We start from the raw sequence: 70270 nt of genomic DNA on the forward strand, positions 1-70270 counted from the left end.
AGTAATATGATTTTCATAAAACAATGCCATCTTCACTGACTAGTACTCAGTACTGTTAACTATGTTCCTCTGTAGTTTCAGTCATACTTTTAATCCTCTACAAAACATGGGACTCAAGTTCTTAGAGTTGAAAACTGACCTAGAATAGGGACAAGTGGTACAACTGTTGTTTTTATGGAAATGAACGACAATCAGAACACAGATGAAATATCTAAAGTCATCAGTCACTTTCTCTTTTTTTTTTCCTGCTATTTTCTAAGTACCATAATCATAGGCTTTTAGTAAGTGTTCAAATACAACTTTTAGTTAATAAATCTAATGACAAAGTGAGGGATCATGAGGAAAAATTTTTCCTGAATATTCTTTTCATTGACTCAACTGCCAAAGCTCCTGATTCCCTATGTCAGAAACCGTCCATACTCAGAACACCCGAATCCCAGGGTTTGGCACCCGTTGTCGGGGAGAGGCCTCCAGGGCTGGAAGGAGGCTGCAGTCTGCTGACCTGTCCATACGCTCAGGGACCGAGCCCAGGCTGCTGTTGTGCCCGTTTGCTTTCCAGAACAGAAACCTCTATTTGCAAACTATTTTTGTCAATTTAGATATGACTCTCATTTCACTGGAACACAGATAGAGAAGTTCTCCTGACAAACAAAATATGGCAACCAACATGTAAGACATTCTGCTGCCTCCTGGAGGTTTTCTCAAGAAGAGGATTTAGTATCTCTTCTCAACTTAGGTATGTATCAAAACGATCATCAAAATAAGATTCAGTGTGAATATCAGCTATTAATTTGTAGATAAAATAGTAGTGCTATACAGAGACTTAAGCAGCTACTTGTCATTTTAAAGTTGAGTTGAGCCGGATGGCATGTGCCTGTTTTCCCAGAAGCTCAGGAGGCTAAGGCAGGAGGATCGGAATTTCAAGACTAGCCTCAGCAACTTAGCAAGACCCTGTCTCAAAATATAAAATAAAAAGGGCTCGGGATGTGGCTCAGTGCTTAAGTCCTCTGTGTTCAATCCGGGGTAGCAAAAACAAAAAAAAGAAAAAAGAAAGAAAACCACAAAGAAACAGTTGAGAACACTTCAAAATTTTAAGTGACCTGATTTTATTAATAAGGATTAAAAAATGTTGATACTATTAAGTTGAAAAGCATAGGAGTTTTATTTTAATCCTTTCTCTGCTGCAATGGTTTATTTTTTAACTAATGAATATTCTTGGGGCTGGGAATGTGGCTCAGGCGGTAGCGCGCTCCTCTGGCATGCATGCGGCCCGGGTTCGATCCTCAGCACCACATACCAACAAAGATGTTGTGTCCGCCGAGAACTAAGAAATAAATATTAAAAATTCTCTCTCTCTCTCTCTCTCTCTCTTTAAAAGAAAAAAAAAAGAATATTCTTATATTGTATATATTAAAGCCCTACTTGGTAATTCCTAAACTCTTGGTTTCAAACACTCCACAAGAATTTAACAAATCATGTTTCCTGTATCTTCTAATTCTGCACTCTACTTCTTGCTAGCAATCATGTCATCAGACCCCAGACTATTTTTAAAAAGCTCACAAAAAGCTATTAGACTGCTTTTTACCACCAAAATACAGAAAATTAGCCTTATGAATGTAACTTGCACAAAAGAATATTTATTAATGCTATAAATCACAGATCCAGTGACAGAAATAGTTTGAATACAAAAAGAAAAAAAAATGAGGTCACCAGCATTGCTCTGAAAAGCTCTCCAGTTCTTCAGCATGGCTCACCTGGGGCTGTATTCTCAAGTGCGAATGTTTAAAATGTAGCTAAAGATTAGTGTTCATTTGCAAGGACAGTAATCCCACTTTCTCCACGGGAATGTTGAGACCCTCGGTGGAAGCCTAACACCACAGACAGTTACAAATCTACACCTCCCGTTCACCGGAAGCACTCCTAGCTTCTCCTGGACACACCCAACTGTCAGCACCACTATTCCAGGGCCTTGGGGCCACTAAGTAAAGCAAGCGTCACCTGAACACAGGTACTGCGGCACCATAAGAGCCAACCTGATAAGGGTGATGGCCACAAAGTGGCCACTAGGTGACCACCCACCAGACTGAACATACTGCCCAAAGGGATGAGTCAAGTCCTGGCAGGAGGACGACAAGCAGCAGGTTTCATCATGCCACTCACAAAAGACATCATTTAAAACAACAAGCTGCTTCTCTCTCACTTTTCCCTCTGTGTTTTTGGATTGTGGTTCACTGTGGGCAACTGAAGCCTCCGAGAGCAACCCCAGCTGAGGAGGGAAGCTGTGGAGGAGCTCCGTCACTTCCTGTGATAGAGGGATCAAAGTGTTCCAGAGGTCTAGAACACGACCTAGTGAGCTTCAGAGCAAAACAACACCTGAAGAGGGCACAGCAAGTCTCTACAGCAAATCCACGCCACTTTTGTTTGTTTAAAGCTTGAAGAAAAACACAAATTACACAAACTCATAAATGCCTTATTCAAGTCCTGTAATTATTCTATTTCATTATAATATCATTCATTTTCAATGTGCCAAAAATATGGCTTTACAAAATGTAAACCAGCAATTTTTAGAGAGTAAATTATGTTAATAATTTTATTACTTTTGCTTCTTTTTAAAGGGTAGTAAAATAACACCTCTCCAAAATCACTTAAGTCTTAACTGATGCCACCAGACGGTTGTAAGTAAAATTTTCCACTATCAGATTATGCCTAGATAAATTAAATATATACAATTTTCTATGGATAGGTACCAAGAGGTGCCAAAATTTGTTCACATTTAATTGTGTAGAAGCTGGGTGAAGTAAGTTTTCAATTAAAAAAAAAATCAAGTTGGGTGGGGTGGTGCACACCTATAATCAAAGCTACTGGGGAGGCTGGGGCAGAAAGACGGCAATTAGAGGCCAGCTGGGGCAACCTAGCAAGACCCTGTCTCAAAAGAAAATAGAAAAGGGGCTTGGGATATGGCTCAGTGTTCCTGGGTTCAATCCCCAGTACCACAAAAAAAAGTTTGAAAGTTTAAATCATTCACTTTAAATTTCAGACAGTGTCAATTTGACTTTTAAAGAAAAAAAATAGTTTAAAATTTAATAACCACAGGTTTAATAACTTTTTTCCTTGAACACTTAATTAAAACATTTTCACAAGTAATAATCAGATGTGGAATATTTAAGTGTGAAAGATTTCAAAGTTTTGGTTTGTTAATATTACTTTTTAAATGTTCTCAATATATACAAACATATAAATCATAGATACAATTAGTTATATATCTACAATAATATATGAACACCACTCTCCTTCCCTGGCCATACTGCAATACATAAAGTACTAAATCTCTGTGCTATTCCAGGCAAACAAAGAAAAAGGAAAAAGGGGAAAAAAAGTCAAATGCCTTTAAAAATAAAATCTTTAAAGAATAATTTCAAAAATAAAGTTCAAATATCGCATAAAATAATTTAACTGCAAATATTACTACATACTGTAAAACAGTTTTTAAAAAATTTTTGCACTCTACAGGAGTTCCATTTCCTAATTCTATAAAAGAATTTATTGAAAGTCTACATTTAGATAGTAAACGTTTACATTCAGTTTGATGGGAATTCAATTTTCAGAAGTTAACTGAGCCTTTGTCTCAAAAGTTCGTCTATTTGAGTTTTATACATATTTTTCACATCTTCAAGATCTAATCGAAGTTCTTCTGCTTCTTCTGCTTTCTCTCCATACATCTGCAGAATAGTGTTGTACCTTTGATCCAAATCCTGAAAAATATGTTTGTAATTTCTTAAAATAACTATACAGAACATCTTCAGTTATCACAAATAAATCAACAGTTAAACATATGATGGATTTAATAAAAGTATATAATACCTCTTTTAAAAACAAAACACTCACCACAATCTATGTAGGTTGGAATAAATAGCAAAAAAAGATAAAAAAAAAAAAAAAAAAAAAAAACCAAAAACCTAGTTGAATGTGTATCTTGACTCTCTGTCTCGGCCAAGTCTGGAATTCTCCTCATCCGTTACTGAGTCGCTTTCGCATTAATTTCGGCACGCCTGATGCCACTCCAGCCTGTGACGCACTGAGGGGTGAGCACTGGCCCACAGGACAGGCCCAGAGAACACGCGCTCTCACCATGGTGCAGCAGTGTCCACAGCATGAGGAAGTGCCCACCGTGGAGGAGCAGACGCCCCCAGAGCACGGCTACTGCAAGTGAGCCCCGGCCAGGCCACCCCGTCCATCCTGCACGGGGACTGGCACGAGCAAAAGCCACTGTGGATGAGGATGCGAGCAGGACAGAGTCCTCTCTAAAGCTCTTTACTCAAATACTAAAACCCTTTGATTTTCAAAGACATGGCCCAACTCATACACCCATTTTACATAAAGTGACAGCCGAGGGCCCAACCCCACCCCGGAGTGAGGACACTTACCCTGAGCTGAGCCCGAAGCCTGGGAATCTCCTTCACTTTCTCTTCTAGTTCGTCGTTCTGACTCGTCAGTTTAACAAGCTCTTCAGCCATTACCGATCGGGTCTTTTCTAGACTGCCGATTTCTAGCTGAGGAATATCACCAGAAAAAGTTCCAACCCATCTTACCTTGTTTCATACGCTTACTAATGTAGAAACACTCAATGAACTAGAGGTGTCGCTGTTACAACCCTGCGCTACCCCTTCAGTAAAACCAACAGCAGCAGAGAAAGAACACCACCTCCCCGAGAGTCGGATTTAGGAATGACTGTGAGCGAGAGAGATGTGAAGAGCTAAAGAAAATCCAAACACTTGTTTGAAAAACGTATGTCTTTCTAATCTCAGAGGCGACACACCCTTCAGTATTCTAGTTACTGCAAGAACAACAGGAATGGAAACACTGCAGGGACTCCCGCCCAAGCGCACAGGGAGGGAGGCTGTGGTCACTGCCAGATAGATTAGCCAGGGCTCCCGGCACCCATCCTGGCTACACCAGCACCGAGTAGAAGACTGCTCTGATTCACTGCTTGCCAGTTCCAGTTCTCCTAATGGAGTCCCATTACCCTGGAACTGTAGGCATATGATGGAAGTAGAAGTCCTCCACACTCTCTGTATGTTAGGTCCACATTGAAAGCACGTAAAATGGCCCACATTTCCTAGTGCGTGGAATTTTTAGAAAGCAAGAAGGGCAATGAAAAGCTGCTTGCTGTCCACATATGCTGCCTCCTTCCCCTTGCCCACAGGATCTCGCTCCGCATTCCCCCAGGGGTGTTGGGGACATGGGTGGAAAGTCTGGGAGGAGTGACTGGGCTCAGCTCAGCACCTCCCCTTTTGCATGGAAAGGGCTATGCCAAGGAGCAGACCCCTGGGCTCCTCAGGGTCCCCTTGGCAGGCCACAGCCCATGAGGAGGCCTGCTGCAGCCAGCTTGTCCTGTGGCAGGACACAAGTCGGCCTGGTGCCGGCAGCCAGGTGGCCGGCTCATCTGTCCCTAGCTGTCATCATTAAGGTATGTGACATCCCTTGTCTGCTTCGTGTGGAACCCTTTCATTTGCCTGTCAATTTACTTGAATTCAGGTGCCATTTGTTGGGCCCCCGTTTCCCTCCCTGGGACAGCACACTCATTTCTCCACACCTGCAAGTGAGCGATCTCCCCTTCCCGCAACTTCAGCTGAGACTGCAGGCTCTCCACGACGCTGGAGCCTGCCCCCAGCCTCACGGCATCGTACAGCGTGCCTCCACTTGCGGAGGCCGACATTGGTCCAAAAGGGTGGTCGGGAGGCTCATCCTGTTTTAAGTAAGGAAAGCACATGTGTCGCGTTACCAGGTTCAAACAGAGAGATTCTATCGATTACTGCTTTAGAAGGTCTAGGACTTCAAGGAGGAACACTCAGATTATCCACATTAGAAAAAGAAGGCCAGGACTTTCACAAAGGCAGGACTCATCACCCACCCTTCCACACGCATATGAGAGGCCACGGAGCACGAGGCCACGGACACGGCACACTGCCGCTGCGTGTCGGAGAGAGGCATGTATAGGAAGCACACGTTACCTGGGACAGGAAAGAGGTCTGCAGCCCGGCCATATCCATGCCACTGATGGAGCTGGAGCGCGACAGGGTGGGAGTGCTAGAAACGGAAAGGGGCTTTCGCTCCTAGGGGAGGAAGGACACGCGTCAGGGGGAGCACTTCTCTGTTACCTAACAAGAGCGGCCCAGGCAGACCCTGCCCCTCCCGTGTTCAGGGTGATCTCAGACCAGACAGACCTGGTCGAGTCACCACGGGAGCCACTGCTGTTTCTTAAATGGAATGAGGATTTTTTTTGTTGAAACAACTGGAAGAACTGATTCAGGTTAAGTAACATACCACCAATTAAACCTACTTATTTAAAATAAAATTACCACTGGGTCTTACAAACCAGGAAGACTCTGAGTTATATATTTTATTTTTTACTGTATCTCTTTAAAAATTCCAAATACATTCAAAAGGTGATCTCCACTAACACATACTATTCCTAATATATTATGCGAACTTCAAGTGCACCATAACCCTTCAAACACAGGAGACTCACTTTACAGAAATGACCTCACTTCTACTGCTAAGCTGCCTGTGGGTCAATTAGGTACATTAGTTTCAGTGAGACACTACAAAACTCATTCTAAAAAGAGGAAGAGACTCTGTAATTCAAGGCCTGGAAATTCAAATGTCTTTGGATATACTCAAACCAGTTTTGATCCACTCTGCTAGGACACTGGTAATACTACTAAAATTCATTACTACATTGGTTTTGCACATTAAAAAAGGCACTACAGATAAGCCGAATTACAAAACAATACTCATGACAACAGCTCCTAAATGGTGATATCAAAACAAAACACAAAAGTCAACAGAATCCAATACCTTCTCTCTCACTGCTTCTGGAGTGAAAATGGCTTTCTTCCTTTCTTGTTCAACTCTCATTTTTTCCATTTCTAGCTGACTGTTCAACAGCGTCTAGAGGAGAGAGACGGTCAGACCCTCTCTGTGATTCTCCCTGCTGGGCCCCTAAGACATCCACGGCAGACTAGGGCCAAGCAGAAACTCCTGCTCGCCCAGCTGCTGCAGAGCAGGGAAGCCCACAGCCCCCCTCCGCCCAGAACCACGTGCCCTGGGGGCACCCAGAGTAGCACCTTTTCTCTCCTGGTCTCTTCCAGCATTCTTGCATATTCCTCCTTTAGATTTTCCAATTCCACCTGGTACCTGGTAAAGCAGAGAGAATTAAGCAAGACTCAAAGGCAAGGGACTGACCACAGAACTCCTACTCAGGGGCACCCTAGGGTAGACGGTACTGGTGGGAAGAGGCCCTGTGCCTTCTATTCCCTGCTTGTTAGGATTTCCTTTAGAGGGAGGCTGAGCACCCTGTTCTAGAGTGCACTCAAATCTCTAAGAGCAGGGCTTCTACGAAAATGCTGGTCACGCCTGCCATCCCAACCACTTGGGAGACTGAGGCAGGAGTCTCCTGTGTTTGAGGCCAGCCTGGGCAGCTCAGTGAGACCTTGTCTCAAAAAAACTGAGAAGGAAGCCAGGCACCAAGGTGCACAGCTGTGATCACTCCAACTCAGGAGGCTGAGAAAGGAGGATGGGAAGTTCAAGGCCAGCCTGCGTGGCCTAGCAAGACCCTATCTATCTCAAAGTAAAAATACAAAGGGCTGGAGATGTGGCTCACCGACAGAGAGCCCCTGGGCTGAAGCCCCAGGACAATGAATGAATGAATAAGAAAACAGAACTGGGGACCTAGCTTGGTAGTAAAGTGACTCTGGGCTCAATCCCCAGTACTGAATGAAGGAAAATATATTTATGAAAGCTCAGATATTTTCTTTGTAAACCATTTTTACTTAACTATATTTTTAAAGGCAGGATTTCCGAGAAGAGCTCACTGGGGAAAACACACTAATCACAACTTCAGGTGACCTCACAGCGGTGGCTTCCAGTGCACAGGAAGCCTGCAGTGCTGCTGAGACCTTGCAATGTCAAAATGACTCCAGCAAAGTGGTCTCCACACACACTAGTCTGTTTTTACCAATGACTTAAAAAAAAAAAACCGGATTCAACTGTATGAATGCTTTCCCTGGAAAAATGTAAATACAAACAACCCATATCACCTAATTTAAAAAGCCTGATGCGGTCCAAGAGTCCCAGCACCACCTTGACATGTTTTTACCAGTTATCCCAACTTCAAACGCTGAGAATCCTGTTCTCAGTTCTGAGTGTTATGATGCTTTTGACGCTTTTAACTATGGCTTCAAAATATCAGGAAACTACCAACACCACCACGGTTACACCACCACGGTTACACCACCAAACATGCTCACCGATTACTTTCATCCTCCAGTTTTCGTAGCTTGCTCCTCTCCGATTCCAGCTGAGCCTGGAATCGACTGTTCTCCTGCCTCAGGAGAGAATTCTGTGAATCCACGGAAGACATCTGGGTCTTGATGGCCAGGAGCTCCTCAGTCGCTGCCCGCTCTCTTTCCACTGCTGCTGCCAACAAGGTCTGCGACTCAGCTGATTATAGGAGAGGAAGAAGGACCATGTACCAGCGACCAAGGCACCAAGCTGACCCAAATTGGAGCTAGCGAGGCCTGTGGCCAGCTCAACCGACAGTTATCTCCTGCCTAAGCCAGCACTGCCCGCTGACACAAATGAGCAATCTGAACTGAAACCTGCTTTATCACTCATTTCCCAAAGTAAAATGCTTTGAAAATGAACCTTTGCATTCAGAGAGCAGTAGACTGGGGCTGGGGATACAGCTTGATGGGAGAGCACTTGACTAGCAGTGCAAAGCCCTGGCTTCCCTCCCAGAGCTGCAACAGCAACCAAGAGAAGCAATAACAAATGGTCCTTCAGCAACTGGACGTCCATAGGCAGGGTTTTAACAAAAGGTCTCTATCAAAACATCACATATGGAAGTTAACTCAAAATGCATCTCAAATGTCAATGTACGACACAGAACCATGAAGCTCAGGAGAGCACTGAAGATCTTGAGGCTCTAGGCCAAGCAGAGAGTATGACACGGACAGCAGAAGCAAGTCACAGATTGAAAACTCAGGGAAACAGACTCCTCCACTACACCACACTTGGCTTCTTGTGGAGAAGGGAGAGACACTGCAGACCAGGAGGAAGGACTGCCAGACACTCACACAGGCCAGGTCCACAGGGTGGGAGACTCACAACGCAAAATGGGACACACCAACAATCCAGCTAGAGCAGGGACAGAGATGCGTGAGCGTAAAGGACATGTGAAGGACACATGAGTGCAAGAGCGCCCAACAGGCGTGCAGGGGAACACAGAGAGCCTACTGAGATGGGGCCACCTGCCTTCCCAAAGAGGGACAGGACAAGGCCCAGGAGCAAAGGCCAGCCAGGGCAGGCAGGCAGTGGGGAGGGCTTGCAGACAGAAGCTGTCGGCATTTCCTTCAGAACCCGCTGCCCAGCTACCACGGGACTGCCAGCCACCGTGATTCCCCAGCCCGCCCCGCTCCTGACAGGAGGCAGGGCCACTGCACAGACAAGACCAAGGCAGTTACCAAGCCGCTCAGAAAGGCTCTTCTCCAGCTTCTCCCACGACGACGTCTGGGACCCTAAGGTGGCCTGCAAATTCTCTATTTGTCGAAGCAATGGCCTCGTTGTCGACGAAACACTCTGACTCAGCTCCTGGTTCCGATTCTCTGCTTCCTGGAGCCTCTGAATCAAGAGAACAAGTCGTCACGACTAGCAACAATAAAAATACCCAAAACACTAGAAAACCCGAACTTCATCAGAGATGTCTAAGAAAAAACTGTTTTTCCAAAAGAAAACTATTTGTTTTATGAAACTATTTTTTTCTACTCAATCCTTCAGTTGGAAAAAGCTGCACAGAGAATCCAAGTGGGTGCTTGGTAGCAAAGCACTGCAAAGACAGCCGTGGTGAGTCTAAAGGTGAAGGGCCCCCAGACTCCTCGGAGCTGCCTCTTGGCTCAGGTATGTCTAAGTGTTTAAGAAAACAGAGCACTGGTGGGAACTTTACTTCCTCTCCCTTTTCCTAGGTACGTTCACTGATGAAAAGGAAGAGCAACAGAAGCCAGGCAATGGCTATCTGCCCAGTCACGGAAAACCAATCCCCGTGAGGAGGACAGCCATTACGGTTCAAAGGGCAATATGACAGGCTGGGCATGTAGCTCAGAGTGAGACCAGTGCCTGCCACAGGCAAGACCTGGGGTCAATCCTCAGCACTGCAAAAACATAAAAACAAAGATAAAATAAAATCAAAAATACTGAATATTAACAGATCTATCATGATAAATTTATTTCCTTCAAAACAAAGTTGGATGTTCTCCTGGATCTGTTTTTCAGGTGCCCACTCTGTTCACCTGAGCCACAGCCACGCAGCAGCTGACGAGGACAGTATTGTGTTCAGCTCCACACGACATGAGGGAGTCCATATGTATTTCCAGGAACCACCCTTTCTGACTGTCGGGGAAAGCTGCGACAGTACCTGCTGAAGTTCACTGATCTCGTGGCGTAAACAGTCCTCCTTCCTGGCAGCGGCCTGCTCTGCCCGCTGCAGCGCCAGCCGGAGGTCCCCCACCTGGAGAAGAAAGCAAGTCATCTCCCTGCCCATGCGTCATCTACAACGTCCTGCTAACTATGCATGTCACGCCGCGGTGACTGGCTGCTCACGCACATTGCTATGTGCTTCAGAGTGTCCGAAGAGCTTTCACCCACAACCGCCACACACCCCTTACCAAGCAGTCCCAAAACGACAGACATCCAGCACCTATGAGGAAAGCGAGGGGGCCAGGCTCAGCCCTCCACAGCACGGAGGACAGACGCCACGTCTGCTGAATCCGCCACACAGGCCGAATGCCACAGGAGTGGACACGCTACAAAAGCAGGCGCTCAGTGGAGCGAAAGGGCAACAGGTGAGTTGGAAGCAGGTGCTGCCAGAATATATTTTGTTATATAGCTCTCACTTTGTAAATGTTTTATGTATCCAAAATGTAAAATTGAGCCAAAAGCGTCTGGGGTCAATGAGGAGAGATTAGCTGTTTCAATCAATGGGGAAAACTGACATCGTTGCAGAAGACGTACTGGAGAGCCATCGGGGGAACTCCTCGGCAGCCTGCTGGAAGCCTGCAGGAGCTGGGGCAAGGACTGCTTCTTAAACACGACACCAAAACATGCAGAACAGCAGAGGACACACAAGCTGGACGCCGTCAAATCACAACCTTGTGTAACAAAGGAGGCGATCGCGAAAATCGAGAAAACATTCACAAACCCTGTATGTATCAAGGGATAGTTTGCAGAATATGCAAAGTACTCTAGTAACTCAACAATAAAGAGAATACAGTCCAATTTAAGAGAAGGGCAGCATCCCCAGCACCACAAAAACAAATAAGTAAAAGAAAGAAAAAGGGGCAAAGGATTAGAATATGTCAATACACTTCTCCAAAGAAGACCCAGAAGTGGCCGATCAGCACAGGAGAAGCAGCTCCACATCACCCAGCACACTGAGATGCCAATTCCATGCCCACTATGAGGGTCACAGGAATAAAACAGAGAGACAGTAGCAAATGTGGGCCAGAGAGTAGAGGGCACGAAGCTCTGATCTACTGCTGGAGGAAACTGGGGAAAAGTTAACTGTGGTCTTACCATAGGACCTGAGGTATGCATCCTGGAGAATTTAAAACATAGGCATACAGTGGATAAAGAAAATGTGGTTCATACACACAACATATCACTCAGCCTAAAGAAGATGAAATTATGGCATTGGCTGGTAAGTGGATGGAGCTGGAGAATAGTACGCTCAGCAAAATAAGCCAGTCCCAAAGAACCAAAGGCTGGATGTTTCCTCTGATATGTGGATGCTAATTCACAATAGGGGCGGGGGCGGCTAGAGAAGTACAGAGGTACTTTGGACTAGACAGAGGGGAGTGGGGGGGCATAAGGGTAAGAAGGATAGTAGAATGAATTGGACAATATCACACTATGGGCATATATGACTACACGACCCATGTGATCCTACATCATGTACAAACACAAGAATTAGAAATTGGACTATATTTATGTTTGATGTATCAAAATGCATTCTACTGTCATGTGTAACTAATTAGAACAAATAATAAAAAAGAAAACACATTCATACAAAAACTTGTATATGGATATTTATAGCAACATTCATAGTAGCTAAAATGCACACATAACTCAAAATGTCCACCAACTGATGAGCTCCGAAGACAAAGCCTCCCAAACTTGGTTTTCCCTCCTTCATCTAAGGCCCTGGATTGCCAAAGCTATCAAGAATGAGCTAAAGAGTGACATAAATGCTCTTGAAATTGTGTATAACAATTATGTGCATATATACATTCTGTGGAAACAAGGCACTTACCATCATACTTTACTCTTTTTTGGCAAAGCTGGGGTTTGAAGCCAGGGCCTCATGCATGGTAGGAAAGTGCTCTCCCAGTGAGCTACATCCCCAACACCATAATATTCTTAAATAAGTCTGAAGCTCACAAAAAATTAAATAATATGCACAATGTGAACATCTCTTTAATAGCAATGTTAAACACAATACATAATCACATTTTGCACAATGCAGCACTCTTCAAAATGCCCACCAAGATCCCGTAGCACCACAGAAGGTCTGATTCAGACCAGCAAGAGCTGTTTGACTTGCAAAGTATCAACAAAGGCACAGATGGCCATGTCCGTCCGTCCACCACCCACTGCTCACCTGGATGGCCAGCGCTTCCTGCTGCTGGCGGGCTTCCTCCTGGGCCTTCTCGAGCGCTGCGGACAGCTCTTCCTTTGCTTTCACATCACGATTCAGAGCCGCTTCCTGGGCCGCACTCTCCTTTGCAGCATTGGCTTTGTGAAGATCAGTAAGTTCTCTTAAAAAATTAGACCGACAACTTTTATTTAAAATAATGTGCAGTTAACTAGGAGCCTGCTGGTGAGATTCTGTTAGCGCAGCAGTCTGCAGAATGAAGGAGAGCTCCCCACAGCAGACCCGGCCACTGGGAGGGGGCTGCAGCCTGCTGACCAGGGACAGCTCCCACACAGGCGTAAAATGCTGCTGGGGCTCCGACAGCAGGAAAGGCCTGTCCTCAGATCCCCCCGACCCGCTGCGCTGGGCTTGGTCCTTACTTGTATGCACTGTCCAGAGCAGCCTGAATACTTCGATTCTTCTCCTCAAGTTCACCAGATTCCATCTGAAGTCGGCTAAGATCCTTCTCTTGGCGTTCCACCACAGAGTTTAGTTTTTTAATATTTTCTCTATGTTGTTTCTCAACCTCTTCTTTGCCATCAAGGACCTATGTTATAAAAACACACAGAAGTCTTTTTTAGTTAACAACAACCTGGTAAATAATTGTATCCCATGAATCTCAGGTATTAAAATAATGGAGAAAACTCTTAACAATACATCTAGTAAATTCTTTGAAAAGTTTTTCTCCCATGACACATCTGATCGAATCACTCCCAACACTCCAAAAACCAGGGCCAGCTGTCCCTACAAGAAGTGGTGACAACAGGTACGTAGAGAACGGCTGTCATTCACCTGCTTTAAATGCTGCAACTCCTCTTCCAGATCTCTCACTTTTTTGTTCAGCTTTGCAATGGTATTTTCATTGTCTTTGTCTTTAGATCTTAATTTCTTAATGATGTTAGAATTATGTAGTTGCTGCTTTGAAAGTTTTTCTCCTGGCAACAGTAAAAAATTAGAAATCAATCTGGTGATGATTTTCTGAGAATCTAAACAGCTTGTTTATCTCACTAGTGATGTAATATGGGAATTTTTAAATAAAAATTTTAAAAACAAAGTGTTAAAACTGATTTGGACAGGAATAATCAAAGACTAAACTTATTAGCTGAAAATTGCAGGACAGGACTCTGACAGTTTTAAAGAACTCCTCCAAAATATTATGCATTTCAGGGAGAAACATGTGCTCTTCAATAAGAACCTTGGTATCACCCCCAGAACAAGCGGAATATGAAGCTCCTGTGGAGGCCAGTGCCTGTCATGGTTGCCTGGGATGTGAGGAGGGAGAGGTGCAGAGCTGACCAGGACACTCACCCCTCTAGGTGGGAGCTCCTGACATGGCTGCCTGGGATGTGAAGGGGAGAGGTGCAGAGCTGACCAGGACACTCACCCCTCTAGGTGGGAGCTCCTGACATGGTGCCTGGGATGTGAAGGGGAGAGGTGCAGTGCTGACCAGGACACTCACCCCTCTAGGTGGGAGCTTCTGACATGGTGCCTGGGATGTGAAGGGGAGAGGTGCAGTGCTGACCAGGACACTCACCCCTCTAGGTGGGAGCTCCTGACATGGTGCCTGGGATGTGAAGGGGAGAGGTGCAGTGCTGACCAGGACACTCACCCCTCTAGGTGGGAGCTTCTGACATGGTGCCTGGGATGTGAAGGGGAGAGGTGCAGAGCTGACCAGGACACTCACCCCTCTAGGTGGGAGCTTCTGACATGGTGCCTGGGATGTGAGGAGGGAGAGGTGCAGAGCTGACCAGGACACTCACCCCTCTAGGTGGGAGCTCCTGACATGGTGCCTGGGATGTGAAGGGGAGAGGTGCAGAGCTGACCAGGACACTCACCCCTCTAGGTGGGAGCTCCTGACATGGTGCCTGGGATGTGAGGAGGGAGAGGTGCAGTGCTGACCAGGACACTCACCCCTCTAGGTGGGAGCTTCTGACATGGTGCCTGGGATGTGAAGGGGAGAGGTGCAGAGCTGACCAGGACACTCACCCCTCTAGGTGGGAGCTCCTGACATGGTGCCTGGGATGTGAGGAGGGAGAGGTGCAGAGCTGACCAGGACACTCACCCCTCTAGGTGGGAGCTCCTGACATGGTGCCTGGGATGTGAGGAGGGAGAGGTGCAGTGCTGACCAGGACACTCACCCCTCTAGGTGGGAGCTCCTGACATGGTGCCTGGGATTTCTCACTGATAATCTCATCTAAAACTTCTCTTAAAATAAGTAGCAAATTCTGAACATGGACCTGCTATTAGAAAACTGGACTCTAGTCTTCAAGTCATAAAGAAGGGCAGAATCCCCTATTCTGAAGCCCGAGACCTAAGAGCCAGATGCAGCAATCTCCCCTGGGTCCTGGGGCAGGACAGTGCCCGAGTGCGAGCCTACGATAGCTATGAAAATCCACGGACTCTCCAGTGGACCCCGCCTCAGAATCAAGGCTTAAGGTCAGCACAGGGTACTTGAGAAGGAAAATGGGTGAATCCTTGGGAGACTGAAAACCACAACGTAAGCCGTCTACAATGGCTGTCAAGGGAGTGCTCGGTGTGCAGAAGGACAGGGCAGGACGGTACCACCTGATTCCTTTAGGTGATGAAGGGGTCCCTGTAGTCTACCTGTGGCTTTGAGCTTTCAGGTGTGGGTCTTAAAAGCACTTCTGGGGGACAGGGCACTGTGGGTGCTCCTGTGGGAGATCACTCAGTGCAGCCCACCCCCAAACTAAGATACTAAATTTTCAAATTGAGGCATTTGTTAACAATGTTTAAATAATTTCCTTAAGTTATAAAACATGCATTTAGCCTTCCCTGCAGTCTCTGGAGGACTTCACAAGCGTGAAGAAGTCCTGCTGGTGGGTCTTGTGACTCTCTTCCCTCAGGGCCTGGAGTTCTGCCCCACATCTATCTGCAGGGACACCTCCCTCCCAATGCAGCAAGCTCCTGAAGGACAGGAAGACAGGCCGAACCAGAGCTGCACCAGAACCTGATACCGAGCTGCTCGACAAATGTCAGCTCAACACACAAAAACACTGAGCAAAGCTCCATGTTTCAAATGAACTGACTGCTTCCAACTGTTCTCAAACTAGGTTTTTGTTTTCTAGAAATGCAGTTAGGTTCAATAACATTAGCCCAGAAATGTCCAACTTACAACACATGGAACATCAGCGTTTTAGAAATAAAATGTCCAATATTAGGACAACAGTGAAGCCAGTTAGGTGTACCGTGCAACAGAGCAGATCAGAGCCACTCACAGCAAACGGCAAGGCGGGAACTGACAGAAGGAAGCTGGGAAGGCCCATGCGATCTGAACTCTCTGCACTGCGCTGAACAAGACCACAAGCAATCAGGCTTCCTTCTATGCCCTCTTGTTTCTTTCTCATACACTTTCCTATACGTCAAGCATTTCTGCGAATATTATTTCCTGCCTCTTGAAAAGCTTTAATTAATAAAGAAAAACACAAATTGACTTAACCACTTCATCCAAAACCTCCTCTCTGCACAAGAAATCCATCAATGTCCTGTAGAAGTGATCTGTCTCATGATGGACCTCTACTTTCTATGACCTGGTCAAACGTGATAATTTAAAATTTAAAACATGACGAAATGAGAACATCATCATCACTATTGAATGTGAACCCCAACACCCTGTACCCAGCCAGAGGCAGTATTTTTCCTGTTCTTGCAACAGCCATCTTTCAACAATGGCCCACAAACTTGTCACAGCTTTTACAAGGCAACCCGAGTTTTGCCTATTTTTGAAATTTTCTTTTACCTCCCTAGAAACAAAAACATGCATACTTTATCTGTCCCCATGCATCCTACTCTCCTGCTTCCATAACAGGCATTTCCTGTCACTGACATCCAAACCTTCCTTGCTCTTATTTACTTTTATATCTTTTGTGTTTTGAGACAGGGTCTCACTGTGTTGCCCAGGCTGGCCTCCAACTCCTAGGCACAAGTAAGCCTCCCACCTTAGCCTCCCAAGTGGCTGGGCCAGCTCAGCAATTTTTATTCGAAAACATCTGCCTGTCACATGACAAGGATTTTCCTTGTTCTTAATATTTTTCATAATCAAAAGATTACATACCTTCTTCCATTAATCCTTGAATCTGCTCATCTTTCTCTTTCAAAAGGTCTGCAGTTTCACTACTATTCAGTCTAGTAGCAAGTTCTTCTTTTATATTTTTGACTTCCTGATTTAAAAAAAAATATGTAAGTACTATAAAGTTACTTTTATTTAGGCTTATTTTTCCATTTTCCCCTTACCCGAAGAAGCCATCCATAATCACAGTTCTATAATAAATTTCTGAGTTTTCTTCAGTTGACCTATTACCTTGATAGCTAAGACTAATAAAACAGCTTAGAACATGCCATATAGAATCTACATTCAGATATATAAGTAGATTTTAATATAGAAATATAAATGCAAATAAGTAAACCACCTTTTTTAGGGGGCAATGTTGTGGATCAAATCCAGGCCCCCATGCATGTTAGTGATCTACCATGGATCCCCAGCTTTAAGTTTACGTACAGTATCCTCACTATCTACAGATATCCACTCTACAGGGTAAACGTCACTTTAGAACAACAATCAGGAGGGTTGGTTAGGTAGTGTGAAGCTGACGTCGGAACCTGGACCAAGCCAGCTAATCAAAGCAACAAAGTACACAAAGGCATGATATGACGTCTCTCCTTTCTGAGTAGTACATATAGGAAAATGGTGAATTCATACTAACATTGGTCAATGAGGGGGAAAGCAACCTAATTGGGAAAGGCCAAGTGCAGAGACAATGTTATGAGCAATAGTTGGACTCAAGCACTAATTACTACCTCAGTTGTAAACAATGTCTGAAATAGGCAACTTTCCAAATTAGAAGCATTACAACCTGGTTCCCAACCAGAGTAACTGCCCCCAACAAGACATCTGGCACTAACAGTAACAGGCAGGGAGACGGGGAGGAAGAAGAGGGTAGCACACTGGAATGTCATGGGTTGGCCAGGGGTGCTGTCCAAACAGCCTTCAGTGCTCAGAACAGATCCCACAACATGCAGTATCAATAACATGGACGGTGAGAGACTCTGCATTAGAATATGTCAACACCATCCCCAAAAAGGAATCACTAGTAGAAAGTTATACCTTAAAATTACTTTGATATATGTGTGTGTGTGTGTGTGTGTGTGTGTGTGTATAAACACACACACATATAGTATGTCTGAAGTAACTGGAAAATAATAAATGAGAGTAAAGATAATTTTTTAAAATTAGTAATATCATTTAGATTTAAGTGTTAATTTACTCTGATGGAATTATAATTCACAAAAATCATTCTGATCATCTTTGCTATATACCTTGCAGATATTAACATAAAAATTATAGAAACCAACATCTTTTTACATCTTATACTGTATTTAAAAACGATAAATTTAAATGTATAAAAACTTACAACCCAGTTGTTAATAACTAGACATATCCTTTAATCTTCTTTTTTCTAACACCAGCACACGATGGGTGCGTGCGAAGTGTGTCTGCCTACCTTCTTGGCAGCGTCTCTCTCCTTACAGGCCAGCTGAGCCTTCCTTTCTGCTTCTGCGATCCTCTGAGTGAACTCACCCTTCAGGGAAGACACACTGCTGCTCTCCTCCCTCACCCTGAACATCTCGCTGCATTTAAACACAAGAATGAAGACACTGTCTGCATAGCCCAGACACGACAAGATCAGCCGACTTCTCAAAATGAAGACGTTTCTTTAGCATGTACCTTATTCAGATGGATCAGGTGTAGATAACTCTGGGGAGGGGGAAGTACTGTGGTTTGAGCCCAGGGGTGCTTCACCACTGAGCTAAATCCCCAGACCTTTTTAAAAAGTTTTCTCTCTTTTGAGACAGATCTCACCAAGTTGCTAAGGCTGGAGCCCCCCTTCCCTCAGCCTCCCGTGTTGCTGGATAACAGGCGTGCACCACCACACCTGGCTTAAGTTGAGTAACTTTTAGAAAAAAAAATTACTTGCTTAGTTTATTTAAAGCAGCTCAAATATAAGGTCTCAATTATGAATCTTCTGTCTCATTTCTCCAATCTCCTTAAAGCAAATCAACACTCAGTATTTTGACTATGTTATTACAATTTTGTTTAAAACATGTTTTACTAGAAGACTAGTTATAAGGGAAAAGAGGTAAGATGGGGTTTTTCTGTTTGTTGTTTGTTTCTTTGTTTTTGACATGCAGCAATTGAACCCAGAGCCTCACAGATGCCAGGAAAATGGCTCAAGGGCTCAGCCACCAAGTTACATGCCCAGTGCAAGAATTTTATTTTTGAGTGGGTTTTTGTTTTTTTAATCTCTCTCTTCTATGCCAAAGGGAACATGGTAAAGAAAATCTGAAACCTTTGAGTAAGGTTTTGGCTGAAGTACTATTTAATTTTCAATAATTGTAAACAAGTTAAATCACAAGACATTTTAATTTCAAAGCCATCCCTGAGTCACACGATGCACACGGGGCTCCACAGAACACGCAAGCCACTCACGTTCACAGAGTACTTACTCCTTCAGGTTGTCATACGCTTCTTCTAGGAGTGCTTTTTCTTTACTAAGAGATAATAACTGAGCCTCCCGTTTTTCCAATTTTTCATTCAGAAACTGAACTGTCTGAAAAGAGAATACATAAAAGTCAAAACACTGAATTTTTAAAAGCGCACTGAACATATGCAGGCAATGAACTCAGTCAGCATGATAAACAAGACAACACTATCTCATAACAACCAGAACAACACTGGGAACTCAGAGCAGCAGGGGCACAAGAACTTGTGCAGCTAGCAGGAGAGTGCTCATCAGAACAGCCCCAGGTTGGCGCCAGTGCAGAGCCAGACACTGCGGTGCAGAACCGCAGACCAGCCGTGCATGCCCACGGCCTCAAGCAAGTCCACAGCCTCATGCAGGTCCATCTCACAGGAGAAGGTTCCTGGTGACATGTGATCATATTCACAGCAGGCTGTTTGTAACAGCAAAAGTTGGAACAGCCTATAGGTCCACCAAAAGAGGAAGGAAGGCAGATGCATTGGAAGAGATCAGGGAGCCTCTGATTTCCTCACTACTCTATAATCCGAATGTAGATTTTTTTAGCATGACACACTGCACTTAACAAACAGAAGTAACTTTGGAAGCCCATAGGCATGTACTTCTAAGGCTTCCAGAATTCCTAGGATAAAGCAAAACTAAAAGTGGTTCTGAGGCATCTCACCCCTCAGGTTGTGCAGGAGCACAGGTGAACAGGTACCTGAGGGGAAAAAGAGGACCTGCTGGACCAAAAGTAGTCTGACCTGAGTCAGGACTGTGTCAACTGCGGGGTGACTTTCCTTCTCAAGTACACTGAAAATACCCTAAAATATCTTCCTGAGAGTGAGAGTGTTGTTTTCTCGGAATTCAATGTACTGTTATGAATTTTATAGTGTACTGCTATTATTAATATGAGTAATATACCCGTGGTATTCTATTTGTGAATAATGTTAAACTTGGTAACAGCATTTGGCACTTTTAAAACTATTAAATAACTCAACATGTGGCAGTTACAAGACATTTCAAGACATCCTGTATCTCAGGAGTCTATTAAAGATTCCAGATCCAACTGAATTTCTATACCTAAAAATTATAAGGAAAAACAAAATTATTTCCTCATTCATGTAAGATACCTACCTACTGGCGATATCAAAAATAAGTATAAAGAGGGGTTGGAAATGTGGCTCGGTGTAGAGTGGCTGCCTAGCGTGCATAATCTCTGGGTTCTGGTAGTATCATAAAACTAAATAAATAAAATAAATAAACACGGGGCTGGGGATATGACTCAGAGATAGAGCACTTGCCTAACATGCGTGAGACACTGGGTTCGATCCTCAGCACCACATAAAAATAAAATAAAAAGATATTGTGTCCACCTATAACTAAAAAATAAATATTAAAAATAAATAAATATATAGCAATAACATAAAGAGAAAGCAAATTAAGGCTTTATAGGGACTATACTCCTATGCATCAATGAAAATATTAATATTAAAATTATCTAAAACTAAATAATAAAGATTAATTTTAAAATTTGCTCCAAATAATGTGAACATGCAAAAAACATTCTAAGAACAATATAGTCAGGTTCATTTTAGCATGTCTATGTGCAAAGGCATTGAGGATATGTGCCGTAAGAGAAGCTCTTTCCAACTGGCATACTGAGGAGGATTGCATACAAGGGAATTTTAAAGGCACAAGGGTTAAATGACAAAGATAAAAGATGGAAATTCGTATGCTTAGTGATATTGAAATATCAACTTATTCTACCATGTTGTTATGGAGAAATTTCAAATAATTTAATATCTATCAGTAATTTTTCAATTTTAAGGTCCTTAATGTTACATTGAAATGGCAAAATATCTTTTTAAATCAGCACAAGTCATTGGTATCAAAGAAGACTTTTTTGGGGATTAAACACTTGGGTGCTCTAGCACTCACCTACACCCCCAGTCCTTTTTACTTTGAGATAGGGTCTTGCTAAATTGCCCAGGTGGCCTCTATTTGTGACCCTCCTGCTCCTAAATCACTGGGATTACAGGTGTGTGCCACAGTGCCTGCTGAGATGAAAACGTTTTAAAACAAATGATTTTCTCTCTGAAATGCACATTCCAAAGTCCTCTCCTACTTTCTACAGTACCTTGCAAACATCTTCCTTCTCAGCAAGGGCCTCAGGCTGTGCCTCCGCGGCTCCCCCCTGCCCGGCCACCTTGTGCAGGACAGCGTGTCCTTCGCCCACTGGCGCAGGAGGAACCGCCATGTCTGGCTGCTCACAGTTAACGGGAGTGGCGCTCCGTCCACTTTCTTCCATCTCTGCTTCCTCGGCAGGTGCGACCAGTGTTCCATCGGCCTCCCCTTCAGCTTTTCCCTCCACAGACTCTGCTGTCTTCGTCTTCGGAGTTGAGCCAACCACAATCGGCCCTAAGGCATACCCCTTGCCTGGCAACTCGTCGTCTGAATTGATCTCGCTCACGCTCCGGCTATCTAAGGACTGCACACTGAATGAGTCTATTCTTTCAAAAGCATCGGAGGAGCAACAGCTCTCACTGAGCTTGTGCAGCTCATCTAGGCGGCCATACTCAGGACAAGTGGACGTGGAGAGCAGCTGGAACGAGGTCTGCATCAGGGGAAGGCTAGACCTGGGGTCTGCGGCTTCCTGCCTGGAGCTGGCGGAGCTCTCGCTCATCACGCTCTCGTGGTCTAAGACCTCAATGTCGCTGGTGGTGGACGTGCCCGAGGAGAAGGTGCTGACGGGAGGAGAGGGGGTGTTGCTCTGCCTGTCTTCCTGCTTTGGCTCCTTGGGCTCCAGTGCCACGCCCTTCTCCTCTGCAGTGAGAGCCTGCGGAGAGCCATGGGGCACACCTTCTGTAGCTGGTTTCACGGTTATTGCACTCTCTGATGCTTCCACACCTGCAGCTGGCGCCTTCAGGTCAGACTCGCCACCAACAGATTCCTCGAGGCTGCCCTCAGTTTGAGGGGACGGAGTGCCTGCCGCCTGAGCTCCCCCTGACACACACAGAGGAGGGTCCTTCACTTGGGAGTCACTAGTTTCAGGTCTTGTCTGTGCATCCCGCAAGGGTTCATGCAGGCCACTTTCCACCTCCTCTGGCCGCTGTGATTTAGCTGGGGGCTTCGATACCACTGGGCTCTTCTGAATGCCCTGCACATCGGTTGGAGAGAGAAAGGCACTGAAGAAATTTTCTGATTCATCTACAACAGTCCTGCGAACTGGCTTTGTGATTGCTTTAGGAGAGGCTGTGGGTGGACTCTGAGGTTCAATGTTTGATTTCAACCCCCAAGTTGAAGTATCCCATCCTCCACTGACAGCAGGACTTATTCCTTTGATAAAATACAAATATAAAAAATACGTATTACTTTAATATTTCAATCATCATTGTAAACCAATACAAATGTAAATCTAGAGAAGAGAGAAGCTATGGAATGTGACTGTAATGTGCACCTGCTAAACTCCTGGTTCACTGCATCATTAACCAGCTCTGACTGCTGCATAGGAACCAGGAGCACCGGTAGACTGCACCTGGGCCGCATCAGCAGAGACAGGTATGTTACACACTCCACAGAAAATTAACAATGCAGTGGCATGTGTTTGTTGTGGTGGTGGTTTATTGGTGCTGGGGATGGAACCCAGGGCCTTGTGCATGCTAGGCAAGTGCTCTGCCACTGAGCTCCAACCCCAGCCACCAAGGTATGTTCAACAACCCATGTTGAGTCCAAAATACATCTGATTCAACTCACAAAATCCTTACTTATGGGTCATGCTCAGTCATAACAAAATGACCTATTCCATCAGTTTCATATTCATTTTATCCTGTGATTGCAATAGTAAAACACAGTTATAAACTACAAAGAGGGCAACATTCAAAAACTGAACCTAAAACATTGGAGACAAATGTTCTTTTCCAAAGATCAAACCAAACTGATAAGAACATGAAGTTCAAACAAACATTATTCATTTTCATCCACTAAATGACAAGCCGGTTCTCCAAGTTCCACTCTCCAAACTCATTCTAAAAGAAAGTTTTGTTCTCTTAGAATGTGTTCCCAAGTCCCAAATTATGACATCAATTAGTAAGGTCATTATGAATTCAAGAAATGTACCATTTTTAGAACTACTACGTTTTGAGACTTTTTTTTTTTTTTCTTGGTACTAAGCATTAAAACCAGACATGCTTAACCACTGACCCACATCCCCAGACCTTTTTATTTTTTGTTTTGGGATAGGGTCTTGCTAAATCTCTTACAGCCTCATTAAAAGTGCCGAGGCTGGCTTTGAACATGTGATCCTCCTGCCTCTACCTTCAGAGCTGCTGGGAATACAGGTATGCACCACTATGCCAGCTAACCCTAGGACTTTTAAAAATACTCCACAGAAAATAACATTCTGGGGTTGGGATTATGGCTCAGCGGTAGACTGCTCGCCTAGCACGGGCGGGATCCGGGTTCAATCCTCAGCACCACATTAAAAATAAAGGCATTGTATTGTGTCTATCTACACCTAAAAAAATTTAAAATTTTTAAAAAAGAAAAGAACATTCTGGGCAAAAGGGTAATTATCAGTCAAAGAAACAGCAACTTCTAAAAACCTGATAATAAATTTTAAATGAAATATTTGCTAAATTATTTCCAGCATCTCTTTTAAATATTTTGTCTTTCTAAATTAAAAAGTGGCTGAGGAGAGTTATCACAAATCCTGCACAATTAGAAGTTAATGGAGAGAGCACAAATAACTAAAAGTTCCTAAAATCATCAAGCCCTACAGTAAAGTTTCTCCTTTTTTTTTAAAGAGAGAGAGAGAGAAAATTTTTTTAATATTTTTTTTAAGTTTTTTTCAGCAGACACAACATCTTTGTTCGTATGTGGTGCTGAGGATCGAACTCAGGCCGCACGCACGCCAGGCGAGCGCGCTACCGCTTGAGCCACATCCCCAGCCCCAGCCCTAAAGTTTCTCCTTTATTATGACTTTAAAGTTGGATGGGATAAAGATGCCAGAAACTTTAGTTTGGAGACATAGTTTTAAATTCATTCCTTTAATATATGAAAATGATGAAAAACATAAAACCAAAATTAAAGATGGAAATGAACAAGCAAGATTATTAGGTCAGCTGATTAGTTTATCATCATCCCAATGAATGACAGGAATAAAATTTGTCTCTTGAAGAATGCTTTATATAATCAGTTATCTGACATCCACTTAAACTACTCTGTTCTTCAGATAATGGTCCTTTTGATTATCTAAAACATGGTAAGTGATCAGCAAACATTTATGACATTTACTAAAACCTGAGCATATTCTGAATAAGCTATTTTTAAAAATAAATTAAATAGCAGGATTCATGCCCCAGATTTCAAAAACATATTCTTAAATTCTATCTCAAGTTCAGAGATTCAAAAGGTGGGATCTATGTGAAAAAAGTGAGTAGAGCTACTCCAAGAAGGTCAGACACCATCTTAAAAAGTGGTAAGATGACAATGAAGCACCTCATGATTAGAGCCAGAACTTTTCTTTTTTTTTTTAAATAATACATTTTTTAGTTGTAGTTGGACACTATATCTTTATTTTGTTTTTATGTGGTGCTGAGGATTGAACTCAGAGCCTTGCACATGCTAGGTGAGTGCTCTACCGCTGAGCCACATCCCTAGCCCCCAGCCAGAACTTTTCAACAATGTAAAATTAAAATAGAAACCAAACATAGTCAAGAATAACTTGCTCTTTCACCAAACTTGCTCTTTGGTTCACACTCCTCAAACCTGCCAGTCTTTACTCCACACATCAGAACGCTGACCTCCTTCCTGCTCTTAGACTTACAACACAAAAGCAGCTGAAGATGAGCGATTCATTTCAGCAAATCTGACAGACTTACAAAACAGTAGAATGAATCGGACTTCACTTTCCTATGTTCATATATGAATGTATGACCAGGGAAACACCACATCTTTACCACCACAAGAATGGGAAGTTATATTCCCATTCTTGTGGTGGTAAAATACATTTTACTGTCATGTATATCTGAAGAATAATTTAAAATTTTAAAGGTAAATGAAAAATAAAATTTCCAGGGGAAATAGAATCTGACAGATTTGGCACTGCAGTTATAAAATCGATACAACCCAAATCCTTGGGCCAGGTTCCACTGGTCGTAATCCAATGTCTTCTGCCCCGGGATGTCTGAGTGAAGCACAGCAAACTGCTGTTTTGTGTACATAAACTACACACTCCTTTGTTCTTAGACCTCCCACGGTATGACTCCGGGCCAGTGGCCTTGGGGTGGTGGATTCAGAAAAGAGGACATCGGAAGAGGGCCCTGTCCTCATTGCTCCAACCCTGACAGATCCTGGGCAGTTGTGAAGATGACAAGCTCATTAAAAAGCCTAAGTGCTGGACAGGAAGCACTCAAGAGCCAAGAGTGGTGGCCTACTGGAGCCTGTGACCTACTGGGGCACCAAAGCACAGAAGCCAGCAGTGCACCTACAGGGACACGGAGGGGTCCGGATGCCAGCGCCAGTCCATTCACACACCCTAGATCTGATATGCAAACGGCCTGAACCAGGCCCTGCAGGATGTGGCGTGGGGACAGCAGACAGCACTGTCCTGGTCACCAGAGTGCTCAGGACCTGGGCCAGAGGGGAGAGAGAGAGGGTAGGAACAGGGAGAGCACGCAGAGGGAAAGGCACATTCTGGGAGGACCCTGTCCACACCGCCGGCAGCACCCGCTCCGTCCACACCGCCGGCGCGCAGCCTACCCGGCTCTCCGTAGGGCGCCGCCTCGGCCCAGGCGTGCGGCTCCTCCTGGATGTCCAGCACCCTGTCGATGGACTTTTGGGCCTGGGACAGGGCCTGCTTGGCGAAGCTGGACAGCTGCGCGGCGTTGAACCAGCTCATTGCCCCTCTGGCCGGCGGGGCGTTGGTGCGGAGCCGGGCGGAGGCCGCGGACGCCTCAGGCCGCCAGGTCGAGTGGGCAGCCTCGCCCTCTGCGCTGGGGGTTGGTCAGTGGGCGGCCATGGCCCAGCGGCCCCGCCGGGACACGACCCTCCCTCCCGCCGGCCGAGACGCGGCCCGTGCGCATGCGCCGGCCCCCTCCACGTCCACAGCGCCGGGTCCGGGTTCTCCTGGGCGTTAGTGCAGCCCGGCGTGACGTCACTCCGGGACCGCGCGGCCGGGTAACCAGCCGCGCCGGAAGCGCCTCTCCGACACATCCGGCCGGGACTGCTCCTCCCGGAAGTCGGTCCGCTAGTGAGGAACCCCAGGCAAAGGGGAGCGCCGGGCCGCCTGTCACCCGGACCCCAGGGCGAGCCTTGGCCTGTATACCGCGCAAGAATCGTGGGCGGCCGTCGGCGCAGACGCCCAGCCCTCGCGAGTAGGCGGGGCCGAGGCCCGTCGAGGTTGTGTGTGAACCGCCCCGTTGATGGGCGGTGGCGAGCTCAGAAGCACTGTCCTTGGGAGGCCGGGGCAGGAGGCGCCCAAGTGCCAGGCCAGCCTCGGCCAAGCTGGGCTGTGTCCGCGTGAAAGTGCAGGAGGGCGGGACGGGGTTGAAGCTCGGACCACCCCAAAAGGACGGAGGCACCTGGGGAGAGCCGAGACTGTCGCCCGTCGCACGCACGGGGCCTTAGCGAGGTGGCCGCCTGCGTGGAACTGCGCGTCCGGCCCGCATTCCCGTCGGGGACAGCGCTCGGCACTGCGGGACCACTGCGGAGACCGCCCAAATCCAGAAAAATAGAATGACCCTCTCGGTACCGGCAGTTGCATCCAGAGAATCCGCAGGAAGGAAGGAAAAGAGGCACAAGATGAAAACTACCAAAAAAAAAGGCAAACCAGAAAATAAGAGTGAACCAAACCTCAAAGAAGACCAGTCTGAGAAAAGCCAGAAGGAGGGACAGGAGGGAAAAGTAGACAACAAAGACGGATTCACTCTCTGCAGTAATTTAAAGACGACATACAGAGTGCAAAGGCATTTGGGCAATGAGGTGGATGGAATAGGAGGGCTGGGCTCAGGGTAGCGCACTTGCCCAGCATGCAAGAGGCACTAGGTTCTCAGCACCGCCTATAAGTGAATAAAATAAAGGTTCATCAACATCAAAAAAAGAATAGAAAAACAGAAATAGACAAGAATTACAAACAAACCTAAGGGTGTTCCTGGATGGAACGTTAGAAACCAGCCTTGCCCCTGTTCACCTTGATTTCCGTTTCATAAAGATATTGACATTGCTGTATAGTGTTCTTTTATTAGCATTTTTCTAATATATCTTTCCTAGTATATCTTTTATTAGCATTTCCTAGTGATAAAACGTGCAGGTATATCCATCTTTCTACTCTTAACTAGCTGGTGTTAGTGGCTTTAGATGTTTCTTCTCTTACCTGCATCTCACTGTTTACTGTATTTTGAGCCTATCCTATTTTTACTAGGATTTTCTCATTGTGTAAGTTCATAATAAAAAATGAAAGTTACTATGTAATATATGAATATATTTTGAAAGTTAATAATACATTTGTATTATAAGCATATTAAGAACTTGTTAAGGATGAAAGGCTAAAAGTTTAGTCTCAGTTGTGCTGTATGTACATATAACTTTCTTGTAAGCACTATCTTCAAAGATTGGCCTTGGGAAGAAATCTTAAGTTGATAGCCTAGTTCCTACTCCAGTCAGCAGCTGCTTTGTTTGGCCTCACTTATGTTAAAGACAAAATCCACCAACACTTAAAAGACAGACTTCATACAAAAATCTAGGGTTCCATGGTGGCACTCAAAAGCATCTTGCACTTGCCCTAGGTCCTCCCAGATCTCTGAGACCTGGAAAGGGAGCAACCTGCCCAGAACCCGTGTAGAACAGGAAACGGAGGGAACTCTCACATGGAAGACTCCGGTGAAAGGAAAGGACAACTACAAAATGAAGAAAAGCCACAAGACCAAAGCAGGGCCTGAGATGAAGGGAAGTCAGGCAAGGAAGAAAAGCTGGATGTGGAGGGGAAGCCAGCACAGCAGGGAAAGCTGTATGTAGGCTGACAGAAGCCACGTGATAAGGGACAACCAGAAGATCAGGGTGAGCCAGAAAAGCAGGGAATGTGGGTGATGAGGGCAAACCGCAGGTGAGGTCAAGCCATAAAGCACCCCTGAAGGGTTATGTGCCCTGTTGCAGAAGGAAAATGGATGGGCCACACTGATATTCCCAGTAACTCTCAGTAGGACCAGTGTAAAGGCATTGGAGCAGCAGATGAGAAACTGTACAGGTGTATAGAGGGTCCAGGAAGAGATAAAGAAAAAACAAATGGGCAGCTTTCACCATATGCAGACACCTGCAGGATGTGCTGGCCCCAAACCCAAAGGGATGGGCAGAAAATCAGCATGGAGGCAGGGGCCACTAGGGCCCTTTTGCCTTCAACTCTGGCTTCTTCGATCATCCTATGGCAGCCTGAGATTTTTCCATGCCCTGTGCTTTCACCTTGAGCTGGTACTTAGCATTAGGTGACACTCTCCTTACCGGTGGCTCCTGACCCAGCTACAGCACTGTTGGAACAAGATTTATACCTGTGTATGCTACAGGATAAATCAACAGAAAATCTGCAGATCAGCTTTGTATAGAAGACCCAAACCTCCTTAAACTATTTCTTCAGCAGTGAGATGGAGACAGTATTACCTTTTCAGAAGGCTACTTTTGAGAAGTACAGCACCTGAACAAAGGAGATGCTAAATGTTGTTTCTTCACCTTCAGAAATTGAGGCTATGCTGGGGACATGGCTAAGTTCTAGCTTAGTAGTCCACAAGGCCCTGGGTTCCATCCCTGGTATCCCAAATAAACTAACAAAAAGTCAGGCTGGCTCTGTGACTTTTTAGGTATAGAATGTAAATTTACCCCCTTTGGATTGATAATCAAACAATTTGTCAATATGGAGCTGGGAAGAATAAATGAAAACCACTGACACTTAACTACAAAGCTTTTGAGCAGAAACTGCCATCTAACCAAAAAACAAAACAAAAAAACTCATCCAAGTCAACAGCAAGGACTACATGTTCCCACATTAAAATACTGCAACCCAGGTTTTTAGTACATGTGCTTAATTTTGGTTTTAGTATCTTTGAAGAAACAAAAATATAGTTATTCAATTTCATTACATTATTATGTTAGAGGCAAGTCAAATTAAAACAGTAGATCTTTACTGTGGAAATCACTGTAGCAAAAGTATTAATTCAGGTGCAATAAAAATCTGGTGATAGTAATTCTTTTAAACATTTAAAAATTATTCCTACATTACTTTGGAATTACTGTTCAACTTAATCTACTTTTTAAAATTTCAGTGAAAAAGGAAGACAATGTATGATTTTATTAATAAATAGTGCAAAAGCATCAGCGATAACTGTTTAAACAGTAAATTTTTTAAACAGCCATGTCCTGGCTTAAATCTGTGCATATTGGCCTCTATGGCACTACAAATAAATACATGAAAATAGTTCCTATTTTCATGCACAGGTATTCAGTTATAACACTGTTTACAAATTATTATAGACAAGATAAAATGCAATAATTAACATTCATTTGGACAGCCACAGTGAAATGAGCATTAAATCAAGAAACAGGTCTATGTTCAGGATACGCTACATGTCAAGCTGTAATGTTAAAAATTGAATTCCTTATTTCCTTGAAGGTTGTCCTCTGTGTACGTGGTGCTCAAGTGAAGGCCGAGGAGTGTGTTCTTCAAGCAGAATAACAATGCTCGCTCACAGGAGGGCGCCTGCCTCCTCCTTCAAGAGAAGCAACGCGCTTAGTCCAGGTACCCTCTCCCTCCAGGCATCATCACCCATACAAGGAAGATGCCTATAAGCACCAACCCCAAAACTCTGTCTTCAAGGTAAGTTACCAAGTTAAAAAAGAGTAGTTCATTACATTAAAAAAAAAAAAAATCAAATTCCAGCAATACTAATGCTAAAAATGACATCAATTATATTTCTTAGCATCCATGAAGTATCTTATTTCCCTAAGTGTTCTATTATGTGCAGATTTATTCTCCTTAAGAAGTAAAATGAAGTTTGAATAGTACAGTCTGTGGTGTGGTGACATCAGCAACTGCCAGTTCTTGTCCATCAACAAGTCCTAATTCTTAAAATAAAAGAAGCATAATTAGTCCCCAATTAAAAAAAAAAAAAACGAGAGAGAGATAAAGATAACAATATAGTTATAATATTGTTATAATATAGTTATAATAAACACAAATATAGTTTTATGGTACAGATAAACACAGAAATTAAGTTCTCTTTAAGAAAGATAATAATTTTTTTTTGGAGTTTATTAATCCTATTAAAAGAGCAATTAATTCTTTTTCCAAAGATATAAGTAATTATGATCTGATCATGTATATAAGCATTAAGTGCAAATCTAGAATAAACATTTACTATTTTTACCAAAATAAAACTATTAATATATGTTTAAAATACCTTTCAACGTCTTGGAAAGATTTGGCCTTGTTCGTTCTTCAATAGAGGTTACTGACTAGAAAACAAAACTTATGTTACTGTAAATCACATTAAAGTGAAATTAAACTGTTGCTAAAATTTTCTGAAAAAAAATTTAAAATGAGCACCGATCACCTGTAAGTAAAGTGTTCTGTTGTTCCCCTCTAATGTGGCTGTAATAGCTGGAGATTTCATTTGCCTAAATATGATCATGAGAAAAATATAGCATCATTTGCTTAAAAAACAACTCTTGTTTTCAAAGTTTTAAAATACAAAATAAAGGATTTTTACAATATAACCAAAGCACAGAACACTTACAGAGAAGCACTATTGGTTAGATAATCCAAAACCTCCTGCAGTTTTGCTGATGGAGAAAACTGAATGTTCTGAGGAAGCTGGCTACAAGCTGGGCAGTTTTCCTATGTACAGAGAAAACAACAAATTTCAGTGGTACATGAACCAATACTAGTCTCAATGGAAATCAAGCTATTTATGATCAGGCATATTTCCTACGAAAACTTTTTAATGCTTTAAAGGCCGTTTCTCATAATAGACTATTTCTTCTAAATTATTTTGCTGTAGAGTATTTATTTGAGGCTACCCATCAAAAGATGTGTAAGTAGAGCTCTGGTAGTTGGCAAGTAAAATACTCATGATTTGGGCCATTCTGTTCAAATTGCTGATCAAAAATTAATATGTAAAAATCAAAGCATGCATGATCAAAAACCTTCCCATTAGTTGAACAGTACCAACCTTTCTCTCTGCTTCAAATGTGTAAGTGTACAGCCCGTCTACGTCATTGAATACCAAGTAATTATTAAGGGGAATGTATGCACTGTAATGAAAAGAGGTTCATCTTTATACAATCAAACCATGTTAAAACATAGATTTATATATATATATAAAAGATAAAACCATTACCTTGTAGCTATTTTAAAAACTTCAGTGGCACACACAGCTGAAAGGGGAGAAAATAAAGATGCTTAACTCATTTGAAAATTAGACACTTAAAAGGTTGGTTATAAATCAGAATACATTTACAGTGGCTATTGGTTTTTTTAAAATATGCTCTTTTAAAAACTGAAAAAGCTACAAATTTTCATTTGCTTTGTGAGATCTAAGCAACAGAGTAACATACTTATTTTTCTTCTTCTTTATCAGATTAATGAGCAGCCTGTTATACTGATTAAAAAGATATGGTATTAAAATGTCCCTCCACTGAAAAGCACATTAAGACATAGCATGGACAAAAATTACACAGGGTCCAACAGCTTGTTCTTCTTTGGATAACTTAATTACACAATTCACCCAAGATACTGAATTCCTGGAACACTAGTAGCTGCAGAAACATCAATTTAAACACTGATTCAAAAACCAAAGGAAAGAAACAACTAAAAGGTAGCCTTTCCTCCTTACCTGCAATGACTGCGTTTGTGGAAGCAACAGCAGGAATGATGCGTTTTACCACCCCTGAAAAAATGTATCAATTAAAATATAGTCATTTGTCTTAAAATAATAGTTTAAAATGATTATTAATGCCATTTTTGGGCTTTAAAGCCAGGGAGTAAAGGTTAATCATGAAACAATGTTTTGCTCTCCTATCATCTTATAATGTGCTCAGGATCTTAATCTACAGGAACAAAGAGATTTTTCTGGTGTACAGAAGTGCTCCTCCATGTCCTCTGGTTTCTCTCTTCCCTATCGACTCTCCAGTCCTCAAGCTGCAAAGTGTACACCATGTTCTGGTGAAAGGTGTGGGAGGATGAAGGGGAGAGCCAGCCTCAGGAATTTAGCGAGACCCTGAGCAACTTAGGAGACTCTGTCTCAAAATTAAATATTTTTTTTTAATTTTTTTTTTTTTAAAGACAGAGTGGGAGAGAGGAGAGAGAGAGAGAGAATTTTTTTTAATATTTATTTTTTAGTTCTCGGCGGACACAACATCTTTGTTGGTATGTGGTGCTGAGGATCGAACCCGGGCCGCACACATGCCAGGCGAGCGCGCTACCGCTTGAGCCACATCCCCAGCCCTCAAAATTAAATATTAACAGGGCTGGGGATGTGGCTCCATGGTGGTAAAGTGCCCCTGGGTTCAATCCCTGTTGCCAAAAAAAAAAAAAAAGTATGGACGAAGGAAATAACATCCTGAAATGCATTTATCGTTCTCTAAGACAAAGCACACTTATTTGTTAATAATTCTAAGGACTGCCAAGTGCATCCCATATGCCAGACACTGTTCCAGGTAATGTTCACAGTGGCAGTGAAGAAAGTTTCTGAAAGACCTTTCAGGCGGGACATAGCAGTCAATTAAATGAAACAGTGTGTGTTAGGACAACAGTGGTGGGGGGTAGTCCCCATGAAATGGCTCTAAGGCCTCCTTGGAGAGGTGATGGAACCATGGCAAGGACCCAGTCAGTCATGCAGTGATTTCTCTAAACAGCAATGGCCACAGTCCCAGATTCGGATGCATAACAGCGTAAGTGTGAAATACTCTTTGCATTAAAAAATGAGGCTGTCAGTAAGTAGTGTCATGCAAGGAAAAACAGGTAAAGTAGGCACAGTTTAGACATCAGCGGAGGCCGAATGATGAAAGAACCTGGTTGATGGATACCTGAGGGGAGGAGGAAGTCTTGAGGGATCAAGGAAAAGACTATCCCAGGCACAGGCATCAGGGGGTATTAAACCACCAAGGGGTGAAGGAGCCTGATGTGTTCAGGGAACACCAAGCTGGTCAGCACAGGGAAGGGAGTGGGGTAAGGAGGACAGGGTATGAATGGATGTTTCAAGTAACGTCACTAGCACACCAGCGAATATAAGGAAATAATCAAGAAGGAAAACAGGCAATTTGCAAAAAAAAAAAAACTTCTTCCTGGTGAACCTCTGAGACTGTGGGGCAAAATTCTAGGAAGGATGGATGGCCTGTAGTAGGTAGGCCAGGAGCCCTGCTGACAGCGACCGAGCTGACTCTTCAGAGGCAAGTCTTATAGGACCAGTCCCATCTAGCCACTGTGACCAGCTGGGCAACTCAGGGACACAGGGAAGACATTGTGTCCAGGCTTACAGAGAGCAAAACGGTCCTTCAGCAATAAAAAGAAATGTGAAATACTCAATGATCTAGATGTGAAAGGGTCTGAATCACATGTCTGCTATCAGGCAACTAAGTCTTGTTTTTTTTTCTTCCTCCTCCTTTTTGTTGGCTGGGAACTGATCCCAGGGTCTTGAACATGCTAGGCAAGTGCTCTACCACTGAGCTATATCCCTAGCCCTTTTTATTTTCTTGCCCAGTTGCCCAGGCTAGTCTGGAATTTTTGACCCTCCTGCCTCAGCCTCCTGGGTAGCTAGGATTACAGGCATGCACCACCATGTTGGGCTAAAATTCAATCAGATGTTTGGAGAAGAAATAAATAGTAAGTTTTTCAAAACAGAAGATCAATGGAAGTTGGTAGAATATATATAGAGAGAAAATAGGAAGTTGAATTTTAAGAATAAATGTCTAAGAACCTATACTTGGATAGAATAAAACAACACCCCAAATTGCCAAGTCTGTAATAGGGAGACGTGGCTTCGCAACTGCATAGTCAGAATAAACAGTAGACAAGAGACAAGAGAACAAATGGCAGAAAAACAAAAACTCCACTCTCATCTTTAAAAGTGCACCATCTGTCCCAAGTCTGGTTCACAATAAGCCGGATCCCAGAATGCTGCTCTGGCCAGGCAGTCAGGACAGCACAGACAACTGGAATGTAGCCCCAGCAGAAGCAGGCAATGAGGACTCGAGGCCACACAGCATGAGAGAGGTCTACAGAGTGACAGACCTGGGTCCTCAGTACCTGCAAAGCATAGGCAGAGGAGCACTAGACTGAGATGAAACCCAGACTAAAAGTAGAGATTTCTTATCTTCGACATAGAGACTACACAAAATAATCGTGCAACAGCATTATCCAAATGTGAAAGACATGTCCACAGGGAGCCATGGATGTCTTCATTGAGAGAGAAAGTGGATGACTCAGGGCCTAAATAAGCACAATCCTATCATTTCACTAACCCCCTAGTAATACATAGTGTGAATTCTGCTGGACCTGGTTCTCTCTACTCTGGGGGAACCTGGAAACTGTCATTTCCATGTGCCTTTACTGAATCTCAAATGGATGGTACTGTCTAAAATTACTTACTGATAATTTCCCCAAGCATTCCTAGCCCTTAAAAATAGGGATCACCCAAAGATCATAATTTCTTGACAATTCACTAACTTACCTTGGGTGAGCCTATATGTAACACCTCTAATATTATATTGTGATGCTCTCTCTAGAGATTTTTGGAAAATCCATTGAATATGTTCAGGATCGTCTCCATCTAATAGAACCCCTTCTGTTAAAAAAAAAAAAGGGAGAAAGAAAGGAAAACAGAAATATGTCATCATAAGCAATTTATTTTTTGATGAAATTATCCAAATGAATAATGTAGAAAATACATATTTTATATAATTCTGGATTATTAAATTAGGTTAATTACCTCCAAAAGGTTGCTCTTTAGGCCACTGCAACATCCTTACATACTCAATACAATGCTCTGGTAGCCTGGGCATAGATGCAATGGTGCACATGGGAAAATTAACCTAAAACCACAGTTTGTCTTTTTTAGTGAATTTTAAGTGATGAATTATTGTAAAAAGCAACTTCTAGTTATGATTTAGTTTGTAACATTCACCTCAGAACTCCATTTATATAAGGAAAACACTGTATGCCATTAATATTTCTAAAACTAACGGAGTAGCTCAGTTACTTTAGGTTCATCTTCCTATAAAGATGGGTTACCCTATTCTTTTATGGTATGTAAATTTAAGCTCTGTTAGACCAAGAGAAGTGCTGAATTAGGTTCTCAAATATGAATCACTTATGTTTACCTGATATTTAAATACGAAGGTATGAAAGAAAAAAAAATTCAGAGAAACCAACTTTTAAGTCATATGAAATATAAATTCCAAAATTTTAACTGTCCTTTAAAGTGGGCAGGTAGACTAAAGAGCCCCATTTGGAAACATCATTCTATTGCTGGTATTTTTATTTCCCTAAAATAAGGACAGCTGTTCCCTTTCATCTGGGGGGGATACATTCCAAGGCCCTCCATAAAAGCCTGAAGCTGCAGATCTATACCCAACCCTATACATGCTGTTTTTCCCTACACATACATACTTTAGCGTAAGAAAGAGTTTAACTTATAAATTAAATACAGGAATAATAATGATAAAAATGAAAGAATAAGACCCAATACAATAAACGTCATGTGAGCGTGGCCTCTCCAACATTACTGTCCTACAGGCATCACTGTATTTGGCTTCTGCAGCACACTGTTCCTTTGTTGTGGCTGTTTTTGAAGATGCTGTGGATGTTTTGGACTAGGGACTAAACCCAGGGGCCCTTAACCACTGAGCCACATCCCCACCCCTTTTTATTTTTTGAGACAGGGTCTCACCAAGTTGCTTAGGGCCTCTCTACGCTGTGGAGGCTGGCTTTGAACTTGTGATCCTCCTGCCTCCACCTCTGGGGCCACTGGGATGACAGGCATGTGTGACTGCACCAGCCATCTTTTTTTCCCCCTTTATTAAGTCAAGGACCTTCACTTTTCACTGAAGGGAAGCACCTGCTGTTTCTCTTTGGCATGTACAAACTGCTCCTGTGCTCTGGAACCATTTTTAAGACCACCAGTGACATAGGACACTGCCTGTGATAATCGAGCACACATGGCATGGACTCTGCACAAAGGAGCGAGTCACAAGCTGGGCAGGCAGACCAGAATGGCATGGCATGAGATTTCATCACATACTGAGCACACAATTTAAAACTTACAAACTGTCTATTTCCAGAATTTTCCATTTAATGTTTTGAGAACATAGGTAACTAAAACCAGGGAAATCAAAAACATGGATAAAGGAGGAATACTGTGTAACTGAAAACCAAATAAATCACAGCTTTATCTCAGCACACTCTGTAATTCTCCTCGATCCCTACCTCCCAAATAAACAACTAGTACAAATGAAGTATAAAAACAAAACGGTTCAGAACTATGATATTCGGTCTATAACTTTCCTTAAATAGACAAGAACCTCAAGTTTTATTCTTAAAATAATCATATTTTTCAAAACTAATTTACTTATTTTGTGCTGGGGATTGAAGCCAAGCCTCATGCATGCTAAATAGATGCTCTAGCACTGCTCGACACCCCAGTTCTTAGCACAATTAAAAATGTTCACCCCTAATTAGAAATCCTAAGTCCTGACTAGATGTAAGAATTCAATCCCACTTTAGCGTAAGATGCTATGAGAGACGCGCAGGTCCTTCTAGTTACCTGTGGTGGATAGAGCTCCAGCGTGCACTCGATGCACGCAGTCATCCCAGGCAGGATCACCCGGGCATTGCCTTTAAAACCTTCTGTTCCCCCATCAATCAGAGGGACAATGGAGCTTGGATCCAGCACACCATCTTCATAGTTTAGGAGAGAGATCTAGGGAAGCGTTTTGAATGTTGAAAGGGAGAAGGGATTAAAAACTGAAAACCAGCAGCACACTTCCAAGTAACTCTGGGAGGGTCACACTGCTAACATCTACACTCCAGGGTGATAGTGTTCACAGTCTGTGTTCTCCCCTCAACCACTGACTGGGAAGTAACAGAGAAGTACATTCACTTAATCCAAAAACAGGATATGCAATTCTGGTCCTTGGTATGTCAAAAACAGGGGCAAAGCCTTCAGAGAACTGTAACACTAAAGTCTTTACCAGCATTCCATTAATCCATCTTCTGGCTATGATGGAGTCCAGTCCACACACGATAATATGAAATTCTAAGAGAGACAAACCAGGTTTAATTCTTAAAGACTCAGTTCCACGTGACATTCCAAGGCAGTCCCCTACGCTGGCAAATGCACCACTCGGGTGTGGAATGCTAACAGCAGAGAAGGCTGTTGCAGGGAGAAGGGATGGGAAACTGGGATTCCCATTCTACTGTGCTGAGAACCTAAAACTGCTCTAAAAATATATATTTATTAATTTAAATAAGGCAGTTTTACAAAATGATTTGCTTTCTTAGAAACCAACGATAAAGTGCATTTTATCACACTCTCTCTCTCTCAAAGCTTCTGACCCTTGAGTAATCCTTATTTCAGTCAGCACGGAACAATACAGTAGCAAGTCGATCAACTACGACCTAAAATCGTGGCACTCTTTTCAGTTGGTTGATCGAGAACCTGACTGAAAAGCCAATGCTGAGAAAAACCAGCTGAGAGAGCCTTCCAGCAGCCAGCAATTGTGGAAAAGCCAGCAACTAAAAAGCTAAGAACCGAGGAAATTTAGTTTCAAGCAAACAACTTACGTCGATAGAAAGTGTCATTGAAATCTTGAATCTTGTTGAAGTGTCTGAACACAGGTAAAGGAACTTAAGCGGCCAAAATTTTAATTTCTAAAATGAACTTAAAATGCCAACAGAACAAATGATAAATGTATATTTAAACAAGAAACAGTGTTCAAAGCAGGGGATTCAAGAAACCTGACAAGACCCACACAAGTCTACTTCCTGGCAGTCTTTCCTCCCTCCCTAACCACTGGTCTCCCCGTCCCTGAGCACCTCTCATCAACCAAACCAATGCCCTCTGGGAGGTCTGCAGGCTACCTGGCTGTAGGCTGGTTGTGTTTGGTTTTGGTACTGGGGATTGAACCCAGGGCCTCACACACACTAGCAAACACTCTCCCAGTAAGCAACATCTTCAGCACAGCCTCCATTTAAAAAGCAAGATTTCTAATTTGTGCCTACAAATAGTTGTGAAAAATAAATGATTTTTCTCACCCATTCAGACCTCCATTCCTTTTGAACACTAGGCAAGTAGGAACCTGAGTCATAGCTAAGAGGTCAACAAAAGAAACACAGCAAGCCTGGAAGACTGGCAGTAGGGGAGCCAGGGGCTACCCCAAGAGATCACTCACGCAGGCCTGTGTGTGGTGCTGGGGACGGTTTGCACAGCCTAGGCACCTGCTCACCACTGAGCTCAAACTCCGGCCCTTATTTTACTTTGAGACAGGATCTTTCCCAGTTGCCTCAAACTCCCAAACCTTCTGCCTCAGCCTCCTGAGTAGCTAAGACGACAAGGGTGTGTTACCAAGCGTGGCTCCACATCCTGGATTTCTATAAAATACACAAGGTTTCTCAGATCTAAATAATGACCCAGAGAGAATACAAATATCCTTGTTTTTTTTTTTTCCCTAAAGAGGCTGTATTTCCAACTTATGTTCAAATAATATGAATTTATAGTAAGTTGCAAGCAGAGTACAGAAAGGTCTCATGGTTACATTTCACATTATCACAATGTCATAACCATGACTACAACATTGTTACCATGTGAATACAGCTGACATTCAGACACAACTGTACATCTCACAACTGTTCTACCACCATAAAGGCCTCTCAATACCTGTTTGTAGCTGATCCTTGACCTCATGCCTAATCCCTGGTATCACTTTCCATCTCCTTCACTGTCATTTCAAGATGGTATGTAAGGGGAGCCCCCAGAATCTGACCTTCCAAGGGTAACACTGTTCACTCAGCATCTACACGTTTCACAAGGTGCTCTTACTAGTCAGTAGTATTTCGTGACAGGTATACTACAGTTTGACACTTTACCTATCGCGGGAAGTTGTTTACAATTTGGGGCTACCTACCACAAACAGCCATGAACACTGTCACAAAAATTGGCTTTTATGCAAACATGTGTTCTTTCCTCTGGGATCTGTCCAGAAATGAAACTATTAGGTGCTCTGCTAGTTTATGCCTACAGTTTTAGGATCAGCCAAACTATTTTTCCAGATGGCTACCCTATTTGACATTTCCATGAGTAACATGTGAGTGATCTTGTTTTTCTGTAATTCCATTAGCATTAGTTGCCATATTTTCTTTTAACTATTCTAATAGATGTGTCACAGTAGTATTTCATTGTGGTTTTGACTTGATGTTGAACATTTTTTAAGGGTTTTTTTGCCATTTCTTTAACAAAATATCCCTTTATATCTTTTATTCACTTTTAAATGGGATTGTTTAACTGTTTGTTTGGTGATACTGGAGATTTAAACCAAGGTTTTACACATACTAGGCAAGCATTTTATTACTCAGCTATATCCCCAGCCTTTTTTATTTTTGAGACAGGGTCTCCTAAGTTTCTCAGATTGGCCTCGAACTTACGATATCCTGCTTCAGCCTCCAGAGCAGCTAGGATTATAGGGGTGCACTGCTGTACTAGGCTTACTACTGAGTTTTCAGAATTCTTTATATATAGTTGGCCCTCTGTATCCATGGGTTCTACAGGCATGGTTCAACAATTTGGGATAGTATTGGGAAAAAAAAAGAATCACACCTTACTATGTTCAAATAATATGAATTTATAATAAGACTGTTTTTCTTTGTCACTATTCCATAAACAGTTGAACTATTTTCATAGCATTTAAATTGCATTACGTATTGTAAGTAATCTGGAAATGATTCAACCTCATAGTTCTATATAAATACTGGGCCATTCTACATAACAGGACTTCAGCATCCCTGGACATTGGTCTCTCTGGCAGCCTGGACTTGATCTTCCATGGACACTGAAGGAACTGTACTGGAAACAGGACTGCCTTGCAGCTGCTTCATCATCCCTCCAGTCGGGTGGTCTGCCCTTCCCTCCCTGTGAGAGGGTCTTTCACAGACCCAAAGTTTCTGATTTTATTCAAGTCCTGCTTGTCAACTGTCTCTTCTGTGGATGATGCTGATATGATCTAAAGACTGGTCAACTCCGCCATCGTCAGGCTTCTCCCTTTCACACCGTATGCTTGCATCCATGCCCACTCCATCAATTCTACAGGAGGGGTGAGGGTCAGGCCGGGGCAGTCCAGCTAATCCAACACAGCTTCGGCAGACAGCCCTTCCTCCACTGAGTTGACTTTGTGCCTTTCTAAAGCCCAGCTGCTGTCCCTGCCCTTCTGTTCACCAATCTGTGCACTGTCCCTCTGACAGTGCCTGAGAAGCCTGGACACTGCACAGCGGCTCCTTCCACTTTATTCTTTTTTCCCCCTAGAATTGTTTTAGCCATTCCTTTCCTTTCCATACAGATTCTGGAATAATTCTGTATCAATAAAACTTTTCTTGGGATATTGATAGGAACTGTAATGTCACACAGAAGTGACATTACCAAATTGTTCAATCCTTGAACACAGAATCTCTCTCCTTTTCTTTGTTCTTTGGTTCTTTCATGAGCACTTTACGGTTTTCAGCACACTGGCCTTGTACTTATCTTGTTAGATTTCCACTTAAATCCTACTCTTTTTGATAGTTCCACATGGCACTGTACTTTGGATTTCAGTTTCCAGATGTTCACTGTTAAGGCATGGAAACAACTGATTTTTATGTTGATTTTGATTTCTGAAGCATTTCTCACATCTAAATCCAATCTCCTGATTGCCTATAAAATATCAAGTTTCCCAGATCTAAATTCCTACCACAGTAGGAATACTCCTTTGTTAAAATAGATTCTTGTAAAAGTAAATTTTTTCTAACATGATACAACTTCCATTTACCTATCAACATGCCAACTGTCTACTCTGTCAACTACTAGAAGACACCACTGGCCTAGGAACTCAGTCTAGTAGCAAACATATGTGACTGAGACTGAAACTAAGAACAATCATTCAAGATGAAAGTAGATGATGACACAGGCCACATAAGCTTAACTGGAAAGTCAGGGCAAAGCTGGGTGTAACAGCCACACCCATCATCCTAGCTGCTAGGGAGGCTGCAGGAGGAGGAACCCATACTCTAGGCCAGCCTGGGACACTTACCCAGACCATCTGAAAATAAAACAAAAGTATGATCCAGAGTTGCTATGCACCAAATTTTGATGCCTTTTAAATACCTTGATGCCTGTAGCATTAGAAATGCTTTCTTATTTAAAATAAAATTTTTTAAATAGATTAAATAAATAAAACAAGAAGGGCTGGGGACAGAGCTCAGTGGTAGAGTGCCCTGGGTTCAATCCTAATACAAAAAATAAAAGCAAAAACCAGGATGAAAACATATTTACATAACTATAAAGAAAAAATGGAGGGGCTGGGGATGTGGCTCAAGCGGTAGCGCGCTCGCCTGACATGCGTGCGGCCCGGGTTCGATCCTCAGCACCACATACCAACAAAGATGTTGTGTCTGCCGAGAACTAAACAATAAAACATTAAAAATTCTCTCTCTCTCTCTCTCCCCTCTCTCACTCTCTCTAAAAAAAAAAAAAAAAAGAAAAAATGGAAAGAATATAAAACAAAAAGTTACTATTACTTCAGTAATAAAATCATGCCACCTTTCCCCCTTATCTATATTCTTTATTTAATGTGTTATAATAAAATTTGATCTCAAAAAGTAAGCAATGCTTTTGACAAAAGGATACGGAACTACATTGCAATTAGGAATCCTGTCATTTAAAAATTCTGCAGCAACTTCAGCCTTAGGTCTTCCAACATCTTTAGGCCTACAGGAAAAATCATATTTAAATGATCATTCATAATATAAATCTAGATGATCCACATAATTAACTTTTAAACATAAATATAAATCCACAGTGAATTTACTTATAGAATATTTAGAATTTTTTAGCTAAGTATTTTTACACCAATAATAACTTTCAACTCTAAATTTCAATCCCTGCTGATGGTCTTTACTATGACATCTAATTATGTACTTAAGTGAAAACATGAACAGTGCTTTTTTTTTTTCCAGGTAAAGCATAAAAATGCCCTATTTCCTGGACAGTTATTGCTCTGACATTTTTCAGTGTAAGAACTTAAATATCCAAACAAACATTCCAGGTACGTAGCCTGAACCCAGAACCTTAAGAGGTTACTTACCTACTATGCAAGCCTTGCCTGAAATATAAAGAGATTCATTCTAGGGACACAAGAACCTTCTACTTATTATCACCTTCTTCCAGTGTGTGCTAACTAGTAAATTCTGGGTCCCTTAAGCAGCTTTACTCATGTTTTTAAAGAAAGAGTAATTCTCAAAGGCATTACCTAAAAAGTGCAAATAGATCAACATTTTCAAGAAGCCAACAACATAAAACCCCAAAGGTCACCCCTAGCTAATAACCACGAAACAGGAGAGGACACCATTCCCTCTTTCAGCAGGACCCAAGGCATTTCTTTTCCTAATGCCTCCTTATCCTTCTCATACAATGACTCACTCCTTCATGTACTCAGGAAGTGCCTCATGATTCCTACCTTCATAACACATTTTACATATGCACACCTATCAGACCCACCAGATTTAAACACCTGGAAAAAAGCAATTGTATTTTCACTCTTGTATTCCTTCATGTCTAACATGAACACTTTAAAACAAATGAAAATAACACATCTCATTGGCTTATTAGAGGGTATATTTTATTTAAAATTGGAATTTCAAAGAAAAATACTTTAACAGGTCAATTTTTCTCTCCTCCATACAACAATATTCTTTTTAGATTCAAATCTGCTAAGAGTTTTGTTGTCAATTTGTCCTAATTTGCATAAGACTATAAACCAGAGCACTTGATTTCAGTATTGCATCCAACTGCTGTGTACACAGGAAGCTCCTTGGGTATGTAGTAGGGATTGTGCATCTAGGCTTTCACAGCAGATACCAAGCAGAAGAACCCCATAGTGGTTTCTGGGAAGACTGCTGGCTCATTTACATGCTAAGTGGGATCTGACTGCTCCACACAGGACTGTCTTATAAAAAATGGCCTTTTGCACACATCCTTACAGACATCTTCACCGAATTACATAACCAAGAATTGAGAACTACTTTGAAATTAAATAAGGTAACACATATAGAGTTTAGAAAGTGCTTAGCACCTAATAAACACTCAAGAAATGTCAACTATCATTATTTCTTCAACCATTTTAGCCACAAATTAAAGGGCATGGCCTATTATCAATAATCAATCATTTCAGTGGACTTTTAGAGCGTTTCTATAATCAAAATTTGTCATACTAGAAATGGTCCACATACCAAGAAAAAAGAATATATTTGCTAACAGAAGTATTTTCACTCAGATGCTCCAAATTATCTTGCAAAATTTTTCGTAAAACTAAGCACTAGTTTTCTTTTTTCCTAAATAAAATTTGCATATATTCTCCATTAGTTTTTAAAAAATCTATTAAACTTCAATGTACTCAAGTTCAAATGTTTTACAGGGTTAAGGAAAAAAACTCTGATAGTAAAACTTACCTAAATAAAAACTGCCTATTTAGATTGGAAACATCTATAGTGTCCATGTCTATAACATGAATCTGCCTAAAACCAGACAGAGCCTGTGGGAACAAAAACAATCCAATTAAGCAGAAGTATCCTGACAATTGTGGAAATTTAAGATTTGTTTTCAGTGCAGCCCACACCCAAAATTCTTGGTAACAAACTCTGCATAACTGCATTCCATGACTAAAAGAAATCTTAAAGGCACACAAAACTTGTGATGGTAAAAGTGTGTACTGGCCCAGCTTCAACCAGCCTGGAACCAGAGGACAGCAGCTCAGGCCTCTGTGGCTTGTGAGTCTGCTGCTCCCTGCCTAGATGGGTGTCCCCCAGGCACCTGCGTGGCACACTGCTTGCCTGGCTCAAAGACACCCCTCTGCAGCCTGTGTCCCAACACCAGCCTTCCTCTCTTGCCTCCTTCTTTTCTTCACAGGTTGGTTGCCACCTATAAATCCTGCTCGTCTTTTCCCCTCAGCTAAAATGTGAGCAGCATGCACACCTGTCTGTATTGCTCAATGCTACATCTTTCCCATCTAAAGTGATGCTCGACACATGCAGAGGAGGCTCAAGAAATGTAGGCTGTTCAGTCACTAAACAAAAACAAGAACAACAAAAAAACATGTATCTCTTATGTGCCATGGCTAAATAAAGCAAAGTAACAGGGAGAAAACTGAAGTCCTAAGTTTTTTTGCTGTGTGTAAGAAGTAAATGATGTAACAAATAACAACCACTCCTTGAAGCTGTTTGATGACTAATCCTCAGATCTAATCTTCAATTATTTTACATTTAACGTTAGTACATACCACATAAGAAACAATGGGCTTCGAAATGGAAGTGAAGCTTTCAGAGACTTGGACATACATATTGTCTAACAAAATCACTGTCTAAGCTCCAGGAGCACTTCCCTTCCACAAGTCTTTGGTTTCACATTGCAGGAGCATCTAAGTCTGACAAGGTGCCATCATTTTGGCACTCTAACCCAGAATATCACACACACCGCTATTTCATACGTATGAGACTTGTCTCCCCAGTAAAAATGTAAATTTGTTGTAGAGACCATGGAGACCTGTAATTCCCAGAGAAGCCAGCATAACACTATGTACAATGGACATTTAAGTTTCTACAACTTCAATAGGAGTGACATTAGTGTTTCTTAGTGCAATTAATACAGCTGGGTTTATACTGAAAAAAAATTTTGGTACTAGAGATTTAACCCAGGGGCATTCAATCCCTGAGCCACATCCCCAGCCTTTTTTATTTCTAATTTTGAGACAGGTTCTCAAAATTAAGTTGCTTACGGCCTCTTTAAGTTGCTGAGGCTGGCCTCAAACTTGCAAACCTCCTACCTCAGCCTCCTTAGTTGCTGGGATTACAGGCATGGCACCACTGTGCCCAGCTTTTATACTGAAACTTTAATTGCCTTGGGCAACTACTCAGATCCCCCATCTGTCTCCGACCTGCTTTATCTTCTCAAGCATTTCCACTGTCCACACAGCAATGAGAAGCCCACCATGTAACAGTTTTAAATCAATTCTCTCCTTACCTATTTTTGTTAAATAAACTGATAAAAGACTGAAAAAGCCTTTTTTGTGTGGTTATAAAAAAATTAATGAAACCAATTAATTATACAACAAATTATGAATTTCCATAAAATATACACAGGTTTAGCCATCCTAAATTTAGGGGTTTATCATGGGTCATCAAAAATTACCATTTTACTAGGTCACATAATGCTTACTGCTTCAGTGAAAAAGGATACTAGTCTAACAATTGATTCCAGGCCATTCACTATAATCCAGAAAAATCTGGAACTTCCCTGACCTCAGTGTTTCACTCTATAAAATGATACAATGTTTACTCATCTAGCTGGTTAATTTGGAAAAGTAAAAGAAACAGTAAATTATTTGAAACTCACATTAAAATACCAATTACTCGTTTTTTATTTATTTCAGTGTCAGTAAAATAAAGTGGGTTCTTTGCAAATGAATATATGCCAAAATTTGGTCAAGAGCAGAGAAGAAAATAAGTGTAAGAAATTCAAGAATTTTATAGAGTTCAAAACGTTCCAAAGTGATGTCCTTAAATCAAATTTACTGTGTAGAATATGACCTACTAAACTTATCTAACAAGGACTCAAGAAAAAGTTAACAGTCACAATAGAGAAATTTCCCAGTATGACAGAAAAGGAAAAGATTTACTCATCACCAAAGACAATAATACTTTATATATATATATAAACACACACACATATATTACCAGATTTTTCAGGAGCTCACATCCTAAGCCACCAGCTCCAATGATTAGAACTTTACATGTATCTAACAAAAACTGGAGAGACTGTAAAGAATGGAAAGGCATATTAAAATCTTGATGATTACCATTAATAAAGCAACAAACCACAAGATAGCTTCTGATGTACTCAAGAAAAATACAATTAAGGATAAAGAGCAGTTTTCATTTGACCAATTACTTCAAATTTATGAATCAGATTCAGAAATTCTAAAATACTAATTATTTCACAGTTTTAAATTGACTTTTACTGTATAATGTTAAAAGGCTATTTCTAACAGGAAAAGCTATCCTAATTATTTTTTCTTTAACTTTTGAAAGAGTAGGGAAAGCATCAAATTCAGTTACTTAATTGATTTCCTAAATAATAGAACAGTTTAAAAATCTTACAAATCGATGATAGAGCATTAAATAAGGTGTTTAAAGTTTTAAGAAATAAGATAAGAACAATAACAGATGCTTTTGAACATAGTAAGAGAAATAAAACATGAGATGACAGAAGAAAAAATAGAAGGAACTCAGAAAATTCCTTATCAGCAAAAAATAATTTGAAACAATAATTTTAACAGAAGGGACAATCTTAAATTATCAAGCAAAACAAATACAACTTTAAAAGTACAAGAAAGTATGGTGTATTATCCAAAGAAAGCAGATGTAACTCTATCGATTCTGTTCAACTACTCAAAGATGAGACCCTGGGCCAAACTCAAAATTCTGCACACTAAATTTTAGGAGTAGCACAATATTTCTATTTCAAAATAATACCTCTTCTAAACACAAAAGTACATAAAAATTTATTGTAAAGAATCCTTTTTTCATATTAAAATGAAAAGCAAGTTGTATCTAATTGAACATTAGCTTCAAGTCAGACATAATCAGTTCAAAATTCTATTACAGCACAAACATTTTAACATGAAATTCATTACAGTCAATGCTAAGATGCTCATTCCAGCCCAATTTCAAAACTTAAACAAACATATCTATATTCCTATCAAAAGTTAATTCTCATAACAAGGCTACAAAAGGGAAAAGTGTCTAAGAAATTACTTTGAGCTTTAAGAATTAAAAGTGTAACAACTTGAATGAAGTTATGAACTGAAAATTTTCAACTTACATAATATGAAAGTGACTCATGTATTAGTCATTCAAATAAAAACATTTAAATATTCTATTTAATACTTCAAGATAAATGTTTCACCAAACAGCATTTGTATTATAAGAGCAAATTAAAAAGGAAGCAATTTATTATTTTCAAAATGTAAACTACTAGAGCAATTATTTAAAAATAAATGTTTCTCACTTCAGTGCTTGGTTCGAAATCAGGGTGTGTGAAGGGTCCAGATCGCTCGAGGAACTTCTTTACATGGTTCCAGCGACCTTCCCAGTCTCCAGTGTCCCCACACCCACCATCAACAGCCATTCTGCACAGAACACAGTAAATTCAACTGCAAAGATCAGTATGAAAAAGTCATACCTATAACTATTATGGTTTTAAGGAATGAAAAGGTAACCACACCAGACCTGCTCAGATAGAATAGGAAATGTTCAATGTGGTTATGTTTAGGCTTTCCAGTTTGTCTTGCTTATTATATTGGTTCATTTAAAACTAAGAACTGTATGTTTATTTCTATTTTTATTTCATCCATTTGATGAAATAGATCAGCCTATTTCTGGGTTCCTAGAGTAACCCAGGCTCAAACTTAGAATACTGATCTCTCCATGAGAAATGGACTTCTCTGCATTTGGCACTTAAAATGAATACTGCAAACTTTCTGTCTATGCCTTCAACATTGGATCAGGAGGTATGAGATGCCTGGGGGCACTTTCAGAACTGTGATGTTTCCACTATACTATTGCTTATGTACCTTTCTGAGTCAGAATGGTGTGATTTAAAGATCACTTTTGACGAGAGGAACTTTCAGGCATTTTTCTCAGAAAGAAACAGAGGTTCCAATTTTCAAAAAACAAAAGAATCACACTGTCAGGTGGTGGTTGTCACTAAACACACACAGAAGAGGATTTCGAGAGGCAGTATCACCTAGAAACTTCCAGGATACTGAATATGGGGCTCCACTAATAAAGGTCTATCAACAACTAAATAATAATAATAAGAGAGGCATCTCAGTTCTTATGCAGAGCTGGGTTCGGCTGCACAACTAACGCTGTCCCCTGGAGCAGATCCCTTGACAGCCACAGACCTCATCTACAGGCGGTCTGGCTAGCTCTTAGGGGTCGACCACAGAGGCCGTGGCACTTGGCCTGGCACACAGAGCGCGCCCGACCTGCAACTGTCACTCCATGCACAAGCTGCGGGGGCAGCAAGGGTGGGGTGGCTTGTCACTATGGCCACCGAGCCAGGGCCGCGGCCCCTCCCAGGCGCGCGGAGGTCGCGGGGCTGGCAGGCGAGACCCGGCCCGCGGCCCCCGCCCCGCCCGGCCGGCGCGCAGCGCGGGGAGCCGGCCGCGGGCCCCCTGCGCTCCCCGGGCTGCAGCGCAGGCCGCGGCCCCCGCGCGGCGGCAGGACCCCGGCCCGCCCCGGCCCCCCGGCCGCTGCGGCTGTCCCCGCGCCGGGGCGGGAGGCGGGGGTCCCCGGAGAGGCCCCGGCCTCCCGGCAGCACTAACTTCTCAGCCAGCAGCTCCTCTACTCTCCTTCTTTTCTTCTCCCTAAAAGAAAGAGAGAATAAAAGAAGGGTCAGCATCACGCCGCACACTGGCGCCGCGAAGGGATGGGGCGAGGGGACGGGGCGGGGGAGGGGACCCCGGCGGCGGCGGCAACCGCCCACCGCCGCGCTCTCACAGCCAGCCCAGCCCGGCGCGCAGGCCGGCCAACCCTGGTACTTACGGCTCTTCGCCATCCGCCATATTGCTCCCGCCGCTTCCCAGGGGCCCTCGCGGCGAGGAGGAAGGGGCGGGACCCAAGGGAGGGAAGGGGCCAACAGGAAGGAAAGGAGGGCGGGGCTTGGAAGGGGAGGAGCCTATTGGAGGATAGGAAGGGCGGGGACCGAGAGAGGAGCAGGGCCAATGGGGAAAATAAAAGGGAGGGCGATGCTTAAAAGAAAAGGCGGGGCCTACGGAGGAGAGGGACGACTGGGTCTCAGGATGGGGCGTGGCCTACAGGAAGGAAAGGGAGGGCCGTGCTGGAGGAAGAGGCGGAGCCTACGGGGAGAAAAGGAAGGGCGTGGCCAGAGAGGAAGAGAAGGAGAAAAGGGTGTGAGAAAGGGGCGTGGCCTACAGGAAAGGAAAGGAGGATAGGGCGGGAGGAAGGGGCGGGACCTGAGGGGGGGTGAGGGCGAGGGGGGTCTGGAGTGAGGGCGTGGCCGGTGGCAGGCGAGGCTGGGAGGGCCGCAGGAGGCGGCGGGGTTGTGCCGTCTACAGTGTTGTTGTGCCGCGTGAAATGCGGACGCGGGACGTTGTGTGTCTCTGCGTTACCGTGTCCTCGGCAGCCGCCCGAGATGTGGATCCCGACCGCGGAAACGACTGCCCGACGGCGGCGCCTGCCCGACCCGGGGATGGGGGCGCGTCCCGTCGGCCTCCGCGGGGATGGCAGGCCTGCAGAGGCAGAGCTCCTTTTTTTGTGAAAATCAGTGCTTCAGCGTCGCATCATTCGGTCCGGTACCAGAATTCTGGCATAAAGGTGTTAAATGTATCTTAGGAAGATATATATATATAATACATAGATGAGAAGTGTCAAGCGGAAAACACCAAAATTGAAACGTGATGTACAACACCCATAATCCCAGCACTTAAGGGTGGGACAAAAATGATATTTAAAGTCAGAAAAAAAAAAAAAAGACTGAACTTAAATCCCCAGTTATTAACAATGAAATCTTGGGCACCTCTGTTCCTCTATTTGTGAATTGAGCATGACAACATATGCCTTATAAGACTGAGAACTGAATGAAATTCATACTGGTTCTCAAAATATAGTCCCTGATCAGCACCACTTGGAAATATGTCACAAATGTGAATTTGCAGCCCTTGCTCCAGCCTCCTGCAAAGCGTGGGATGATTGTACAGATGTAAACTTTGAAAACCACTGGTGTGAGTAAAGCAAAGCCTGTTGGTGAAGGTAGCTGTTCTATTGGTTGTGATATTTAATCTCCTCTTTGTCCTATTCTCCATCACACTTTAAGGAGGGCTTATCCTTTATGATCCACAATTGGGTTCACCAAGAGCATTCACTGAGCTGAGATCAGCCCATGCCAAGTGGTGGGTGCAGGAACAGAGCTCATGGTGCATGCCAGGAGACACCAGCTCCCCTCTGGATCATGTCTCTCAACCTCGACCCAGAAACCTCTTTTACCTGCCCAGACAATTCCACAGAAGGAAACCACTGGAGATTAAACCACTTGTTTGTCAAAATGAGCTCCTGTGGGCTAGGCCTGTAACAAAGCTGGTTTGGGGATGCCCTTTGATTGGTGGCAGTGAGCATCACACACACCCCTGTCCGATGGGCAGGAGCCTCAGGAATCCCATATCCTCTCATAATCATTTTACAGAAGAAGAAACAGGCCTAGGGATTGTATGGAGCTGGGCCATGATAATGCAAAGGCATCTGCCCTTCATCTGCCTGCTGTGGACTGACACCCTGACTCACAGCAGAGGCATTTTGATAGAGGACACCAGGCACACACTGGTTCAAGCTGACTGATTAGAACCAGCCATCTGCCCTTGACAGCAACAGAGATAAGAACATACAATAAACTTTTAGACTATCCACTAGGTTTATAGACAGACAGGGTGCTTCTATCTAGAAGCCCATATCCCCCATAGAAGCCCCAGGAAGACCTCTAAGGTAAATCTGTCCACTTCTGCCTTCCCCACCCTCAAAGAAGAGAGAGAGAGAATGGGGAGTACTGGTCACTTCCAAACAGTGATAAACAGACTCAGTATGTGTTCGTTTTTATTTAAAAGGGTTCTAAGCTGGGCCTGATGGCACATACCTGTAATTGCACAGACTGCAGAAGATGATCCAGGAGGATGGCAAGTTCAAAGCCAGCCTCAGTAACGTAGTGAGTCTTGCCTCGTCTCAAAATAAAAAAGGGCTTTTGGTCATGCAGTTTTGAGCAGCGAGGGGTGAAAGCTTCTGCCACACTCCCAGGCTCACAGGTCTCTGCTGCAGGTGTGGGGCTGGTAAGATCTGAGAGCCCCAGCCCTGGTCTTGGCCAAGATCTCTCCCTCACTTGCCCACACTGCGGCATCTTGGAATCCCTAAGCCCAGGGATCCCTCCCCTCCCTCTGACTTCCTGTAACTGAGCAGGAGGCCTGGAACGTCTCTGTTTAGCTCTCCTCCTCACAGTCCCACAGAGAGGAGTATTTCCGCACCTTGCAGGGTCCTTGGAGGCCAAGCAAGGCAGCACCTCTCTCCTGTCTTATCCCCCACAGCGCTTTCACAGAGCCTGGAAGACGCAGAAGATGGGTTGTATTGCGTAGCTTCTGCCTTTTCTCCCTGTACACCCAGATGCAACCCCAATAAAATGACAATGTGGATGTTTATTAAAAAGCACAGGAAACAGAGCAGGTTAAAGCACTATGAATACCACCCAGATAAATCACGGACCCGTTGTCATTACCAGTGAATGGCGTCTACCTCTGAGCATCTACTTTACACCAGGCACTTCCCAAACAGCCCCACCTGTGTGACAGAGATGTTCTCGCCCAGTTTACACGTGAAAATCTGAGGCTGGAGGGAGACTGAGTGAAGTCCCCAAGGTTGCCTGTCAGGGACTGAGGATCTGGAGTGATCATTTTGCTTCTTCTGACTTAAACTCTCTTATTTTCTCATATCCAAGAAAACGTGAACACTCAGGAACATGATAACATGAACACATTTTAAATGCCATTAAAAAGCAACACCAAGATGTCTCTTAGCACTGATTTGATTCAGTGACCAAAGTCCTGAACATCAGTAGTGATTTCCTATACTCTAAGTTCCTTAGCTGCTTTCAGAAAACAAAGGCAAATATATATATATATATATATATATATATATATCTTGTAGACCTTGCTTTTTTTTTTTTTTTTTTTTTTTGCTTTTCAATTTTTTGAAAGTTGGCCATCTGAGTGGATTTAATGTGTTGAAACAGTCCAACTGTCAGGTTTAGAGACTGTTGTATTGGGCACAATCATCTTAGAATTCTGTCTACCACACCATGAAACTAATCAAAATACAGTCCACCCCACCCCCATCATCCCATCCGTGGATTCAACTAACCACAGATGGAAAACACATTTTAAAATTTTGTCTGTTGTGAACATGTAAGGACATTTTTAGTGTTATTATCTTCTACAGCATAACAACTATTTATGAAATGCATTGCATTAATGTAATGTAAAGCATTTTTATTTTTATTTTTATTTTATTTTGTTCCATTTTGAGTACTGGGTATTGAACCCAGAGGGGCTTTTTACAACTGAGCCATATCCCCAGTCCTTTTTATTTTATTTAATTTATTTATTTTTTGAGACAGGGTCTTACAGGTTGCTTATGGCCTCACTGAGTTGCTGAGGCTGGCCTTGAACTTGTGATCCTCCTGCCTCAGCCTCCAAAGTTGCTGGGATTACAGGTATGTGCCACCATGCTCAGTTTTATTGTTTTCAGTATTATATAAGTGATCAACAAATGATCTAAAGCCTATAGGAGTATGTGTAAATACTATGCTATTTTAAATACAAAAATTTCAGCAGCTTTCAATTTAAATATGGCGGGGGTGGGGGGGTGGGTCCAGAAAATAATCAGATGCTGAGAGATGATTGTGCTTTTATTTCATGTACTTGATACAAGAGATTTACTAAGCCCGGCACAGTGGTGCACACTGTAATCCCGGTGATACAGGAGGCTGAGGCAGGAGGATTGTGAGGGTACCCAGCCTGGGCAACTTAGCAAGATCCTGTCTCAAAAAAATAAAAAGGACTGGGGATGTGGCTTGGTGGCTTGAAGCACACTCCTCCATGGTTAAAATCTCCAGTAGCAAAAAAGAAAGAAAAGGAAAACATATATTTATTGTAGTATTTGGCCCCTTAACTGAAAAGAGGCTGTTAATCTTAGGATGTAAACGACATACTGGGGAGCTGGGGCCAACAGAGTGGCTTATCACTTGGTTAAGATGGCACAGCAGTTCGGTCCTTCCGCCGTGGGTAAAGAGAAGGGAGGACAAAGAGAGAGAAAAGCCAACCCAGGGCTCGTGCTGTGCAGGGTTTCCTTCCCGCGTTGCCACTCTGATCTCCTGCGGCGACGCACCGCGGAGCAGAGACAGCGGGGGACCCGCCTGCGGAGGCGCGGGGACAGTGACCCCGAATTCTGAAACCCGCCCACCCTCCCGGACCGCTGCGGCGCCCGGGTTTTTGTTTTTCCCTGAAGACAGACACCAATCGCCCTTGCGGGCTGGACCCGGAGCTGGACCGCGGAGGAGGCCGCGGCCACCCCCTGCGCCCCGCGGCCGGCCCTGCGCCCGGCCATGCCCAAGCCCCGCGCGGAGCCAATGGGAGCGCAGGGCCCCGCGGCCGCCCGCCCCGCTCCCCGCCCGCCGCGCGCCAGCCGCAGAGCCCGTCGCGCCGACGCGGCTGTCACCTCGGCGTCACCGCGGCCCGGCGCGCGCTGGGCAGGCAGGAGCGGCGGCCGCGAGCATGGACGTGAGCATCGCCCCGCTGCGCGCCTGGGACGACTTCTTCCCGGGCTCCGACCGCTTCGCGCGCCCGGACTTCAGGGACGTCTCGAAATGGAACAACCGTGTGGTCAGCAACCTGCTCTACTACCAGACCAACTACCTGGTGGTGGCCGCCCTGATGGTCTCCGTCGTGGGGTGAGTGGCCGGGCGGGCGGGCGGGGCGGCGCGGGGCTGCAGACACTGCCCTGCCCTCGCTGCAGGCCGCCGGAGGGCTGGGGGGCCAGGCCAGGGCAGGACGGTCCACAGCTGCCAGGGGACACCGCCCTCAGCACCGGGTGTGCCTTCCCTGCCAGTCCGGAGGGCCTGGGGTCCTGGCTCAGGTCTGTCCACAGCTGCGAGGGGACACAGCCCTCAGCCACTGGGTGCGCCCTCCCTGCGGGTCAGCGGAGAGGCTGGAGGCCAGGCGAGGCGTTTCCGAGCAGACGCTGGGTCTCTGGAGGCCCTGCCACCTGCCAGGGCCTGGGCTCCTTCCCCGGAGGGCTGGGCCTGGGGCCCGGGAGCTGGTAGGGCACCGCTGCCCACCGGGGGCAGGGAAATTTCTTCTCCCCCTGTGCTGGGATCAAGCTCTAGCTGAGGAGATGTTTGTACAGGTTTTTAAAAATAAGAAGAAAATGGTGTAACCTTGTCCTGGGGCTGCCTGGGCGCCACCCAGAGAGGACACACCCAGAGTGTGTCCTAAAGGGGCATCCCGTCGGTTTGTCCCCTAAGCCTGCCAGACTCTAGGGCAAGGCTGACCCGGGAGCAGAGGGTGCCTGTCTGCTAGGGCACACGCCCCAGTGGGGGCAGCTCTGGGAGCAGGCCCCTGGCAGCTTCTCCCTGCCTGCCTGCCTGGCCACCTTTCCCCACACCTGATCCTGGGGTCTCAGTGATGTTGAAAAACTGCCCTGGTTTAATTAGGGTGGCGCACATGGGTACACACACACACACACACACACACACACACACACACATATTCTTCAGAAACCACACTGCTTTGCAGTTCACCCTCTGAAACATGCTTCTCCCACCTTTGCCAGATGGGAGACAGTGTTCTCCATGTGATTATCTCCTACACATCTTTAAAGAAAAAGCCATCCCAAGACTGAAAATGCAGGGACTCGCTTGCCCTTAAACAAGTGTCTGACATTTCTACTTCTACAGCTCTGCCTTGGAAGGAAAGTGAGCAATTCGCACTTGGAGGGTGTGGGAAAGGGTGAGCAGGATGGGGTGCTAAGTTGCCGCCGCGCTGTGAGTTGGCTACGTCCCTGTGCCAGGCCCCACACCAAGCTCCAGCGCAGCAAGATGAATCAGACTTGAATCCTGTCCCGGGGACACATGGCATTTTCTGACAAGCTCAAGGAGCAAAGGCACAGCACCGAGGAGGGGAGAGTTCAGTGTCCGGGTGTGGCTCAGAGTGGTCACCCTGCAGAAGCAGAAGGCCCACGGGTGGGAGCCCAGCGGTCTGTGGGCTCCTCCAGGGGGGATGGCTTGAGGTGGACCTCCCCCTAGCTCTGTGCTTCTTTTCTGAAACTCATTTAAAAGGAAAAAAAAAAGAAGAAGAAGAAGTAGAAAGTAAGTTTTGCGTTTGCTTCCTTTTCCTTGGTGAAGAAGACAGAGCCTGTCTTATCTGGTGATCTAGTTATGTGGGTGTTTTCTTCAGGCAACTCCAAGAACAGAGACAAGGCAAAGTTTGACACACATCAGTCAAATGTACAAAAACAAAGAGCATTTTCTTATCTTTTTTTTTTTTCCCCCAAAAGTCATGCTGACCAAACCAGACGCAAGCTCAGGCAGCCTTGCAGCTTTGACTCACTGCAAGGCCAGGGCCGGCCCCTTGACTAAATATAGCTCCCCCCTTGTGGTGCCCGAGGCCGGTGACGCTGCCTCCGGTTTGGGGGTGTTGGCTCTTCTCCTTCCAAGTAGAAGATGTTAACTGCTAGTGACATTTTCGAAGGAAAAAGTGAAAAGTACCCATGGCAGTTTTTATTATCCCTATTTTTTAAAAATTTACCATAGATTTAGGGCAGTCATTGTAAAAAGTTCTTTTAAAAATTGAGTGTGTGTCAAATGGTAAATGCCCTTCACAACTCAACAAAAATTTAGTATATAACCTTTAACTGTTTTCTAGCACCTAAAAATACGTACTCTATAGTCCCCCCCCCCATCATTCTTTTCTTTCATTACAAACAAAAACAAGAAAAATAAACAAGTATGGAGGGCTCTGGGTGTTGATGACTCAATCATCTGCATTATGTGAGAGGACCTAATAAGTCAAGGATCACTACTCTAACACCTGAGGCTCAGAGAAGTTAAATGAGTTACTCAAAGTCGCAGACCCAGGCCTGTGCTCTTAACTACCGTGACATCTCGCAGTCATGAGGCTTGGCATGCTAGTTGCTCAAAGCTGGAGGAAACCCAATACCTTCAGGGCCAGGTTGGTCAGCTGATTCTGGGCCTTCCACATGCTGGAGAGAACTCTCCTGTTCTGCAGGGCAGCAGATGGGCGGGTCAGAGCTGCTGGAGGCTGCTAGCCTAGCTCCTGAACTCGCCCTGGATAGTTCCCCTGACCCAGTTGTTGCCCAAGGCCAGGACTGTTTGGAGGTGCTCACCTGGAGGAGCCTCGGGGGCAGCATTGGAGGCCTGTAGCCTGGGAGACTCTCTGATGTTGGAAAGGAGGTCAGGAGAGGATGGAGGAGGCCACTGGTCAGGATCACAGGAAGGGAGAGGCAGCCCCAGGACTCGACCCAGAAACACCGGGAGGACTCTGCTCCCCGGTGAAGATTGAGAGGGCTCAGGAGGGGACAGATCTGGGTGTGAGGTCCTTATTGGGCGGGGCTTGGTGAGCCTGGTCTTCCTCCTAAGAGGGAGGCTGGGCAGGCACCGGAGCCACAGCAGCGCAGCAGACGGTGTGTGTGAGAGGAATCGCAGCCCAGCCTGTTAGCGCCTAGCCCTCCTGGAAGATCTCACCTCTTGTGCTCCGTGAGTAGTCAGGTAGTGGTTGGAAACAGACTGAGTTCAAGTCCCAGCTGCAGGACACCAGCTATGCACCCTGTGCTGAGCCGAGTCTCTGACGTGGCTAATGGTGCTTCTGCAGCTGGCCCACTCTGAGGATCAGCCAAGTGCATCAGGCCAGGCTCTCAGAGCAGGGCCAGCTGCCCCGTCTCTGCTCCAGAAAATGTTTTCTCCTATGGTTGTCTCTGTTGGCGTTACCAACGAGGGGGCTGAGAAATGCAGCCGTGCCTTCTATTTATCCATTTATTTTGGTACCAGGGATTGAACCCAGGAACACTTAACCACGGAGCCACACCCCCAGCCCTTTTTAGATTTTATTTTGAGACCCGGTCTTGCTAAGTTGCTCAGAGACTCACTAAGTTGCTGAGGACGGCTTTGAACTTGTGATCCTCCTGCCTCAGCCTCGGAGCCATTGGGATGACAGGGGTGCGCTCCTGTGCCCTGCTCCAGACAGCATTCTTATAACCTAGACTCCATCCACCCCAAGCCCTGCCTCAGCTTCCTCACGCACCTGCAGACTGCAGCCTCCTCTGGGTCACCTCTCAGAGGCCACGCCCCTTTCTCCCTCCCACCAGTGTCATGGGGCCCCAGCCTGTGCTTAGAGCTTCCTGTTACCCCACGGGGTTTCAAGTGTCTCTCTGCTCTGGACTCTGGACTCCTCAGAGGCCAGGCCGCAGGCTTTGGTGCTGACAGCTTTTCCTTTGCTTTGTGTTTTATGGTTGTGATTGTGGTTCCCTGCATCCTGAGGCTGCCGTGTTGCACATACCAACGTGGTGAGTGCAGACAGGGTGTGGAGGCCAGACCTCCGCAGGGCCATGGGGCAGCTCACAGGAGCATGCCAACACATAGCTGAGGCAGCACGCTCCCACACGGATGGCCACTGGGTCATTGCCCGGGCACTGTGCTGTGTATGCATGGGTCAGCGTGATGGCAGCTGTGTCAAAATTAACTTAAGGAGATTATGTCAGACTGCACTGCTCTGTTTTAAGACCCTGGTGAGGTACTCTGCGGTCAGGCTTCTCCACCTCAGCACTGTGGACATTTGGCACTGTGTAGACTTGTGAGGGGCCGTGCCGTGCAGTGGGGTGCTTAGCTGCCTCTGCCTGCTGCCCCCCAGCCACACACCCTCCAGTCACCACAGTGGAGGTTCTTGCAGATGCCACTGGTGATTGAGAACCACCTGAAAAATCGGGCGATTCCTGCCGTCCACTGAACACCAGTTCCTTCGTAACAAGCTACAAAAGCAGCTCATAATTTTCTCGTAGGGGAGGGGTGAGTGGCCTGAAGCTTCACCTAGCTCCCACCTGTCATGTCCTCTCCCTTCCCTTAGTCTGCCTGAGGTCTCTCCTGGTTCTGCAGACTCTGTTTTTTTGTTTTCTGACGGAATGCTGATCTTGACTGCTCTGGAGTTCTGCTGCTCTAAAACAGGGATGGACGGAAAGACTTCATCAAGACCAAGTACATGAGGGCTTAGTGAGCAAGGGCAGCCCCGGTCCCGCTGCTGTGTGACATCCCAGGCTGTGAGCCCCTCTCCTGCCCATGCCTCGGGGGCTCCCTTAGGCAGAGGTGTCGGGGATGTGTGCCCTTTGGTGTGTCTGTTGCCACTTCAAGCTGTCTTCCTTATATAACTTCCTTCCTGTCGGGGCCTGCAGGCCTCCCTGCAGAAGGATCTGAGTGACTTATAAGAAACGGCCCGAGTAACAAGCTAGCCAGTGCTGTTTTGCTGAAAGCAGCCTCAGCTCCTTCCAGTGTCGAAGGAGAATGTGACGACTTCTGCATCCTGGGCATGGGACATCTCGGCACCAACATGCTGTGTTCATACCGTGCACAGCAATCCGAGCCGCTGCCTCTTTTTGTAAAGTGAAAAATCAAGGCGACAGTTAATTGTACTTGTAGTGTAAGTAACGAGCATGTGACGCGCTGCGGGAGCTTCTGTGCACTTGGTCGAAAGCCAAAAGATTTTAACTGGAAAATCCTATCCAGAGCGGACCGGGGACCAGCAGCAGTCTGACCTGTCAGCTTGTCAGAAATGAAGACTCTCTGACCCTACAGCAGACCTCTCGGGTCAGACCCCACCTTTTAAGATGATTCCTGTGCAGGTTAAAATTTCAGAAGCACTGCTCTGGAAGAAAAGAAAGACTGGCAGAACTTAAAGACACACACCGAACGTCCAGGTGAACCTTCAGAGATTCTGAACATGTACTTGAGGCCAGGGACCGGCTGGTCTCCCCCCCTAACTGCCCACACTGTTGAGATACATGCCTCCAAGTTCAGGAGGAGAGCCATCGGCCCTCCTGAGGCCCCTGACGTAAGAAGTGTAAAAGCTCAAGTTCAGGTGGCTAAAGGTGCTAACAGTAGCTGGGTTCATTGCCAGGAGGTGAGGTGATTTTTCATTTAAACCATATTGCCCATTTTCTGAAGCTGTTGATGAGCTAAATCTAACAGAATACCCGACCCTTAGCATCTGCACCGTCCTGCCCACCTCACTCTCAAAAATCCCTCTCTGCCACCAGAACCCGTATTTTCTGGTGCAGCTCTAGAATCACCGACCACACACAGAAGTTGTACTGAGTAAATGCATCTGCTGCTCCTCCCGCAGACAGGGCACACCTATCCTCCGGGCCACCTCGGGTCTGCCCTGAGACAGAGCAGTGTTGCAGCCCCGTGAATGAGCCAAAGAAACCGCCACGGGGTGGTCTGGCTGGGCAGGTGGGCAGGAAGGTGGGGCTCCACAGCTGCCCCTTTGTCACCCGGGTGGCAAGGGGTTTCTGGAGGGCTCATCATCCTGGGTTGAAAACCATGTCACCGTAGTGCTCTTCAACGTGAGCATGGCTCTGCAATATGTCGCAGCCGGCAGCTGTGGGTGTCTGGCATTGAGAAGTGCTCCCAGGGTCTGTGCTTTTAAATGCTGCCAGGATGAGGAACCAGGCTCCAGGTGGCTGGGGAAGAGAAGGACAAGGCAGCTCCGGGGGGCACTGGACAGGCCTGCGGGAAGCATTGCCCAAGGAGTCTGTCCAGGCTGAAGCCAAAGGCAAGCCTTTGAGATTCACCAGCTGCAACTGCAGTTTTACTCCATCACCCTCGAGTGTGTTGCTCCCTTCCTTCCTTCATTCATTCAACTTCCCAGACCCTGTGCCAGGAGGCCTGGGGGAGAATGAGACTGTGATCCCAGCCTCATTCCTCTACAGTCCAGAGGGGCAGCAAGACAGCTCTGGAAACAGTAGAAAGGATTTACAATCAAATACAGCAAGCCCACAGAAATACACCCCCCCACACACACTCACGCCTTTTCCCACCTGGCTCACCCTGTGCAGTTCCAAATTCCAGAACTCCTGGGTGTTGGGATTAGAGGGGACCCTGAATGTGTGGACCGGGAAAGGGCTGTTCAATTTTACTTTTGTCACCCGCAGCTCAGATGGCTGCTACTGAGCACCTATCTAGTGCCTGACCCATTGAGGCCCCTGAGGGTAGCTAGCAGGGAGAACAGCTCTGCCCAGCCTTCCCCAGCCTCCCAGGTAAAGGCCCTCCCTGTCCTGGCCTCTCTAATTGCACTTGCCTTGTGGCAGGAGATGGATTCCTTCTGATAGCTCATGCGTTTCTTCTGAGTGCAGGGCTTTAAGAGGTCGATTAACACCGGGTCTATTAAAAAGTCTTCATCTAGTAAGAATTGGATTTCATTAAATCATCTTCTGACACTTTGTAGTTCACTCTTCTTGGCTCCTCCCCACCCCAGCCCTACTCGGATTGGTAGTGCCTGTTTCCGTTCCGTAGGGAAGGGCTTACGGATTTTCTAGGTTAAGCGTGCAAATGAACGACTCATCACCCGGATTCCCAAACCCCTCTCTTAGAAGGCAGAAGCTGTCCGTGGACTTCGGGGTACAGCACTCTGTACAGGAACCCAGTTCTGAGAGGCCAAGGTCCAGTCCTCGGCCTGTCTACTTCAAACCAAACGGAGGAGCGGCACTGTTAGAAATCCATAGGACTTCCTGTTCGACCAATGGGTTTCTGTCCTTTGTCACTTATCTTCAAAATGCCCACCCTGACCCCTCCTCTGTCTCTTGCAGTAAGTTTGCTTTCTGTTTCAGAGAATGCTTTCAAGGCCTGAGATTTTAGTCCAAATCTGCAGGCCAGCTTCCATGCTGCAAGCATTACCCAAGTAGGTAGGATTTCTCCCCCATTTCCCTTCCATTAAGCACTGGCTAACGGAGGCACCGGGCAGGCAGACGCCCATTTAAAGCAGAAAACCAGAACGTGGTTCCTGCTTCTGCTGATCCGCTTTGCAGCTGTGGGTACGACTTCTGGTCTTAGAGGAAGAGAGGGGACGGCTGGAACTGAGCGTGGGTGCAGGGAGGGGGTCACACGTCCCCAAGCTCATGAGCAGTTGTCCAACCCCTGTGTTCTCTGTGGCTCTGTAAGAACTTGCCGTGCAGTAACGTTCTCAAGAGCTTTCCTTTGTAAACTTTACTCAGCTGAAAGCATTCGGGGAGAAGAGTTTGCAAACAAACAAACGTCTTCCCACACTAGTTCTGAAAAACTCCAGGTTGTGAGTGACGCTGAGCCCAGGCGGTGACAGATACTCTGGAGGGTTCAGCATGCCAGCCTTCCGGCCTTGGCCTGTGTTCCAAATGTGCTGTGACGAGAAGTTTCAGAAGGACCTTTGCAGCCCGGTGAGGTCCACTGCCAGGGCCGGTGTTGGATGTGCCACCTCTTCTGACTCGGATCCAAGTTGTCGTTTATTAAAAATAAAACAAGCGGTCGGCGAGAGAAGCGCAAAACGAAACTTGGAGGTTATGTCCCGTATGAGAGTGCCTTGAGGTGCCAGCTGCTGTGGGCCGTGGGTCACTGGATGTGGGTGTTGCATTTGGTGGTGCCGCGGTGGACCTAGGGCACCATTAAATATCTGCACATGTGGAGCACACAGTAAACACGCTGGGCCTCCCTCATGTGACTGAAGAGCCGGGCTCCTGTCCCACCTGAGCTTCTCTGAAGTCTTCTTTACCCCATGGTCCTTGGCACATTTACTCGAGACTAATTCGCGTCCAGAGCCATATTTATCCTTCTTATAGTCAGGGGGCGATCTTGCCAAGGTGCTGCCCTGGGAAACCAGGACAAACACAGGAGGCTGTTGAGGTCCAGGGAGGGACCCAGAGGCGCCTGCAGAGGGACGGGTCTCAGGGCAGGACTCTCCCTGACCCTCAGTGTCCCTTCCTGCCACAGGCCCTGCCCCATCCACTCCCCTGCGCTGGTCACCCCTTACATCTGCATGGGAATTCAGGTGATTTTCCCCACTGTTGATTCTCACGGTTGCCCTTAATCACAGCTCTGGGAGGGGACAGAGACAGGGAGTCCTTCCCTAGCACTACTTAGTGCACAATGAGAATAACTGTAGTTTGTCCAAGGTGAACCTCATGTCACCTGACCCATGGCCGGAGAAGCTGGCCGAGTTATTTAAGGGAAATTCTTTTGTGGGGCTACTGGGGTTGAACCAGGACATTACTCTACCACTGAGCGACACTCCAGCCCTTTTTATTTTTTTCATTTTGGAGCAGGGTCTCGCTAAAGGCTGGCCTCGGATGTGAGATCCTCCGGGCTCAGACTCCTGAGTACCCAGGACTGCAGGCCTGGGCCCCTGTGCTGGCTCGCTGACCATATGTGATAGTATGCGAATGTGCTGGATTCTGAAGCTCCTTTCTCTGAACACACGCTTACTGGATACCTGCTCTGTGTCAGGCAGGGTGCCAGGTGCTGGGGCCGAATATGTCACGGTGCCTGGCCTTACGGAGCTTCGCGTCTAGGAGGGGCCAGAGACCTCTGTTCAGTACACACAAATAAACGTGAAACTGCCCCTCTGGTGAGCACCTGGGGAAGAGGCCTGTGTGCTGTCCCTGTGGAGGACACGGACAGCAGGTTGGCTGTGTGAGACTTGAAGGGTGTTGGAGGGGATGGGGGGTCACTCCTGGGCATAAGAAAGTGAGTTCTGGGGAGCGGTGGGCTGAGCACAGCCAGGAGCTGGTGGAGGGCGGAGGCTGGCCAGCCTCTATTTGACTAGTGAGTCAGGATTCCCCAGGAACCACATTGCAAAAGTGGCTTTTGAGGTTGGAGAACTGACCTCTGTGCAGAGCTGCCTGTGCTTGGGAAATACGCCCTGGGCAGCTCCTGTCGCCCTGTGGCCTTGAGGGCCTGGCCTTGAGGATCGCTGAGCTTTGGTTTTCAGCTCTGGGTCGGTGGCCTTGGGCACTGACTCCTTAGTTGCTCGTGTGTGTAAATGGAGGTGAGTTTTCAAGATGTCTCCAAGCTCTCAAACTGTGCCTGGCCCAGATCCCCAGGGCCACCGGTGCGATAGATAAGACCAGCTGAATCATGCCAGCAAGTGGAGGGTGTGTGTCCACAGCCTCTGACAGGCCACACCCTCTCCCAGCCACTTTCCCTGGGAGGAATGAGCTGGCCCAGGGACTTCCCAGCATGATCCTCAGCTGTTGACCCCAACTGCAGGGACAGGTGGCTTGGAACGGGGAGGAGGCCCCAGAGCTGATTGCAGGATGGGTCACAGTTGGCAAGTGGCCCCACCCCGATTCTCTCTCCCTCCTCTCGGGTCCCTTGGACCATGTTTCTTCACCTCTCTGGGCCTCGGTGCTTTACTGCACAGTAGGGCTGACTCATCCTTTAAGACCCAGTTAAAAAAAAAAAAAAGTGTGGTGGAACTTTGACCACTTCTGCAACCATGAAGGATTCCACCAGAGTTTCAAACTATTGCAGAAAGGAACTCACAATGATCTATCGGAATGGGGTGATTTATACCCGAGTCTCTTGACTCAACAGAAAACACATTGCAGGCTTGGAGTTGCAGGAGGAGGGCCCGTGTCCTGCCCTCTCCTCCCTCTCTCTCCCTTCCCTGTCTCCTCTGCTCCCTCTCTCTCCCTTCCCCGTCTCCTCTGCTCCCTCTCTCTCCCTTCCCTGTCTCCTCTCCTCCCTCTCTCTCCCTTCCCTGTCTCCTCTCCTCCCTCTCTCTCCCTTCCCTGTCTCCTCTCCTCCCTCTCTCTCCCTTCCCTGTCTCCTCTGCTCCCTCTCTCTCCCTTCCCCGTCTCCTCTGCTCCCTCTCTCTCCCTTCCCCGTCTCCTCTGCTCCCTCTCTCTCCCTTCCCTGTCTCCTCTCCTCCCTCTCTCTCCCTTCCCTGTCTCCTCTCCTCCCTCTCTCTCCCTTCCCTGACTCCTCTCCTCCCTCTCTCTCCCTTCCCTGTCTCCTCTCCTCCCTCTCTCTCCCTTCCCTGTCTCCTCTGCTCCCTCTCTCTCCCTTCCCTGTCTCCTCTGCTCCCTCTCTCTCCCTGTCTCCTCTCCTCCCTCTCTCTCCCTTCCCTGTCTCCTCTGCTCCCTCTTCCTCCCTTCCCTGTCTCCTCTCCTCCCTCTCTCTCCCTTCCCTGTCTCCTCTCCTCCCTCTCCCTCCCTTCCCTGTCTCCTCTCCTCCCTCTCTCTCCCTTCCCTGTCTCCTCTCCTCCCTCTCTCTCCCTTCCCTGTCTCCTCTCCTCCCTCTCTCTCCCTTCCCTGTCTCCTCTCCTCCCTCTCTCTCCCTTCCCTGTCTCCTCTCCTCCCTCTCTCTCCCTTCCCTGTCTCCTCTGCTCCCTCTCTCTCCCTTCCCTGTCTCCTCTCCTCCCTCTCTCTCCCTTCCCCGTCTCCTCTCCTCCCTCTCTCTCCCTTCCCTGTCTCCTCTCCTCCCTCTCTCTCCCTTCCCTGACTCCTCTCCTCCCTCTCTCTCCCTTCCCTGTCTCCTCTGCTCCCTCTCTCTCCCTTCCCCGTCTCCTCTGCTCCCTCTCTCTCCCTTCCCCGTCTCCTCTCCTCCCTCTCTCTCCCTTCCCCGTCTCCTCTCCTCCCTCTCTCTCCCTTCCCCGTCTCCTCTGCTCCCTCTCCCTCCCTTCCCTGTCTCCTCTCCTCCCTCTCTCCCCTTCCCTGTCTCCTCTCCTCCCTCTCTCTCCCTTCCCTGTCTCCTCTCCTCCCTCTCTCTCCCTTCCCTGTCTCCTCTCCTCCCTCTCTCTCCCTTCCCTGTCTCCTCTCCTCCCTCTCTCTCCCTTCCCTGTCTCCTCTCCTCCCTCTCTCTCCCTTCCCTGTCTCCTCTGCTCCCTCTCCCTCCCTTCCCTGTCTCCTCTCCTCCCTCTCTCTCCCTTCCCCGTCTCCTCTCCTCCCTCTCTCTCCCTTCCCTGTCTCCTCTCCTCCCTCTCTCTCCCTTCCCCGTCTCCTCTCCTCCTCTCTCTCCCTTCCCTGTCTCCTCTCCTCCCTCTCTCTCCCTTCCCCGTCTCCTCTGCTCCCTCTCTCTCCCTTCCCCGTCTCCTCTGCTCCCTCTCTCTCCCTTCCCCGTCTCCTCTCCTCCCTCTCTCTCCCTTCCCCGTCTCCTCTCCTCCCTCTCTCTCCCTTCCCCGTCTCCTCTCCTCCCTCTCTCTCCCTTCCCCGTCTCCTCTCCTCCCTCTCTCTCCCTTCCCTGTCTCCTCTCCTCCTCTCTCTCCCTTCCCCGTCCTCCTCTGCTCCCTCTCTCTCCCTTCCCCGTCTCCTCTCCTCCCTCTCTCTCCCTTCCCTGTCTCCTCTCCTCCCTCTCCCTCCCTTCCCTGTCTCCTCTCCTCCCTCTCTCTCCCTTCCCTGTCTCCTCTCCTCCCTCTCTCTCCCTTCCCTGTCTCCTCTCCTCCCTCTCCCTCCCTTCCCTGTCTCCTCTCCTCCCTCTCTCTCCCTTCCCTGTCTCCCTCTCCTCCCTCTCTCTCCCTTCCCTGTCTCCTCTCCTCCCTCTCTCTCCCTTCCCCGTCTCCTCTCCTCCCTCTCTCCCTTCCCTGTCTCCTCTCCCTCCCTCTCTCTCCCTTCCCCGTCTCCCTCTCCTCCCTCTCTCTCCCTTCCCTGTCTCCTCTGCTCCCTCTCCCTCCCTTCCCCGTCTCCTCTCCTCCCTCTCTCTCCCTTCCCCGTCTCCTCTCCTCCCTCTCTCTCCCTTCCCTGTCTCCTCTCCTCCCCTCTCTCTCCCTTCCCGTCTCCTCTCCTCCCCTCTCTCTCCCTTCCCCGTCTCCTCTGCTCCCTCTCTCTCCTTCCCCGTCTCTTCTGTCCCCTCTCTCTCCCTTCCCCGTCTCCTCTGCTCCCTCTCTCTCCCTTCCCCGTCTCCCTCTGCTCCCTCTCTCTCCCTTCCCCGTCTCCTCTCCTCCCTCTCTCTCCCTTCCCCGTCTCCTCTCCTCCCTCTCTCTCCCTTCCCCGTCTCCTCTCCTCCCTCTCTCTCCCTTCCCGTCTCCTCTCCTCCCTCTCTCTCCCTTCCCCGTCTCCTCTCCTCCCTCTCTCTCCCTTCCCCGTCTCCCTCTCCTCCCTCTCTCTCCTTCCCCGTCTCCTCTCCTCCCTCTCTCTCCCTTCCCCGTCTCCTCTCCTCCCTCTCTCTCCCTTCCCCGTCTCCTCTCCTCCCTCTCTCTCCCTTCCCCGTCTCCTCTCCTCCCTCTCTCTCCCTTCCCTGTCTCCTCTCCTCCCTCTCTCTCCCTTCCCTGTCTCCTCTCCTCCCTCTCTCTCCCTTCCCTGTCTCCTCTGCTCCCTCTCTCTCCCTTCCCTGTCTCCTCTCCTCCTCTCCCTCCCTTCCCTGTCTCCTCTCTCCCTCTCTCTCCCTTCCCTGTCTCCTCTGCTCCTCCTCTCTCCCTTCCCTGTCTCCTCTCCTCCCTCTCTCTCCCTTCCCTGTCTCCTCTGCTCCCTCTCTCTCCCTTCCCTGTCTCCTCTCCTCCCTCTCTCTCCCTTCCCTGTCTCCTCTCCTCCCTCTCTCTCCCTTCCCCTGTCTCCTCTGCCTCCCTCTCTCTCCCTTCCCTGTCTCCTCTCCTCCCTCTCTCTCCCTTCCCTGTCTCCTCTTCTCCCTCTCTCTCCTTCCCTGTCTCTCTCCTCCCTCTCTCTCCCTTCCCTGTCTCCTCTCCTCCCTCTCTCTCCCTTCCCTGTCTCCTCTGCTCCCTCTCTCTCCCTTCCCTGTCTCCTCTCCTCCCTCTCTCTCCCTTCCCTGTCTCCTCTCCTCCCTCTCTCTCCCTTCCCTGTCTCCTCTCCTCCCTCTCTCTCCCTTCCCTGTCTCCTCTGCTCCCTCTCTCTCCTTCCCTGTCTCCTCTGCCTCCCTCTCTCTCCCTTCCCTGTCTCCTCTCCTCCCTCTCTCTCCCTTCCCTGTCTCCTCTCCTCCCTCTCTCTCCCTTCCATGTCTCCTCTCCTCCCTCTCTCTCCCTTCCCTGTCTCCTCTCCTCCCTCTCTCTCCTTCCCTGTCTCTCTGCTCCCTCTCTCTCCTCTGTCTCCTCTGCTCCCCTCTCTCTCCCTTCCCTGTCTCCTCTCCTCCCTCTCTCTCCCCTTCCCTGTCTCCTCTCCTCCCTCTCTCTCCCTTCCCTGTCTCTCTCCTCCCTCTCTCTCCCTTCCCTGTCTCCTCTGCTCCCTCTCTCTCCCTTCCCTGTCCTCCCTCTCCTCCCTCTCTCTCCCTTCCCTGTCTCCTCTGCTCCCTCTCTCTCCCTTCCCTGTCTCCTCTGCTCCCTCTCTCTCCCTTCCCTGTCTCCTCTCCTCCCTCCTCTCTCCCTTCCCTGTCTCCTCTCCTCCTCTCTCTCCCTTCCCTGTCTCCTCTCCTCCCTCTCTCTCCCTTCCCTGTCTCCTCTGCTCCCTCTCTCTCCCTTCCCTGTCTCCTCTCCTCCCTCTCTCTCCCTTCCCTGTCTCCTCTCCTCCCTCTCTCTCCCTTCCCTGTCTCCTCTGCTCCCTCTCTCTCCCTTCCCTGTCTCCTCTGCTCCATCTCTCGTCCTCCCCGTCCTCCATGGACTGCCAGTGAGTGAAGCTCCTGACCAAGCGCAGTGGCCGCGTCCACAGGAAGGATGAGGCCGGGTTTATGGAGACTCCTGTCCCTGACGCGCTGGGGGCTGTGTGGACGGTGTGACCAACAGCACACTCAAGAACTGCGCCCCAAGTTCCTGCCCTGGAAAATGGACTCGCGTGGTGTGTGTGCGTGGTGTGGGGTGTCAGAGGTGTGTGTGTGTGTGTGTGTGTGTGGTGTGTGGTTTGTATGTGTGGTGTGTGTGTCTGTATGTGGTGAGTGTGAGTGTGTGTGGTGTGTGGTATGTGTGTGGTTTGTGAGTCTGTGTCTGTATGTGGTGTGTGTTTCTGTGTCTGTGGTATATGTGTGTGTCTATGTGTGTGGTGTATGTGTGTGGTGTATGTGTGTGGTGTGTATGTGTGTCTGTATGTGGTAAGTGTGTGTATGTGTATGTGTGTGGTGTGTATATGTGTCTGCATGTGGTAAGTGTGTGTATGTGTATGTGTGTGGTGTGTTTCTGTGTGTGGTGTGTGTGTCTACGTGTGTGTGTCTATGTGTATGTGTGTGGTGTGTGTCTGTGTGTCTGTGGTATGTCTGTGTCTGTGTGTGGTATGTGTGTGGTGTGTGTCTGTGTGTGTGTGTGGTGTGTGTCTGTATGTGGTAAGTGTGTGTGCGTGGTGTGTGGTATGTGAGTCTGTGTGTGTGTGTGTGGTGTATGTGTGTGGTGTGTGTTTCTGTGTCTGTGGTATATGTGTGTGTCTATGTGTGTGGTGTATGTGTGTGGTGTGTATATGTGTCTGCATGTGATGTGTATGTATATGTGTATGTGTGTGGTGTGTGTCTGGTATGTGTGTGGTATGTGTGTGGTGTGTGTGTGTGGTGTGTATGTGTGTCTGTATGTGGTAAGTGTGTGTATGTGTATGTGTGTGGTGTGTGTCTGTGTCTGTATGTGGTATGTGTGTGGTATGTGTGTGGTGTGTCTCTGTGTGTGGTGTGTGTGTCTACGTGTGTGTGTCTATGTGTATGTGTGTGGTGTGTGTCTGTGTGTCTGTGGTATGTCTGTGTCTGTGTGTGGTATGTGTGTGGTGTGTCTCTGTGGTGTGTGTATGTGTGTGGTGTGTGTCTGTGTCTGTATGTGGTATGTGTGTGGTATGTGTGTGGTGTGTCTCTGTGGTGTGTGTATGTGTGTGGTGTGTGTCTGTGTCTGTGTCTGTGGTATGTCTGTGGTATGTGTGTGTATGTGTGTGGTGTGTCTCTGTGGTGTGTGTATGTGTGTGTGTGATCTTGCTCCAGGAGCACGCGGGCCCCAGGGCGTGGCGCAGTGTGCATTCCCCGTCTCAGGACGATGCTGCATGTAATCAGAACGTGGAAGAAAATCCCGTGGCTGGGCCAGTTTTTTCCATCTTGGAAACTCAGTTACTTTCTAATCATAGCTCGCGGCCGGGCGCGTGGTGAGCCAACTCCAGCCCATAGGAGGCTCGCTCTGCCCTTCCCCTGAACGCGAGCGACAGGAGCAGGTGGAAAGCCAATCTGGGATCGCATGAGTCAGGCGCGACTTTTCCTGTCCTTTGTCCAACAGACCTTCCGCCTGGATGTCCACTCTGCATGTGCAGAGGGAAAGGGGAGCTTGCTGGGCAGGGTGGCCAGCCTGTCCTCACAGTGACCTGGGGGGCTTAGGCTGGGGGATCTCCAGTGTGAGACCAGCCTCAGCAACTTAGCAAGGTCCTAATCAATTTAGCCAGACCCCGTTAAAAATATATATATAAAAGGACTGGGGATGTGGCCCAGCAGTTAGACGCCCTGGATTCAATCCCTAGTACCTCCCGACCTCAAAAAAGAAAGGAAAAAGGAGAATCTGGACATGGGTCTCATGACGTCATCTTGAACGGTTGTTTCAGTGAGTATCTGGAAAGACGCCCGGGAGACGTTGGGGCCCTCCGCCAGGCAGCCCCCGTTTGCAGTTTACACAGAGGCTTTTCCTTGGACTTCAACGCCCCCCCCCCATCTGTGTTACCTTGATCTCTGCTTCGCAGCACAGCTGAGAAACATTTCTAGGTCGTTGCCAGGTCCAAGTCAACAGGCTTCCAGAAAGGGCTGTGTTTCTTTGTCATTTTTTAAAGATCAGGCGTTTTTTAGGTATTCAGGTAACTCGTGACCTTTGCCAAACTATTAAATAAAAATAAGGAACCGGGAGTGACCCCTCGGCTCCCCTACCCGGGACCCACCGCCGTGTTTTGGTCTCCTTGCTCTCTCCCTCCGGATGTTGCGTGTAGGAGAGGGGTGGGTCGGGGAGGCTGCGGGGCCTCTTCTGCTCAGGTTCCGGCCCCTGCTAATGAGGATGTCATTCCTGCCGTTTTTCAGGCCTGTTAGGACATTTCTGTCTCTCTCTAATCAGTTCCAGGGTTATATCAGAGACAAGGTATAAACCAGGTTAAAATAAAATAAGAACAGCAGTGCAGCGGCCAGGTGGCCTGGGGCGATTCAGAGGTGGGAGGGAGCTCCGGGCGTGGGGTGTTGGGCATCCTGGGGGG

At 46.2% G+C, this 70270-nt stretch overlaps 3 protein-coding genes across 5 annotated transcripts in view; 1 reads left to right on the forward strand and 2 right to left on the reverse strand.

The window, feature by feature from the left end:
• Positions 1 to 1617: 1617 nt before the first annotated feature.
• Tmf1 (TATA element modulatory factor 1) lies at positions 1618 to 26444 on the reverse strand. The gene is made up of 17 exons (XM_005333875.5): positions 26041 to 26444; positions 21419 to 22617; positions 19268 to 19371; positions 18265 to 18391; positions 16818 to 16923; positions 13538 to 13680; positions 13126 to 13292; positions 12713 to 12869; positions 10472 to 10564; positions 9525 to 9681; positions 8310 to 8502; positions 7128 to 7197; positions 6859 to 6951; positions 6012 to 6113; positions 5594 to 5746; positions 4425 to 4550; positions 1618 to 3752 (listed from the first exon to the last, which is right to left on the reverse strand). Exons 1-17 carry the CDS (start codon positions 26177 to 26179, stop codon positions 3609 to 3611), a joined length of 3273 nt encoding a protein of 1090 aa, XP_005333932.1. The 5' UTR covers positions 26180 to 26444; the 3' UTR covers positions 1618 to 3608.
• Positions 26445 to 29599: 3155 nt separating this feature from the next.
• On the reverse strand, positions 29600 to 49305 carry Uba3 (ubiquitin like modifier activating enzyme 3). 3 transcript variants are annotated; one of them, XM_078033620.1, is made up of 18 exons: positions 49163 to 49305; positions 48943 to 48984; positions 47622 to 47742; positions 46289 to 46369; positions 44009 to 44091; positions 42189 to 42269; positions 38102 to 38145; positions 37510 to 37574; positions 37083 to 37238; positions 35250 to 35352; positions 34992 to 35105; positions 32157 to 32210; positions 31662 to 31698; positions 31494 to 31575; positions 31059 to 31159; positions 30876 to 30939; positions 30723 to 30777; positions 29600 to 30387 (listed from the first exon to the last, which is right to left on the reverse strand). In XM_078033620.1, exons 1-18 carry the CDS (start codon positions 49180 to 49182, stop codon positions 30299 to 30301), a joined length of 1392 nt encoding a protein of 463 aa, XP_077889746.1. In that variant the 5' UTR covers positions 49183 to 49305; the 3' UTR covers positions 29600 to 30298. The 3 variants fall into 3 exon arrangements, with proteins under 3 accessions (XP_077889746.1, XP_077889747.1, XP_021587735.1); XM_078033621.1 differs by lacking the exon at positions 48943 to 48984 and having other exon boundaries at positions 49163 to 49304; XM_021732060.3 differs by lacking the exons at positions 48943 to 48984; positions 49163 to 49305 and adding an exon at positions 48187 to 48688.
• A 4550-nt stretch (positions 49306 to 53855) lies between these two features.
• The window catches only part of Arl6ip5 (ARF like GTPase 6 interacting protein 5), a 20929-nt gene continuing 4514 nt past the window's right edge, over positions 53856 to 70270 (forward strand). Inside the window, exon 1 of the mRNA XM_078033623.1 lies at positions 53856 to 54122. Coding sequence (XP_077889749.1) covers positions 53947 to 54122 — 176 coding nt within the window. The 5' untranslated portion in view covers positions 53856 to 53946. The remainder of the gene's footprint in view (positions 54123 to 70270) is intronic.

This window comes from Ictidomys tridecemlineatus, chromosome 16 (genome assembly GCF_052094955.1).
Source record: "Ictidomys tridecemlineatus isolate mIctTri1 chromosome 16, mIctTri1.hap1, whole genome shotgun sequence".
Taxonomy (NCBI): Eukaryota; Metazoa; Chordata; class Mammalia; order Rodentia; family Sciuridae; genus Ictidomys; species Ictidomys tridecemlineatus.

Bases quoted from the DNA above. Each gene is read 5' to 3' on its own strand.
- Tmf1 (XM_005333875.5), bottom strand. From the start codon at position 26,179: ATGAGCTGGTTCAACGCCGCGCAGCTGTCCAGCTTCGCCAAGCAGGCC. The intron at 12,870-13,125 runs GTAAGGACCAAG...TAATTTTTTAAG, and splicing joins GCTCTGGACAGTGCATACAA to AGAACTTACTGATCTTCACA. The intron at 5,747-6,011 runs GTAACGTGTGCT...TACTTAAAACAG, and splicing joins AGACCTCTTTCCTGTCCCAG to GATGAGCCTCCCGACCACCC.
- Uba3 (XM_078033620.1), bottom strand. From the start codon at position 49,182: ATGGCGGATGGCGAAGAGCC. The intron at 47,743-48,942 runs GTTAGTGCTGCC...TGTTCTGTGCAG, and splicing joins GAGGAGCTGCTGGCTGAGAA to AATGGCTGTTGATGGTGGGT. The intron at 38,146-42,188 runs GTATCCTTTTGT...ACCTGTGTTCAG, and splicing joins CCTAATTGCAATGTAGTTCC to ACACTTCAACAAGATTCAAG.